The 72,089-nt window shown below is 37.1% G+C and overlaps 1 protein-coding gene across 1 annotated transcript; it reads right to left on the reverse strand.

Annotated features, from left to right (window-relative positions):
* Nucleotides 1–25,808: 25,808 nt before the first annotated feature.
* Nucleotides 25,809–31,513, reverse strand: LOC122601216. The gene is made up of 3 exons (XM_043773979.1): nt 30,904–31,513; nt 30,207–30,681; nt 25,809–25,992 (listed from the first exon to the last, which is right to left on the reverse strand). The coding sequence occupies exons 1-3, from the start codon at nt 31,511–31,513 to the stop codon at nt 25,809–25,811; spliced, it is 1,269 nt and encodes a 422-aa protein (XP_043629914.1).
* Nucleotides 31,514–72,089: the final 40,576 nt, after the last annotated feature.

The following is a 72,089-nucleotide window of genomic DNA, read 5'->3' on the forward strand; positions in this document are numbered from 1 at the left end:
CTCTCTGTATGGTGCTTTTAGATAACTGAGGAAAACAAAGCAGAGAGAGCTGTGGCTGAGCAAGATGCAAAGAATCATTCATCTACCAAGTCAGCTCTGGTTCATTATTCTGAACCACAAGATACTGCCCTACTATCTTCTGAGAGTGATCAGTCTGACTCTATGAAGAAGATAGTAGCTGAACTAATGAAAGTTGGTATTTCTGATTATGCATCACATGAATGTGATGAGGATGATGATGATGATCTGGTTGCTATGATTGCCAAAACCTTTAATCGTTTTAAATTTAAAACCAAAAGAAATGGCAAACAATTTTCTTCAAACAACACTATTGATAAGTCTAATCTTGAATGTTTCAAATGTGGAAAGAAAGGACATTTTATGAAGGAATGCAGATCATCACAACCTTCCTCATCACACACTGCCCCTAACCACTCTATCTTTCAGAAGCCAGATGATGGGTACAAAGCCAAGTATAAGAAGCTGAAAGCCCACATGGCAATGATTGCACAAGAAGAATCCAACAAGAATAGCTGTATGGTAGCAAACACAGAAAAATAGGAGGATTCTGACGTGTCATCTGATGATGAAGAAGAAGTAAGGGATATGTGTTTCATGGCTCGTGAAGATCATAGTCATGTTGTTAAGTCTGATGTGGAATCTGGTCGTTGGGTGGATATTATCATGAAAAAGGTTAGTGAGTTTGGTTTTGAGAATGATGAAGGATTAAAACTGGATCTTTTAGTTCGAATTGAGGCTGACATATCATATGTTGAGACTGTGCGTTCAGAAAGTATTAAAAATTTTGAAATAAACTCTTCTGAACTGAACGCCAATCAGGCCAGATTGAAAGAACTAAAAGATGTTCAGTTGACCTTGAAAAGTTATCAGTCAATGGTTTCAAAATTAGAATTGGAAAAGGAAGAACTGAAAATCATCTTAGAAAAGGAACAAAAAATAATAAAATATTGGATGAAATCACCTTTTCCAGAAGCTGCCATATAGAAAACTTTTGAGAACCAAAGAATAGCCTATGGCACTGGTGATCTTCATCTTGCTTCTGTAATAACTGATCTTGACGCTCTTCCAAAAGAAATGAGACCAGAAATTGTTTTTAAAGATCTTGGAAAATTAAAACTGATAACTGATCAAGCCCAGGAACAACCTGAGGGCAAATCTGAAGCATGTCAGACCAGTGCTGCAGACAAGAAGGCTAAATCCAAGAAGCCTTCCCCTCAATCTTCAAATCAGGTTTCCAAGAACCAGAAAAAGAAGAAGAATGTCATCCCTGCTGAGCCTTCTACCTCAGATTCTGGTAGAGCTCAGGTGTCTAATCAAGAATCTATTTTGTTAAGAATTGAAAATCAATTTCAAAATTTGGTTAGGCAAGTGCAAAGCTGTAATGCACGATTAAAAAATGTTTAAAGTACTCCCCAAAATCCCAAACAAAACCCAAAACCTTTTTCAAAGAAAATTAAACAAGAAAAGCAAAAATTTGAGAAGAAAAAGGTCTCTGAAGTCGTTAAACCAACTGTTTTTGTTTCATCTGAAATTATGACTGAAATTCCCTTTGATCCATCTATTCCTCATATACCAAAGAAATCTGAGGCTGTTCAGGGAAAGTCCAGTGAACCCATCAAAAGATGGGTTCCCAAAAAGAACTAATCTTTGTGTATGTGCAGGGTGACCGCAAAAAGAACACTTGGTTTCTTGACAGCGCTGCTGGCAGAACCATGACTGGTCACAAATCCCTGCTAGAGGAATATAGGGTGCAAGAGGGGCCCTCAATAACTTTTGGTAATGACGATCATGGACAGACTGAAGGATATGGTATTGTGAATAACGGTCAGGTCAAATTCACAAAAGTTGCATATGTGAATGGTTTGAAATATAACCTGATCAGTGTCAGCCAACTTTGTGATGATGGCTTTAAGGTTTTATTTGATATTTCACAAGGTACCATATTCAACAGAGATTGGAAGGTAGTAATGATTGCTCCTAGAAAAGGAAACATTTATGTAGTAGATATGAACAGTGCTACTTCTGAACAATGTTTCTATACAAAGGCTGATGAGGACACCAATTGGTTGTGGCACAAAAGGTTATCCCATCTCAATTTCAAAAATATAAATAAGTTGTCAAGAAAACAACTTGCTAATGGGATACCAGCCATGTCTTTCAATAAAGACAAGCCATATCCAAGGTGTGAAATGGGAAAGAAGAAAAGAGCATCTTTCAAGACCAAGCAAAATTTCAGCATCACTGAACCACTTCATATGCTACACATGGATCTCTTTGGTCCTGTGAATGTTCAGACAAGAGTAGGGAAGAAGTACACTCTGGTTGTAGTTGATGAATATTTAAGATATTGTTGGGTAATTTTCCTCAGGAATAAAAGTGAAGCTGCTGCTGAGATTATTACCCTCATCAAACAAATTGAACTCAAGCACAAGCGAAAAGTACGTCAGCTCAGAAGTGACAATGGCACTGAATTTAGAAATTCCACTCTGGAAACCTTCTGCACTGACACTGGCATATCTTAGAACTTCTCCTCAGCACATACTCCAGAGCAAAATGGTGTTGTAGAGAGAAAGAATCGAACACTGATAGAAGCCGCCAGAAGTATGTTGAATGAATCAGGTCTTCCAAAATGTGTTTGGGCTGAAGCTGTTGCAACTGCTTGCTACACTCAGAATCGTTCCATTTATGTCAAAAGACATAAGAAGACTGCCTATGAAGTACTCAGAAATAGAAAGCCTAATATTGGATATTTTCATGTTTTTGGATGTCCAGTATACATTCTGAATTATTCCAGCAAATTGGGCAAATTTGATGCCAAAGCTGATGAAGGCTACTTCCTAGGTTATTCAACAATTCGCAAGGCCTTTAGAGTCTATAACAAAAGACTTAAAAAGGTTGATGAATCAGTTCATGTCACCTTTGATGAATCAAATTCTGCAATCTTTGATAAGCCAGTCTCTGAACCACCTTCAAAAAATCCTTTCAGTTTCGGTGATTCTGATCAAAATGACAAATCTGATCAGTCACCTGAACATGTTTCTGTTCAATCCAGTTCAGAACCAACTACTAATCAGCAAAGTAACATTCCATTTTATCCTTCAGTCACTTTCAAACTACCTACTGAATTGACTATTGGATCAGATGTGCGTGCTACTCCTCAGATATCAGTATCCCTTGAAATATCTCAGAACGAAGAATTTCATGATGCAAATCGTGATTTACAAGATGATGAAGAAGATGAAACTGAAATAGTTTATTCTGATCCATCTTCTGAAGTAAGACAGAGGAGTTCTTGCACTGATATCATTGTTCATCCTGGTCATTACTCTAAATGGACTCGCTCACATCCAATTGATCAAGTGATTGGCGATCCAAGTAGAGGGGTTCAGACCAGAAGAGCCACAAGCGATCAATGCTTATATGTCAGCTTCTTGTCACTAATAGAACCGAAGAAGATTGACGAGGCTTTGAAAGATCCAAGTTGGGTTGAAGCCATGCAAGAAGAGCTCAACCAATTTGAAAGGAACAATGTTTGGGAGCTTGTTCCATGTCCCTCCAATCTGAAGAAAGAACCAATTGGGACAAGATGGGTCTTTCGAAACAAGGTAGATGAAGATGGTCATGTAATCAGAAACAAGGCCAGACTTGTAGCAAAGGGTTATGTACAAGAAGAAGGAATTGATTTTCATGAGACTTTTGCACCAGTGGCAAGACTAGAAGCTATCAAAATACTCTTAGCATTTGCAGCTCATCATGAGTTCAAGGTCTACCAAATGGATGTCAAAAGTGCATTTCTAAATGGAGAGCTAGAAGAAGTTGTGTATGTGTATCAACCTCCAGGGTTTGAAAGCAAAGAAAAACCTCACTGGGTGTATCGACTGAACAAAGCATTGTATGGTCTGAGACAAGCACCTAGAGCCTGGTATGATACTCTAACTCGACATCTTTTAGATAATGGTTTTCGTAGAGGTGCTATAGATAACACTTTATTCATCTTGCATGAGAAAAGTGATATCTTAGTTGTACAAGTATATGCTGATGATATTGTGTTTAGGTCTACAAATGAAAAATTGTGTGACAAATTTTCAAAAATTATGTCTTCTGAGTATGAAATGAGTATGATGGGTGAATTGACATATTTTCTAGGTCTTCAAGTAAAACAAACCAGTGATGGTATTTTTATTAATCAAGAAAAATATGTCAAAGATTTATTAAAGAAATATCAATTTGATTCAGTCTCATCTAAAGATACTCCAATTTCTGCACCATTAACTTTGGACTCAGATCCTAATGGAAAACCTGTTGATCCCACAAAGTATCGTGGTATGGTGGGATCATTGATGTACTTAACTGCAAGTAGACCAGACATAATGTTTGCAACATGTCTTTGTGCACGATTTCAATCTGATCCTAGAGAAGCACACCAGAACGCAGTAAAAAGAATTTTTCGATACCTGAAAGGTGTCCCCAGACTAGGTCTTTGGTATCCCAAAGGCTCAAGTCTAGATCTCATGGGATATTCAGATTCTGATCATGCAGGTTGTAAGATAGATAGGAAAAGTACCACAGGTGGGTGTCATTTTCTTGGTGGAAAATTAGTTAGTTGGACAAGCAAGAAGCAGACTGCAGTATCATTATCAACTGCTGAGGCTGAGTACATTTCTGCAGCAAGTTGTTGTGCTCAGATCTTATGGATGAAAAATCAACTAACTGATTATGGTGTTAAGTATACAAGAACGCCAATATTTTGTGATAACACAAGTGCCATTGCAATATCTCATAATCCTGTCATGCACTCTAAAACCAAGCATATTGATCTCAGGTACCATTTCATTCGTGATCATATTTTAAAAGGTGATATTGAAATTCATTTCATTCCCACTGATAAACAACTGGCTGATGTGTTTACAAAACCTTTAGATGTCAAAACTTTTAAACATCTTATCAATGAGTTAGGAATGCTAAATCCTGTGTAGCAATTCAAGGGGAATAGACAAAAATGTTTTTACAAGAAAAAGAAATTTTTCATTCTGAGGGGGAATTTTTGCCTCAGAAAATACTTTGTCTGAAATGGCTCAGAAACTGAAGGACTTCAGAATTTCTAGAATATGAGAAGGTTCAGATTGCACTTTCTTAACCTTTCTCAGAACTTTAAATTATTCAATCTGAAGTCCATCAAAACCTTTTATTATACAATGGATACCTAGCTGGCAAGTGGACACGTGATTTTTACTGTTCCAGGATACCTTTTTGCTGACGTGTCATACTACTTGCGCCGTAAAGGAAAATGATAATTGCTTTTGCATTAAAAATGGTTGAATTTTTCTCGAAAAAGTGAGGTCATGGCCGTTGTTGCATTTAATGCGGACGTGTCGCCAAAAATTATTTCGGACTTCAAACCCGATCAAAATTTCCATCAATAAAATATCATTATATTTCATTGGGTTTGAATTCCAAGTTTTTTTTTTTATTTATTTTCAACGGAAAATCCTTTTGAATTCCTTGAAAAAATATATATCTTTTTCAAGATTATTCCTTCATTTACTTCATTTATTCCATTCTTCATTTACTCCTAATCATTTTCTCTCTCATTCTCTCAAATATTCATTTCATTCTCCTTCATAACTTCAAACCCTAAATTTTCTTAACACATTTTCATCTCCTTGCTTTCTTTCATTCTATCTCTTTTTAAATGGCTTCTTCATCGACCATTAAAGAACCTAAAACACTCATTGCTTTCGAATACTCTCCACCCAAATCTGCTGTTAAACCCAGCTCTCAATGGCCAAAAGAATTTGAATCTAATACCATTCGGTTTAATATGAACAATTTTAAGGCAGCCCTAAATGCCAAATCTAAAGGGGTTCTGGGCAGATTAAACGCGTTTCTTCAACGATGTCCCATTTCCTACGCTCTAACTGCTGATCCAGAGCGTTTATACCATCGTTACTTGCTGGAGTTTTGGTATACAGCCGAAGTTGCCAAGGATGAGAAGTCGATAGCATTCACGCTGAAGGAAGGTACGGTGAAGTGCGTATTGACGCTTGACGGTTTCAGGGAGGTGCTCAAGTTGAATTATTTGCCTCCCAACACCCCGTATACGAAAAGACAAAAAGGGGTTAACTTCAGGGAAGTTTTGCTGGTTACTGGCCACAATTAAATTCTTGATGATGATGGTAACTTGAAGACGTCTGGCCACATCTTCATTGCTGGTTTCAAGGGGTGCTGAAGATATTTTTGGACACAAATTGTAGAGTGTCTTGGAGGGAACAGTGGAGGACTGGATCAAATTTCGTTGATTTAAGTCGAGATGGGCTATTATCTATGGCACGGGATGAAGGTGGATTTTGCTGAGATGCTGTTTGCTCAGCTGTTGACTAAGTTGAAGGGGAAGAGGAGCATTCACATTGTGTTCCCTAGATTTTTGAGTATTTGTTTTTTGGCAATTCTGGGAGAAGGATACTCTAATATCCTTCAGGAGAGCTCTCAGACAGAATTTTGCAAAGACCTCTCCAAGCTGACCGAGTCTGAGGACGAACCTGAACTGTCCCCTGCAATGCTTCAGGTACTTAGTCACAATATTAAAACTGACGCAGCACGACCGGCTGACTCAGAAAGATCACTGGGCGGGTCACAAAAGAATGTGAGACCCACCAGTCGACCTAGTGGCAATTTGTTACACTTGTTTAAACCCAAAACAAGTTCTTCCCTGCCACCTTCATCTTCCACTGACTAACCTGAGGATCTCCCAAAAGATTCCTCAGGATCTCCAAAGGGTTTATTAAAATTGCGTCCTTTTAGGCAATCCTTACAACCCAAGGATACTAGTACCCAAGCTCAGCCTTCTGAAACCTCAAAACAGGTTTCAGAAGAAGGTCAAATGGGAAACCTAAAAGCAGCCATCTCCAAAACTTCTTTAGGAGGAGATGGTGAAGATATTGGTGTGTCAGCCCAACACACATTAGAAGTTGAGTCTGCATATGCACTCCCTGTAAATTCACAAATCTTACACTCTTTGCATGCACAAACTTTTGATGTTTCTCAGGTGATACCCAAAGAAATGGAGGTTTCAAAGTCTACGGCCAATGAAGAGACTCTTGGATCCAGCACAAGAGTTACTGAGGCACAATTGGTATCGTCTGAAGTTATCCCAATTCTGACCAGTGACGATGCACCTGCTGAAGCAGCTGCTGAACTGGGTGCTGGCTTGGATTCTGGGAATCAAGACCAGAGCATATCTGACCAGAATGTAAACATCTGGGATGACGATGAGCTTCCTGAGGGAAACCTTGAGGACTTTATTTTTGATGAAGACTTGTTGAGGGAGAATCTTTCAGATTCTGAGCCAACCCTCACTCCTTTTGAAGAACATGCATCACCACCTATTTTGCAACAACAACAACAACAACAACAACAAAATATCATCGATCTTGATCCACCTTATCAACCACCACCAATTTCTCATCAACATCCTCTATTTCCACAAGGCACAACTCCAGCATATGTTACATCTGCTGTCTTTCAACCACCTCTTCAATTTCTTCACCCTCAAATCCATGTTGTTCCACTAAGGAGGACATATGATCTGCCAAGAGAGCAAGAGAAAGAACTAGATTCTGAGACCGAGTCTGATGGTCCCTCAGAAAGAATCTTGGAGAGATCTCTGGCAAGCATCAGAACAACTCCATTTGTTGCTTCAGCTTCCACTTCAACTGCTGCACCTCTGAGCATGGAAGCTCAGCTAGAGAAATCACAAACTGCAATCCAAAACCTTCTCATTCAGGTTGAGGGCTTATCAAAATCTCTAGCTGCCAACACTAAGTCTCTGGCCGATTTGAAGGATGCCCAGGATGTTATGGGTACTGAATTTACAAGAATAGCAGTTAATGAGAGCTTGGTGGTTGGGAAGTTACACGAATTGGTGTCATCATGTAATGGATTGAGTAGGGCTATTGGTGAAGCCTTCAAGTTGACCAAGAGGGATGTGCAGAGTTCAGTCGTTGCGAATATGCAATCTTGGCTACTTATGATACAAAATTTTTTCTTGGCACTTGAAAAAGAAGTAGGTGAGTTGGTTAAGAAGCCGAGTGTTGATGAAGAGTCTCTTGGTGCCTCTGTTGGTGAAAAGGTTTCTACGACACTGAAATCCATATTTTCTGAAGATCTCATTTCTCAGATTTCAGTGTCGGTGGCTGAAAAGGTTGAAGAGAGGGTCAGGCTGCTGGTTTCTAAGGTCTCCAAAGCAACAAATGACAAGGTTGACAAAGCTGTAACTGAAATGAAGAATTCTATGTCAACTCTTGATCAAGAAGTTCAGAACCAGTCAAAGCAACTGGATGAAATCTTGGCCCTGCTCAAGAAAACTCCTGAAGTTGTTACTCCTCCTCCCTCTGGTGCTTTATCTGATGAAGAAAAGGGGTTACTGAACGAAGTCCTGGAGCATGAGAAGCTGAATCTGAACTCTACATTCAGACTAAGAGCTCAGTTTGCCACTATGTCAAAGGGTATTTCTGACAGTATTTCTCAGCAGAATTGGGAACCTCTGCAGGGCATGCAGAAGGCCATTGAATTATATGCAAGGATGCCTGCGGAGATTCCCAAAGGGGGAAATGATGTGCCGATTGGTTTGCTAGCCAGCTTTAGAAGCTGATCAGAAAAAGTTGGAAGCCCTTCAGAGACAAGTCTCCAATCAGTTCATCATGTGGAGAGAAACTTAAGAAAGAGAAAGGGCCCAACACTTGGCAATGGGTACCATTGATCAGGTAGATGCTGCAGCTCTTGGCCTCACAAATGAAAGATATCAGAATATCAAGCATGACGCAAGAGTGCAGAAGGCCTTGGTGGATATGGCCGAATATGAGTATGGGATGAAGTATTCTCCCTTAGAACAAAAACTGGACCATCTCACTTTCAAGATATCTATTGAAGATCTGATAAAGAATAGGAAGAAAGAGATGGAGATTAAAAAGAAGGAAATAATGTCTAGTGTTCTGAAGGCTGAGAAAGAAATCTGCAGGCCTCCTCAGAAGCCCAAACTTACTGGCCCAAGGTCAACAAGAAAGAATGCTCGAGATGCTGACCTTTCTACATTCATACCCATTTCCAAAGAAGTTGCTCAGGTGAAGGATAAACATGAAAAGGATCAGTATGATTATTATATGAAACACAGGTGTCATCCTGCAAAGATCCTGGATGTGCAAATTCTGAAGGAGGATGGTCTGAAGCTGTTCAATCTGACTGTAAAAAGAGAAGGTAGAGCTGAAGAAGAATATGAGCAGGTTTCGATGCATAAGTTTGGGTATTCTGAGCATAAGGAGATGATCAATGCGCTGAAAGGAAAACCAAAGTCTCATCTGAATGGCGCCTGGATGCTGAAGATCCAACATAAAATGAAGGCCAAGGTTGAGATGGAGGAAAGACTATTTGGAAAGATCAGCTCTCCAAAGAGAAAAGCTGCTGAAGCACCTTCTGGCTCAAGGCCTGCGAAGAAGTAGTTGTATCTCTTTGTACATATTTGTACTTGTAAATATTTTTCATTTCATTTCTGTACTTGTAACTGAACAATCATCTCAGTATCTTCTATATAGTTACAAGTTACATCATATTATTAGGAAATGGTTTAAGTTAGAAATCAAACTAGAAAATTTTTCTTAAGGCATCATGATCTATGAGATGTCCTTAGAAATATGTTTTACAATTTAAACAAAAACTTGTATTTTTAGACTTACAAACTTGTATAGATAGAAGTCTAAAATACATGAACTATTTTAGAACAAATAGGGGGAATTTGTTAGGTCAAAAATCGACTAAGTATAATTTGTTCAAAATAGTTGAGGCTCAGTGAAGAAAGCTTGCTCAGGATTCTGAAGTAATTCAGAATATAGCTCACTAAAGCTTCACTTCAGATTCAGAATCAACCAACTCTGAAGACGTTCAAACGAAAGTCAAAGACTGAAGACTGAAGAAGAAGATCATCTCAAAAGCAGAGCTCAGAGAAGATCTTACCTGAAGTTGAATCTGAAGAGGCTCAGTGAAAAAGTACTTACAACACTTTTTCACTAATTACGAGGAAAGTCTTTTTGCAGCTTTAACTACCTTTACCCAGTTAATTACTATCAACCTGGGATTAGGAAAGTTTTAGCAAAAGGTTGGGAATAAAGTATGTCAAGTCACATCAAAGAAACTTACATACTTTACCTTAAACAAGCATGTTATGGATTTGTCCCACAAATCCATCCAACCATATTTTGTACGGCATATTGCCATGTCATCAGGACATGTTTGCCTATAAATATAAGACTTTTCACACTTGCAAAATGGCTTGGAACTTTGGCAATTGCAACATGTGTTATTACTCTAAGTATCTTACGAGTAATTCCTCGTCGCATAGATCATTTGTATTTCTGGGGTTGTTTAGATACTTTCACAAGTGTGATTATCTTTGTTCCGCAACAACTCTTGTATTTTGTTTATAGCAATAAATAAAATACATTGAAAAGTACATCTCGACTCATTGCCATAATACTTGGTGTTTAAAAAGAAATAATTGGTGTTTAAAAAGAAATAACACAACAATTATCAAAGTTTTACATATAGTCTAGTCCAACACAACCCATATCACTAGTTGCCATCTATCCAAAGCCCAAAAGACATTCTCCCGACACTACTCCCCAATAGAACGATTAAAACCGACACCATTGTGGTGTAAACGACTTCTAACCACCAAATCTTACCCATATTAGCTTTAATGAACTTTGCTAACTCCAATTGAAGAATATAACAACTTTAAGAACATTTTAGTTGGTTTAAACTTATGTACCAACTCTACATTGATTTTCCAAAGATGAGGGAAATACCAAATGACAGTCCAAGTTCTTTTTTTCTCTTTTTTTTTTTCCCTGTTTTTCATTCTTTTCATTCTCTTTTTTTTTTTATTGAACTACTTTTACCCTGTCTAATTGGTACCCCCTTTTTATAACTTTGAAATTCGTTGACAAATCATAACAATTATACTAATTAGAATAATCTAGACTTAATCCATAATCATGACAAAATCAATCTACCCCTAACAAAGAGAATACACCAACCCGACACAACCAAAACAATCCAAACCATCCAACTAGTATAGGCAACTAATGATCAACCAAGGATTTCGACTATCGGTATGGTGAGGATAGGTTACATATTTAAGTGGATTTAAACACAACGAAAAGGCTAGACTCAACATGTTTTCTAAATGTATGTTGCACTAAAAGTGAGTGCAAACAAGGGTTTAACAAAGGATATTCACTAACCAATGCGATTAGCTACTTAAACACATGCACAAAACATGGTTAAACAATGATAACATAAACAAAGGGTGATAAACAAAGAACAAGGGTTTAATCCTAAATTTACCTCTTTATCATCTAGCAAACTACGGGACGATCAACTAAGACAAGTTCTAGAATCAACGCTATCACCGGCACACTCATATTAAAGAAAGAAATGCGGAAATGGAATAAATTAACCTCAAACTTGCATATCATAGTTCAAAGCTCTAAAAGAGACCCTTACTTCTGGATAAATCCAAAAGCCTATGAGAGGGACAAATTTACAAGGAAACTAAACTAAAACCGTACACCTATTGAATCTATAAATGAATCAAGATCTCACATATTTGGGTGTTTTGTGGTAGAGTGTGCTAGTCATGTAATCAATCCCAAATGGATTTGCCTTAACGATCATTCAAAATACATTTCACAATTTAAAACAGTTTTACCAAGGGAATATAGCTCAATTACTTACTAGTATGATTAAATCTTAAATGACAAAGTAATTAAACTATAGGACAAGCAATCAAAAGTTAAAAATTTTACTCAAAAATCATCAAAAGGTCTCAACTTTACACGGCTTTTTCCTATTTACCTACCCCCCATACTTGAGTTGTACAATGTCCTCATTGTACAATGAACTAAAACTAATCTAACGGGAAATAGGTAAAAGCAAAAATAAAATAAAAGAAAAAGATCATGAAAACTTGCCGGATGTAGGTAAATGTTTGTATGCTCGATAGAACCGTCAAAAATGAATGGGCGCTGAACTTACTGCCAGCATATGCACATGAATTTCTCCTCTCCAAAAGCATAAAACACAACCAAAACAAACTTAAACATAATGAGCATTAAAATATTAGTCGAATTAAACTACCAACCACCCCCCATACTTATTGTTCATCCTACATAAACCAAATAAACTACCTTAACTACGGAAAAAATAAAATGTTAAGGTGCCAACAAAGGCATTACAAACCAAACTTAAAACAAATGTGCAATGTCCCAACAATCCAACTACCAAATTGAACCACATATAACCATGATGACTTAATGCCCACGGAAACTGGCACCGCCATCTCATCACCAACAAATCATCAAAATCATGGAGAAGGGAAAACAGATGGAACACTATCAGCACCATCAGGATTACGCCCAGCAGAAAACCAATCATCACCCGGAGCAACATGAGGAGTACCCATACCCGTATGCCCTCTAGCCTCATCTCCAACTGGTGTAGATTAACTAAAGAAATCTCCCCCATATCGAGGAGCACCGGTGTACATCCCATAGCCCGTAGTTTGAGTAGCAGAATCAAACTCGGGAGGCCTATAAGAGTATGCCTCCTGCTGATAGCCCTGAGAAGGAAAAAGATAATCAAAAGTACCTTGACTCGGAGGCATTATCTCGTGAGGAGTATAGGTAGGAATCTCTGGGCGCTCATCCTCATCCACTTGACTATATTGCTGCTGATGATATTGCTCATACTGCCTCTCCCACATTGGACGGAAGTGCTCTTGCTGACCTAGCACTATATGAAGCATGTTGTTCACCGTCCGGGCATTATCAAGCAACATATCTGTAGATCCCTGCAAACCAAAAATAGCCCCCTGCAAAGCAGACAAGTCCAAAGAAGATGAAGAAGAACCGGCTACAAACTGGGGAGCACTAGAGCCATCTTCCCTACGCCTCTTTCCTACCGGATTCTGCTTCTCGGGCAAATCTCCTACAAACACATCTCTACCATCCACCTCAAAAATCAATCCAAAACTAATCAAATCATTTATTCCAAACCGACTACATGGAACCTTAACCAAACTCCTTGTAATCCTATTTGTATCAAACCCCAACATCACAAAAATCTTACAAATGAAATTCCCGCAAACAAGAACACGATCCTTATGTGTAGCAAGATACTTAGCTAACACATACGGTGCACAAGCAAAAGTAGTCGGGGACCCTTCATAAAACAACCTTATTAACCAAGCATCAGTGGGAGAAACCTTCTCATTATGATCATTCCTAACCAAAAAGCAATAGGTGATCATACGGTGGATAACCTTCAAAATAGGTACCTGAATTTCCGATACCTTGCTCACCGTCATAGCCAACTTACCACTACCACCAATCTCAAACCAAAAATCCTTTGTAGTTTTGTCATTATCAAAACCAGTCACATCCTTGTCATACACTCCTTTACGTAAAAACTCATAAGTATCCCAACGATTCAACTCAGCCCCCGTAACCATCCCAGTCAAGTATGCAAACTCAGGCACCGTACAATGCCTTTGAACCCTCCCTGCCCGAAAATGGATAACCTTCCGTGTATAAAATTCTTCCCTTTTTAAATTTGTATCAACACGAATGGTGCTCAAAAACTCAAGACACCACTCACGATCCGGTGTCATATTACAACTAAAAACATTTTCCCACATCTTATATGTTTTGATTTCACCATTTGCACTCCTACTCTTGGGTCTCTTATATTAAGTTTCTCAAAATCCGTCCAACTATTTTGGGTTCCATAACATGTTTGTACCTTAGGTCTTGAAGCCGGTTCATGTAATGAATACGCTCATTCCCTGTCACTCCTGGAAAACGCAACCACTCATGTGGTTCAGCGGGATGATTCTTAGCACTTAAAGTGAGCGCACCGTCTCTATAACGGTAGTTGTCATTTGGGTCTGGTTCACTAAAGTCATACCCACGCCTAATCCCGGGAATGAATTCATCACTGCTACTTGAACCCTCAACCTGATTTCCTTTCTGCAAAAACAAACAAAAACAACAAAGCAAGCAAACATAAGTCACGAGAAACAAAAACGAACAAAATCAAAAATTTCAGACACCCAAGTGCGGCGCACCCCCATACTGGTGCGTCGCACCTCCTTGAATTTCAGAATCCTGCATCCCCTATATGCGTCGCACCCTCATACTGGTGCGGCGCACCTGCTTTAGAAACAATTTTTGTTTCTTTTTAAATTGATTCCAGAGTTTTCCATAAGCACATAAACATTCTTCCCTCTTTATTTCAAATACATGTCACTTTCAAGAACCCCAATCACAATCTATACAATGAACACGAAATTAATCAAAATTAAAACGATTACACATTAATTCAAGCATCAACATACCATCCCATCCTATCTACAATCAAAACCCCAAAATTATTTCCAAATTTCTCAAGAACCTTAATCCGAATTTTCTTTAAATTAAACGAAATTACTAGTACAATGATAGTGTAAGTAATGAAAAACACAAAACCCATTCAAAAGATTCAAGTAATTTCGTTTTAAACTCATTAATTCAGAAAATCCTTCTTTAATTTCGGATTAGATATGATTAATGGAGGACAATGGAAGAACACTTACCTTTGAGAACAATCCCCTAACCATCTTGATGAATAAATAAGTAGTAAAGAGAAATTGGAATTGATTTTAAGACTTGGATGTTTTTAGGAACAAAGAAAACAAAAGCTAATGGATGTGTATGTGTTTGTGTCGTGGCCAAGAGAAGAAAAGAGGTCAAATGGGTAGCCTTATTTTTCAGATTTTCGGCCCTACAAGAATCTTAACCCAATCCAGAAAGTCAACGTAAGTCAAACTGGTCAAAAACATAGGTGGTGCGGCACACCCCCTTACTTGGTGCGTCGCATTTTCTTCTCAGAAAAGGCCCTTCTTTGAATCACCCTCAGGTGCGGCGCACCTTCCTTCTAGTGCGGCGCACCACTAGCCAAACTTACCTTTCGCACTTACCTTGGCTCGTTATGACTTACCGTAACACTTCTGGATACTTCGGTACCTGCACATCTCAACTAAAAACTATAAAAACGAAAAATAAACATAACTAAACTAACAAAACAAAAATCTTTTTGGTTTTTTCGATTTTTCAAATGTTTTTGGAAATTTCAATATAAGAAACGAAAAACGAAATAAACTAAAATGTAAACACACGGGTTGCCTCCCGAGAAGCGCTTAATTTATTAAGGAGTCGTTAGCTAGACTCACATCCCCAATTACTTATCAATTTCGTAAAATGGAAGTTGATCAACCACAACCCCCTCATCACAAGATTCTTCATTGAAAACCTTCAACCTATGACCATTGACAATAAATGTTTCCCCATTCCCCTTATACAATTCTACATACCCCGAAGGATAAATATGTTTAATGACATAGGGTCCCATCCATCTTGAAGTCAATTTAGGTTGTTTCAATTTAAACTTTGAAACAATAAAACTTTATCACCTACTTTGAAATCTTTCTTTCTCAACCTACGATCATGCCAAACCTTTGTCCTTGCTTTATAGAGCTTTGAATTTTCATAAGCATGCGATCTTAACTCATCTAACTCATTCAATTGTAACATTCTTAACTCTCCACTTTCAATTAAATCCATATTACAATTCCTAAGAGCCCAATAAGCTTTATGCTCTATTTCTAAAGGTAAATGACATGTTTTACCATACAACAACCGATAAGGTGTAGTCCCAAGTGGAGTCTTAAATGCGAACCTAAAAGCTCATAATGCATCATCTAATTTCTTTGACCAATTTTTAGGATTATCACCTATGGTTTTCTCTAAAATTCGTTTTAATGCCCTATTTGTATTTTCTACTTGGCCACTCGTTTGCAGGTGATAAGAAGTAGAGAAACGATGATGAACACCATACCTCTCCAACACCTTAGCAAGTTGGTGATTCGCAAAATGAGTTCCACGATCACTTATTAAGGCCTTAGGACAACCAAAATGACAAAACAATTGTTTCAAGAAATCTATTACAACCCTTGCATCATTTGTTGGCAAGGCCTTAGCCTCGGCCCATTTAGACACATAATCAACCGCCACTAAAATGTAAAGACACTTATTTGAAGGCGGAAAGGGTCCCATAAAATTAATACCCCAAACATCAAAAACTTCGCAAACCTGGATGAAGTTTTAAGGCATCTCAACTCTCTTTGTGATGTTCCCTTGACGTTGACACGCATCACAAGTATCCACCAAAGTTTGAGCTTCCTTGAAAATCGTTGGCCAATAAAAACCTGCATCAAACACTTTCTTACTAGTAACGGAAGGTCCATAATGACCACCAGTTGGCCCTCGGTGACATCCATCCAAGATCAAACGAGTCTCTCCACCCGCAACATCTTTTAATCATTCCATCTGCACAAACACGAAACAAATAGGGTTCTTCCCAATAATAATGCTTAACATCTGAAAAGAACATTTTCCTTTGTTGATTTGTCCATCCTTTCGGAAGTACCCCTGCAACAAGATAATTAGCAAAATCTGCATACCATGGAACATTAGATACAATACTCATCAAAGACTCATCCGGGAAGGTATCATCAATATCATCTCCCGTTGGTTCCTCACGGTGAGGATCCTCTAACCTACTTAAGTGATCGGCCGCCAAATTTTCAGCCCCTTTCTTATCCTTTATCTCAATATCGAACTCTTGTAAAGCAAGACCCAACGTATGAGACGAGGTTTAGCATCTTGCTTAGCAAACAAGTACTTAAGGGCTGAATGATCGGTAAAAACAATGGTTTTACTAAGCACCAAATACGACCTAAACTTATCAAACGCATACACAACAGCAAGCAACTCTTTTTCAGTAGTAGTGTAATTTTGTTGAGCACTATTAAGAGTCTTGCTAGCAAAGTAAATAGGACGAAAAAGATTACTTTCTCGTTGCCTTAAAACAGCTCCAACTGCAAAATCACTCGCATCATACATTAGTTCAAAAGGTTGAGACCAATCAGGAGAAACCATAATGTGTGAATGAGTCAAACAATCTTTTAACAATTCAAATGCCTTCAAACAATCCGAATTAAACTCAAAAGGCACATCTTTTTCAAGCAAACGAGTCATAGGTCGGGTTATCTTAGAAAAGTCTTTAATAAACCTACGGTAGAACCTGACATGACCTAAGAAACTTCTAACGCCTTTTACTTTAGTTGGTGGAGGTAACTTAGCAATAACATCAATTTTAGCCTTATCTACCTCAATCCCCACACTAGACACCTTATGACCTAACACAATGCCTTTTCTAACCATGAAATGACATTTTTTCCAATTAAGAACAAGGTGTACCCGCTGACATCGCTCAAGCATCTTATCCAAGTTGGAAAGACACTTGTCAAAAGAATCACCAAAGACTGAGAAGTCATCCATGAAAACCTCCATAGATGTCTCCAACATGTCTTGAAATATCGCGATCATGCACCTTTGGAAAGTGGCGGGAGCATTACACAATCCAAATGGCATCCTACGATAAGCATACGTGCCAAAGGGACATATAAAGGTCGTCTTTTCTTGATCATTGGTGTCAATGGGTATTTGAAAGTACCCGGAGAAACCATCAAGAAAACAAAAATACTCGTTTCCGGCTAACTGTTCGAGCATTTGGTCAATGAAGGGTAGGGGAAAATGGTCTTTACGGGTTGCATAATTCAATTTCCTATAATCAATACACACCCGACACCCGGTAACCGTTCTAGTAGGTACAAGTTCATTACGTTCATTAGTGACAACGGTCATTCCCCCCTTCTTTGGTACACAATGAACCGGACTTACCCATGGACTGTCAGAGATAGGATAAATAATTCCAGCATCTAAAAGTTTTATTATCTCTTTCTTAACGACATCTTTCATATTAGGATTTAGCCTCCTTTGTCTTTGAACACTCGGTTTGAAATTTTCATGCAAATTAATCTTATATTTACAAAATTCGGGGCTAATTCCGGGTATGTCAGTTGTACGCCAAGCAAAGGCTCTTTTATGAGCCTTCAACACAGTCATTAACTTACCTTTTTCATCATCCGAGAGTGATGATGATATGACAACGGGAAGAAGTGACTTACCTTCAAGGAATGCATATTCCAAGTGCTCGGGAAGTGGCTTGATCTCCAAATCGGTTGGTGGATTGTCCACCGAAGTTTCAATCTTCAAACCATCCCTCTCAATCTCCTCAAAAGTCTCATCCTCTGGTGGTGACTCATTTGTGTTTAACTCCATAATTTCTTTCACCATATCCACAACCATCACTTTCTCCTCTTCACTACAAGCTAGCAAAGCTTCTCCTTCATCCGTGTCCAAAAAATTCATCAATTCCATTTCCAAAGCTTCATCTTCTTCGATCACATCAATCCTGAAACATGAATCATCAGTAGAGTAAGGATGTTGTAAAGCTTTATGAATTGAAAACGAAATTCTATCATTTCCTATACCCAACGAAATAACTTTATCCTTAACACGAATGATGGCATCGGCCGTATACAAGAAAGGTCGGCCTAAGATAAGAGGCACCTTGGTGTCCTCTTCCATCTCAAGGATAACAAAATTGGCCAAAAAGACAATATGGCCTACTTTAACACACAAATTTTCAGCAATCCCCATGGGGTACTGAAATGAATGATCCTTGATGAAAGTAGCCTTAGCTTCCTCTTGTCCGTTACAAGATCCTTGATGAACTTGGCATAATTCGGCATTCCTGAAAGCAAATCAACCAAAGACACACTAATATAAACAGATTTAATCATGTCTACAAACTTACCGTATTGTTCCTTGAGCTTATCCTTCTTCAATCTTTGAGGGAAAGGAATCTTAGGCTTATATGGCTTGACTTGAGGCTCAACAACCGTCGGTTTAGCTACCGATGTAGCAACCGGTGTAGTAGATGTAAGTGGAACGGCCGGTGGTTTTACGGCTTGGTTCGGCTCCACTACAATCTCTTCATCAACTTGTTCATTTTCATCCTCAATATCAACCTGCGTGGAAACATTAGTAGCACTAGAAATAAGAGGAGAAATAGGAGAATTAACTACCTTACCGAACCGAATAGTAATGGCATTTACATGCTCATTCCTAACATTCGGGTGTTGATACTTATTACCTCCATCATTTGAACCGGAAGGCTTAGGATTTTGTTGGGTATTACTTGGCAAAGATCCTTGTTGTCGATTAGAATTACCCATTCTATCAAGCCTCACACCTAAATCCTTGATCGCCGCTTGTTGACTTTTGATATTTTGATTCATCTTATCATTCAAAGCGGTGATATCGGTTCGGTAGTTCTCATTCTTCTTGTCTTGATCAACCATAAACTTCTTCACAAGATCCCTAAGCTCGGCATTAGGATCAACAACTTCAACCGGTTGAACCGAAGGACCTCCTTGATTTCTTCCTTGCCGTGAAGCTCCCAATATAGACCTATAATATCCTGCACCATTAGAATTAAAATTAGAATTACCTTGGTACCGGTTTTGATTAGCTCCATTCCTTTGAAATAGCCCTCGATTTGCAAACTTTGGTTGATATTGATTTTGAACATAATCAACTTCTTCATTCCGTGGTGCTTTATCACAATCTTCCGTGTAATGCTTATCAGCACAAATATCACAACCCGCAACCACCGTTTTCAAATCCTTTTCAATCAATCCAAACCTACCATCCATACTTGCAAATTGCTTATCCATGTGACTTGCCAATGCCTTAATTTCAACCACAACATCATTACTTCCACCACTATCAACCCGAGCTACACTTCTTCTTCCCGTTTTCACAAGATCCGGTTTAGTTCTACCCACTTCTCGAATCACACTTGTATGAACCATATCTTCCATAATCTTATAGGCTTCGTTGTAAGTGACATTGTTAATGTTACCTCCACAAGCCCAATCCAATTCCCTTTGAGTGCGGCTATCTAAACCCCGGAAGAAAATAAGAATGTGCTCATTTAATCGAATACCATGCCCGGGACAACTTCTCATCAATTCCTTCAATCTTTTCCAAGCATCAACGAAATCCTCACCACTATTTTGCTTAAACGCCCGGATCTCCAACTTCATTGTTTCAACCAATTGAGCCGGAAAGAACCGCTCAATGAATCCTTCCCTCAACTCTTCCCATGTCTCAAATGTGTTTTCATCGAGATTCTTATACTAATTCGCCGCCTCTCCCGTGAGAGACAATGGAAACAGTTCAAGCTTAACATGTGGCATTTGAGTCTCCCCATACTTGAACAATCGACAAACCTTTTCAAACTTCTCCACATGATCATATGGATCCCACTTAACAACCCCGTCAAACTGATTTTCCTCAACCCGAGACAAGTGATTACCCTTGACATTGAAATTTGGAGCGGTGGTTGGTGGACGAATAGCCGAGCCCCTATTAGGTGCAATGACTCGAGTACTCTCCCTAATAGTCCTATCAAACAGATGAACCATGTCTTCGGCCATGTTTCTAGGTGTAGTAGGAGGTGTAAAGGGTGGAGTGGAGTTTGGTGTTGAATGTGGTGAATTTTTAGGTGAAGTTTTCGGTGGAGTTGGTTGTTTATTTTCCGGTGGTGTGGAATGGATGGAACTTTTAGCTTCAACGTTTAAGTTTAAGGAATCTATTTTGCTAGGTGAAAGGTTAACGGTTTTAGAAGGTTTCTTCCCACGTCTCTTCGTCTTTCCCAGATTAGATTGAGGACTTACTAGTGGTATACCGGCAGTCCTTGTGGTCATCAACTAAGAAACAAACCTGAAAACACAAACAAAGAAAACCGTAAAACGCACCAAGTTACACAAACAAAACAAAACAGAAAAATTAAAACTAATAAAAGAAAATTAACCTAAGAAAACAAGTAACTCTCTTGCACGTGAGTACAAGAAAGGATCAACTACGAAATCTCAAACTAAAGCTCTTAAATTAGTTCCCCGGCAGCGGCGCCAAAAACTTGATGTGTGAAAATCTAGTTAAATTAAAATCCTTAAAAATACTTCGTATCGAATACCACACACAATCGGGCAGTGGACCCGTCCGTATGCAATATAGATTAAAGTAAGTAAAGGTTCGTTCCACGGAGACTACAAAGAGCTAGCGAGTTTTAAGTAGTTAAAAAGTGTTTGGTTTTTTAAAGACACCACGTCATCTTGGTTTTTATATTAAAACGTTAGTTGATTAAAAGAGTTAGAAATTCCAAAGAATTTATCTAAAAGAGAATTGTCGTATATCAAATAGAATTAAAAGATCATCCACTTCGACTACATGACACACATTATTTAGGTTGCATCTATATTAAAACCAATTCAACTTGTTGATTTTATAACGAGGTAGAACAAAGAACTCACTAGTTGCGCACCTAGCTTATTACCCTATCCGACCCATTAACCAATCTTTCGACCCCTAAGTTCCGGTTACCACCTTCCCTATTAAGACCTACTGAATTGACTAATTTGTATTGTTATTGTAAACAATCTTGTCTATTGATTTTACCAAATCGTTAACACTTTGAATTCTATTATCTATTGTCGTTTATTATCTTGTTACCACAAGTTAACACCTATCAATTGTACCCAATCAACTAGAATAATATAATCCTAAACCTAGATACCTCTAAATCATTCATACATTATCAACAAACAGTAGATAAGAGCATAAGAACTCAAAACATTAAGATTACGACAAAACGTTTAACAATCAACTTGAATTCAAAAGATTATCAACCATTATTCAATGTGTCACTTCATCTCAGTGGATGACGAAGTTATTTAGCTACTCATAATCATAAACATAGCACAAAGAGTAAAAGTATAAGAGAACATATTGTACCAATGTGTAGCAAACAAGTAGAAGCTAAAGAATCGATAACGGAATGCCTTGAAGCTCACGAACAACCCCTAGACCTTAATGGACGAAAAAGCTGCTGAATATTGCCCCAAAGAACCCTAAAATTGACTGGAGGTGATTGTATATCGAATGGGAGGGTTTTGGTCTTGTATTTATAGAGTTTACAAAAAGTCTTCACAAACCGACCTATAGGTGCGACGCACCAAGCATCAGGTGCGACGCATCTGGCCTTGTTTCCAAAAATTCTTCTGCCCGATATGCGACGCACCACAGGGTTGGTGCGCCGCACCTCCCTGCTTTCTCACATCTTTCAACTTTCTGAGAAGAAAATGCTCCGCACCATCCTTCCAGGTGCGACGCACCTGGTCTGTTTTCAGCCAAAACTTGTAGCTTTCATTCCGTCTTCACTCGTATGCGTCCATGAACCATTCTAATGCATCTTCCAATCATCCGAAAGCTGTTTCTAACCATTTCACCTGTTCTAAGCCTGCAACCACTAACAATAACATCAAAGCATCAAATATACATGTAATTTGCACATAATTAAGCTTAAACCAACTTAGAAACGATATGGGAATGTATATATAAATGGACATATCACCTCCATACACCAAAAACATATCTTTAGTAGCTCGTAGGTACTTCATAATGTTTTTAACAGCAGTCCAATGGCTTTCACCAGGATTCTGTTGATACCGGCTAACGATGTTTTGGGCGAATGCCACATCAGGTCTAGTGCATCTAACCACATACATAATAGATCCCACAGCCGAAGCATAAGGAATTCTACTCATACGCTCCACCTCACTAGGCGTAGTAGCACATTGTTTGACAGATAAACTAAGTCCTTCTTGCATAGGTATAGACCCACGCTTAGAATTCTCCATCTTGAATCGCTTCAAGATCTTATCAATATAAGCACTTTGACTAAGTCCAATTAATCGCCTTGATCTATCTCGGTAGATCTTGATTCCAAGAATAAATGCTGCTTCACCTAAATCTTTCATGGCAAAACACTTTCCAAGATGGGATTTAACATCTTGCAACATTGGAATGTGTTTTCCTATGATCAATATGTCATCGACATATAAGATAAGGAAGGTAACATTACTCCCACTAGCTTTGCGATATACACATGGCTCATCGGGATTTTGAACAAAACCAAACTTTTTGATTTCTTCATCAAACCGTTTATTCCAACTTCTTGATGCTTGCTTTAGTCCATAAAATGGACCTTTGAAGCTTACATACTGTGTTGGGATGTTTTGGATCAATAAAACCTTCAGGTTGATCCATATAGACTTCTTCATTTAGGAAGGCAGTCTTAACATCCATTGCCATATCTCAAAGTCATAGTACCCTGCTATAGCTAAGAGAATCCTAATAACTCTAATGTCCACGACTGGAGAAAAAGTTTCATCATAATCAACACCGAAACGTTGAGTATAACCTTTGGCCACGAGACGAGCTTTATAGGTGTGTATATTTCCATCCATGTCTGTCTTCTTCTTGAAGATTCACTTACACCTAACAGTTTGAGCATTTTGTGGAAGATCAACCAAGCTCCAGACTTGATTGTCTTTCATGGATTTCATTTCCACCTTCGTAGCTTCAAGCCATTTGTCAGATTCTGGATCTGATAATGCAGCTTTGAAATTCGGAGGCTCATTGAGATCTCCAACAACGTCTTCTTCTACCATTAGACATAGTCTTTCGGTAGGACGTCTTATCCTTTCGGACCTACGAAGTGGAATCGCTTCATTATCATCGACTTGAAGGTCATCACTTTGAACATTTCCCCCCCAAGTTAATGATTGCTGGGAGTTTCAGAAGGTGACACATCTTCCTATCGAGTCTCATCAAGTTCTACAACCCTCCCACTGTTCTCTTGAACTAATTTCTTTTCAAAGAATTCAGCATATCGAGCAACACAAACAGTGTTTTTGGCGGGATCATAGAAGTCGTAAACCATCGTTTCCTTAGGGTATCCGACAAAGATGCACTTAGTAGTTCTGGGTTCAAGTTTGTCAGGCGTATCACGCTTCACAAATGCCTCACATCCCCATACTCTTAAGTAAGACAAATTAGGGACATCTCCATGCCATAAGTCATACGGCGTCTTGTCAACCTTCTTGGTTGGAACCATATTGAGAATGCGTACAACAGTCTCTAGAGCATAATCCCAAAACGAAAATGGGAGAGTTGTACGGGTCATCATTGATCTAACCATGTCTAGCAAGGTTCGATTTCTCCTTTCAGATACTCCATTATGCTGAGGAGTGTATGGAGGAGTAAGCTGTTGGACAATTCCACATGCTTTAAGATAATCCTTAAACTCTTGGCTTAAGTATTCACCACCTCGATCCGAACGAAGAATCTTGATGGTTTTACCGAGTTGATTTTCTACTTCATGTTTAAACTCTTTGAATGTTTCAAAGACTTCATGTTTATGTTTAAGTAAGTAAACATAACCATAACGACTGAAATCATCCGTAAAGGTTATGAAGTAGCTAGCTCCTTTCCTTGACACATGTCTAAATGGGCCACAAACATCGGTATGAATGAGTCCAAGAAGATCTTTAGCCCTTTATGGCGAATGCTTAAATGGTTTTCGTGTCATCTTGCCGGAAACACATGACTCGCATTTATCAAAGGATTCATCATTTAATTTTAAGATCCCTTCACGTTGAAGTCTTTCAATGCGATTTTTGCCAATGTGTGCAAGACAATAGTGCCAAAGATAGGTAGAGTCCAAGTCCGTCTTGGCTCTTTTGCTAACATTATACATTGAATTATTTGAAACACAACCACGCATATCAATTTCATAAATACCATCATAAGCAATAGCATCAAAATAATGAACATTATTTTTAGAAACTGAAATACCAATATCATTAAAAACATTAATGAATCCATTGTCTTTCAACAAAGAAACTGAAATAACACCTCTAGTAATTGAAGGTGCATAATGACAATTTTCTAAAACAATGATTAAACCGGAAGGAAGAACTAAATGAAATTCTCCAATTGCTTCAACTGGTGCTGGTAGACCATTGCCCACGATCAACTGCAAAGCTCCGGGCTTCAGTTTCCTCCTTTTCCTAAGCCCCTGTAATTCATTACAGATATGAGTTCCACAGCCAGTGTCATAAACCCACGATTTACACTTAGTTAAGTAAAATAATTCAATAGTGAAGATACCTGAAGTACTAGCGCCGCTAGCATTCTTCTTCTTCACATTCAACTCGGCAAGATACTTAGGACAATTCCTTTTCCAGTGCCCGACTTCATTACAATGATGACATCTCTAGTCTTTAGCCGGATGCTCTTTCTTAGCCAGAGGAGTCTTCTTTGGTTTAGAAGGATTCGCAACTTGCTTACCCTTGCCTTTACCATCAAACTTCCCTTTAGCTTGGTGCAATCTTTTAGCTTTCCGGATCCGACCTCCTTTGATCATAAGAACATTTGAGTCATTGGCCTTCTTTGGAATCGTTTTCTCAAATTCATTGAGCATAGCATGGAGCTCATTTACAGTCTTTTTCATAGAGTGCATGTTATAGTTTTGCACAAAACTCTCAAACTCCATAGGAAGGGATTTGAGAATCATGCCAACTTTAACATCTTTATGATAAGCATACTCCATTGATTCCATTTTATCAAAAATGCTCTTCATCTTGAGCACATGACTACTAACCGACTTTCCAGATTCAAGTTTCATGTCATGGAGTTCCACAACAAGGTCGAAAAGTTCCACTCCAGCTTGTTTTTCATACAAGGATTTTAGCTCTCTGATCATATCATATGGAGTGTAAAGTTCGAATTGTTTTTGCAGCTCGGGAGACATGGTTGCAAGCATCAAACAACAAACTTTATTGAATCTAGTGTACTGAATTCTATAGTCAGCTTTTTATCTGCTGAAGCAGTAGCAGCCAGTTCATTAGGCCATTGTCTTTCAATGACATCCATACGTTCCTCAATTCGCAGAACAATTCGTAGTTGATGGTACCAATCAATGAAATTCGATCCATTAAGCTTTTCTCTTTCAAACATTTGCCGAAAAGCATTGGTGTTTGTGGAGGGATTCATTGCCATCTACAAAACAAATTAAGTTCAAAAATCAGTATTTTCGATAATAAGTCCTTAAGAAATTAATTAACCAATGTTTATAAAATAAACAATTAATTTCATTAAGGCTAGGATCCAATTGACATACAGCCATTTCATCAGTTGATCTGCTAGAAATGATTACACTCAAAAGGTAAGTGACGAAAAATAATTGCATTACAAGTGCAATTCCTAGAAAGTATGGGACCTACGTAAGACACTCGATTTATCAAGTGATCTTTTGTAGTCATGTTTTGTCCCATCTTCTGCCACGGGTCAAGGTCTCACCGCTTAACTCGCTTTAATTCGTCCAACTAAGAAGGTGCAAATTGACCACCACTATGTACCAGTGAATGGGTTTCGCCATGCAATGCCATTTCACCACTGTGTACCAGTGAGTAAAACAACGACCCCATATGTCCTTGACAAATTGGATGGCAAATGACTTAAGTTTATTGGGTCATTCAATTTGATATGTGATCAAAAAGTTATGTTTGAAGATTCATGCATATCTTCTAAACATTACATTTAATAAAATCATTTTTATAGTCTTAACAACACAAGAGAGCTCGGTAGCTCCATTTGAACGCACAGAGAAGCGCAAGGACAAAGGTTTGCAATGAACGCAATTAAAAACCCGCCCTTTTAGAAGGCTAGCGCACTCCGACTTATACCTCCCTTAGAGTTTGTTCAAATGGGTGAGCCGGTGTATCTCAAGGTTGTAAGACTCCAATTTTATTAAAAAATCTCTATTTTGATATTGCTTAGTCAAGTTTACATTTTCTCAAAAATAATTTTACATCACAATAAATATGCAAAATCATAAACTATTAACTATTAAGCATGCAACGAGTTATGGTAGGCCACCTAAACATGTTACTATGGTTTAATTATGTCTAAATAGGCTCCCCCTTCAAAGAAGAGGACCACATACATCAAGTTGCCTTGATTGCGTAAGCCTTAATCATATACAAAACAATCGATTATCATATAAGCACATAGTTACTCACTAGAAATTTCCAGTAGCTTCACTACTTGTTTAGACCTGTTTCTGGTCCGATTCAGACTTCGACCAGAACTACAAAGTTTTAGCCCTATGGGTTGAGCATGAACAGTTCAAAGAACGACCTCTAACTCATTACGGATTAAAAGATATGAATTTTTTAGTGAACTGTCGCAAAGCAGAAAAATCACACGAAAAATTCACATAGTCACACAATTAATTATCCAATTATCTAGCATAATTAACCCTAATGATCAAGATTTCATATCAATATATCTAAGTAAGAATCATGAATGATTTGCATGAAAAATTCATGATTTTTACTTCTTTTTAACCATTAAAAATAAAGGTACACATATAAACATGCAATTTATCATATAAACATATAATTAATCAAAACTTGGATTAGGAATCCTAAAAAATAATTTTTTTTTTTTTTAATTTTTTGAAAAATTTCGAACCATATATATATATTAAATAAAACCTTTTTCTTATTTAAATAATGTAATTAAATTACAAAATCAATTTAAATATATATATATAGCCGAAAATTTTAAAAATCAAGAACCTTAACCCCCCTTCAAGTTTTGATTTATTGGTAATCAAAAAACATACATAGTAGGCTCGTGATGCCACTGTTGGGTTATATAACTATTATCAAAACAAATCACAAAGCACGCAGCAGAATATAAAATCTATTTAGTTAATTAATTAACGAAGATAGAAAACGTGTACCTTAAATTGGAGAGAATAAAACAAGAAAACCTTTATAAGAAGGTTTGAATTAAACCACTTTACGATTGCACACACAACGTTGCAATGTATGTATGCTAGTACTTGATCACGAACCGAACAACCCTTTGTCAATACCCAACACCTTAAACCAAATAAAACCCGAAACCATTTGTTATTATTGGTTTCGGCCGTAGCCAAGAGAGAAGAGGGAAGGAGAGAATTTTAGGGTTTTAAAAAATCTTATGATTTATGTGTAGAAAACAATTAGATTTAGGTCTCTATTTATAGGATTAGGTAACTTGTTTACAAAGTTTAGGGTTTTCAAAACCCTCCCTTCTCCTTGATTTCGACCGGCCCCCCCTAGAACATTCTAGAGGGGTTTTCCTAATTGTTTCCTAATTACAACTCTCCTTCGTCAAGTCCATTAATTAAGTACCGTTAACTATTAACATTTTAACGAACGATCGTTAGTTCTTCGTGATCAAATTAATTAATAAATTACATTTAATATATTAATTAATTATAATTACATTCATGTTGAGGTGTGACCCCGTAGGCTTAAATACTTTTCGGACAAACGTTCATTTTACGTGATCATATTCTAACATTTAGAAATGCCAAAATATACTTTAAATGGTCGAACAACTGTTTGTAACAACAAATACCAGGATCAAACTGATTTTTCATGCCAATTTCGGACAACCTGGTTTCTTCGTAAGAAACGGTCGGATAGCCAAACCGATCTTAAACCACCAATTTTTCATAAATCCAACCGGTTTTGGTCAAGGGTTTTGACTAGTTTTGGGTTTCAATTTTTTTTCAGTTTCAATTTTTTTCGGAACTAGATGCATTACAAGTGTGCAAATTTGTAACAGCCATGAGTTGACCATAGAAGCTTTCGAGTCAAATAAAATTTAAACTTGAAAAAACGATCTTGTAATTGTCAGTCGACATTGTATTTGTCATTCGGCATCGTAATTTGAAATCGGCATTATAGATAGATTACAACCTCTTAATCGTCAAACGACATTGTATTTTGATTTAGCATTGTATCTCTCGTATTTCGCTCGGTATTGTAATTTAAGCCCGACATCGTAAATGTTTCATGGCATAGCATGAAACCTTTTTATTTTGCCATATACATATTATTCATCCAAGCAAACACATATACACACACCTTTTACTACCCCATATAGTAGCTCACTTTGCTACCTCACATAATGTAACATCCTAAATCTTTTTATCATGTATGTTGACCTTTGCATTAGTCAACTTTGACTTTCTCTGTTAAGAAGTTATATGTAGTTTAATATATCTAATACATATGTGGATAATTATGTATATATGGTGGATTATGTGTAGCAATTAAGTAGAATAATATGAGTTATTTCATGTGAATAAAGTTGGGTATGTGTTCTCATTTAGTATAATCAAAAAGTGTCAGATTACTTTTTACCATTAGTGCTTGTTATTATGATATGTATTTTCTATAGTGTTGGATTAATAATTTATGTCGTTAAATCAAGTTATTATGCGTTTTCAAAACTGCTTTTTGAAAAAGCAGGTAGGTGCATGCTTCTTTAAAACGACGTTTTTATAGCAAATAATCACTTTTTCACACAAACACCTTTTTAGATTATTTGCGTTTTACGAACGTAATAATCAGATTATCACTTCAAAACGCATTCCTAAACACCCTCTTACTTGTGGTTGTCATTGGTTAATAAAATTAGAAGGGTGTTAAGCGTTAATTTAATAAGACCCTAATCTAAAATAGACTAATAATGTATCCGGTTGAAATAAAGGGAAATAAGAAGAAAATTGCATTCTCTTGATTGTTATTCCTGTCGTCATCAAGTTTTGGAAAAAAGGCAAAGGGTTAAATACATATTAGAAAACTAATAACTAAAACCCATTAGGGAGGAGCAGCAGCAAAGAAAAACATTTAGATCATAAGGGTGGGGGAGGGCTTCCCCACTCCTCCCCTCCCCTCCCCGATTTTTTCTTCTCCTCCCCTCCCCTCCCCTCCCCTCCCCACCCTTTTCTATTTAATTTCATTTCTATTTATTTTTAAAACTAAAACAATTTTATTTAATAATTTAAAACTACTACAATATTAAAAATAAAACAAACAACAAAATAAAACAACAAATCCAAACATCAAACTACAATATTAAAACGAAACGACAACAAAATACATAAATAAACTAGCGATCGATGCTCGGGATGAATGTGCGATGAATATGGTCAATGAGATCCATCTTAAGATCTTCGTGAACGCTTGATTCATATATCTCAAAAAGTCGTTCATCCGATGGCTGTGGCGCAACTGGGGATCCGGAATGTAATCAGGACTTATAGCGTGGTCCTCGTCCTTTAAAATCATGTTATGAAGAATACAACACGCATACATGATCTTACGGATGGGGGTTTCTTCCATTTGTCGTGCCGGTTCTCTAAGTATTTTCCACTTTTTTTTAATAATACCAAAAGCTCGCTCCACGTCCTTCCTTGCAGCCTCCTGTGCCTTAGCATACCGAATCCTTTTCTCACCGGTTGGATGCTGTATCGTTTTCACAAACATCGCATATCTTGGGTAGATCCCATCCACTAGATAATACAGGTACCGATTTTCGGTTCCATTTACAGTGAAAGGAACCAACGGTGCTGTGCCGTCTTCAAAAGGGTTGAACAAAGGAGATTGGTTCAACACATTAATGTCGTTGTTTGAAGCGGCAACACCAAAGTATGCGTGCCAAATCCAACAATCCTGTGAAGCAACTGCTTCAAGCGATATCGTCGGCCCGTGATGGTCACCTCGCGTGTACTGACCACGCCAAGCTACTGGACAATTATCCCAAGCCCAGTGTGTACAATCAAGACTCCCTATAAACATTTATACATTATTAACTAAACTACGTAATATATATATACACATTTATACATTATTAACTAAACTACGTAATATATATATACATTTATACATTATTAACTAAACTACGTAATATATATATATACTTTTATACATTATTAACTAAACTACGTAATATATATATATACATTTATACATTATTAACTAAAATATATATATATTAAGTTAAGATATACCTAGCATGCCGGGGAAACCATGGTAAGACGCATGATGATCAAGAATGCGTTGCGTATCAGTACGCGTTGGCCTACGCAAGTATTCATGCCGATATAACTTAATGACTCCATCACAAAAAGCATTAAGGGTTTCACGTGACGATCTTTCCGACATATTTAGGTAATCATCTAAACTATCGGGATTACTACCATAGCCTAACTGGCGAACTGCAGATGTACATCTCTGTAAAGCCGAAAACCCCCATCTACCACGCGCGTCGATCTTCCTCTTAAAAAAACTAAATTTTTTTTCCAAATCTGAAGCTATCTTCACAAACAACCGTCTACTCATACGAAACCGGTTTCTAAAAAAAGTCTCATTAAATTTCGGTTCCTTGGCAAAGTAATCTCGAAAAAGACGGTTGTGAGACTCACCACGATCGTCCCGTCTTGTATACGTTCTTGAAGAGGAGGCAGTATCGCGGACATCTTGTTGAATCGCATAATGCGCCATTGTGAATAGATTAATATAACGGTCCGTCTCGTCGGATGAACCCGAATCCGATTGGAAATTTGGGGGTGTTGGGCCGTGATTATCAAGAAATAAAGGATTGTTGAAGAAAGGGTTCATGATTACGAAAATATAGATATATGTATGTGTTATTTGTGTGTGTGTTTTGTGTGTGTGTTTTGTGAGTTCAAAGAGAAAAAAAAGGAGGAACAAATCGGCAGAAAGAAAAGAAAGAAAAGAAAGAAGAAAGAAAGAAAGAAGAAAGAGAGAGAAGAAAGATACGTTGCAGGTGGATCCCTTTGTTTTTTTTGTTTTTTTTTTAAGGCTACAACGGTCAAATCGAGCGGCACTCAAACCGGCACCGTGTTGCCCAAAGTGCTCCCCTCCCTACCGGTACCGGTAGGTCGGGGTGGTGTTCACACCGGTACCGGTCTGGTACCGGTCCCATGCCTAACCACTCCGTCCTCCCTAAGATTTGGCATCGATATTACATTCCTATTTGAATTCGATCGCATTCGAAAAACTTATTTTTGGAGTCGCATGTATATAGTAGTTGATTAATTTAGGTTTCAAGTATCGTTATGGATACTGTATTCAAAATGTTAGATAAGTTAATTTGAATTCATATATATACTCGGCAAAAACATTGAAAAATATTCATGATTGTTACTGCTGGTTCATATGCAGTACCTTATTTCAAAACCACAATCTCAAGTATTGGTTTCAATACTAAAACAAATATCGTTCATAAATACAAGGAGATTTTGAAGGGCTAATATTGCTAGTGGGTCGTTGATAAGTGGCAACGATTTGATTTCGAAAAAAAAAAATATATTTATAAAACTACTTAATTTTGATTTGCTAGTCGATTATAAAGACTTACTTAACTAATTTTGATATTTTAATTTGTTAGAATATATGAACATAAACACATAACAAATCACAAGTACGTAGCGGAAAAGAAAACGTTTATGCAATCATATTAATTAACAAAGTAATGAATAGATATGTGTACCTTTGTGCAAAACTTCCAATAAAGTTGATAATAATAATTATTATTAGGGATTAGTTTCCTGAAATGTAACTATCTTTGACCGAATGTCTATAGTAGGAAAAAACTAAAGTTATGTGTATTGTATGTAAGCAACTTGAAAACATGTTTATTGTATGTAAGAAAACAGACGTGGCAACCATATACAGGTGCCACTTGTCAGATTGTAATTGGTTGAAACGAAATTCTTACATACAATAAACATTATTTCAAAGTTGTTTACATACAATACACACAACTTTAGTTATTTTCTACTATAGACATTCGTTCAAAGTTTCTTACATTCGAGGGAACTAATCCCTTATTATTATTATAGGGTCTAAATTAAAACCCCTCTACGATCGAACACTTGACACCCTTATATCGTATGCTAGTACCCGATCACGAACTCACAAACCCATTGTGTTTTTCCCCTTGATGTCAAACCCCAAAACCCAAAACCCTTTAGGTTTTTGCCCACGGCTGAACGGGAGAGAGAGAGAAGAGAGGAGAGTGTTTAGGATTTTCAAAACTAATTGTCTTGAATGAATGAATAAAACCCTTAACCCTTGATCTCTATTTAAAGGGATTAATTAGAAGGGTTTTCTAACTTGGTGAACAAGTTAGAATGGGATTAGGAAACTCCCTAAGGAATTTCGCCCCCCCCCCCCTTTGTACAATTAGAAAACTCCTCTTTAATTAATTAAACACTATTAAACCTTTAACATAGTTTAATTAATAATTCAAGTGATCGTTTAATTAATATATTACTATAATATACTAATTAAATATACAAAGTTAACGTATTATTTTGTGTAACCCCGTAGGCTCAAATAAATATCGGACATACGTTTATTATAACGTGATGATATTCCAACACAATTCACTACTATGTGAATGATGAGGGCACTTAGATATTTTTAATATCACTTGTAGTAAGATTATTTATATACTTAAATTAGTTGCATTAAATTTTAGTTTTGTCTTGTTAAAGTACGCATGACATGTAGTTTTATGGTTCGTTAATACGTGCAGCCTAAAGGGGTGTTTGGTAGGAGGGAATGAAATGCTAGGAAATGGAATTGAGGATGTATCTCTTGTTTGTTTGCAACTAAGAATGGAATGTGAGAATTAAAATTCCATTCCCATTCTGCCTAATTGATTCTTTACAAAATAGAAAAGAATGGAGGTGAATGACAATTTAAGACGAGAGCCACTTGTGCGGTGGAATCAACAGATGGACCAAAAGGTAATAGGGTATAAATAGGCAACGTCATGTGTATTGCACATGATCAAAACTTTAAAAAATTTTAGGAAACCTAACCCCTCTCTGACATTAGGCGGCTCAAATTTTTTTTCCAAAATCTCATCTAATAATCCAATCGTTGCTTCTTCAAATCTATATGATGATGCACTCACTGATATCTTCATGACACAGGTAAATCATATTTTGTTGTTTTTTCTACAATGTTCGATATATACATCTTTTTGATGGGTTTCAGTTTGTGAAATCTGTGCATGGTATTGCTATCAGTGGCAATCTTGGACTTGGTGATAATATTGTTGAGAGGAAATCTTTGCAGCAGAAAAACATGATCTTGGATAAGTTGCTACTAGAGTTTCTCAGTTTCCTTTTCAATAAGATTTAAATTATAAACAAGTCCAAAAATTTATTTTTTTTTATAAAAAAAGTCATTTCCATTATCTATAATTAACCTGACCAAACAAGAGAAGTGGTTGATTTCTAATTCGTAATAATAATTCTCTAATTATACCAAACAAAAGAATCATTCCATGTTTTCCCATTCCATTCTCTTTCCATTCTCTCTTTTGATTCCATTCTATATCATTCACTCGTACCAAACACCCCCTAAGAGTGTTGAAGATATACATTCTCTTATGTGATTAAAATAATTTGTATTGACATTGGTGTCATTATTTAATCATTTAGGTATCCAGGTATTTGATGCAATAATTACTCAAATTGTGTAATTATAATAAGGTAAAATAATTTACTTTTGATACATAAGGGACACAACAAAACTTAGTTTTAATAATTAAACTCTCTTTTTATGTTCTTATAATTAACTCATGCATATGTTTGTAGAATACTATTTTCCTCAATGATTCATAATATTACATTACGGAGAATATATAATTACATTATGGGCTATGATGGACTATTACAATAGGGCCAACGGGCCAAGCTTATAATATTACTCTATACAAATATATACTATACTAACAACCCCCGCAGTTTTATCGGGAGGGAAATCCGAACATTCAAACTGGATCGAAATTCATTGAATAGGGAAGTAGGAAGTCCTTTTTTTTTGGGTAAAGGGATACCCCGATGATTTTATAAATATCAAACAAATGAGTACAAGTAATGTGGCAGAATACCACACTACTTCATATATACGACATGCCGTATATATGTAACAAGGAAAAACAAAAACATACACCTACTTCATAAACACCACTATTACGTTGAGACAACATAACTAGACCGTGAATATTTATGACTAGCTGAACTGGGACGAAAACATCACACGATGAGGCTGCTGAGATGAAAACTTGTTACAACTCATTACATTGGTAGGTTCCAAGCTGCCAAGGCTTGAGCAACAAGAGGCTTGTGTTTAAACTTTAATGAAACCAGCCTATAACGTATTGTTTGAATAATAGTCTCTGATAATTGAGCTTGACTCCGTACTTTGTTTGTAAATATTCGTTGATTCCTTTCTTGCAATATGTAGTACGCAGTAGCAGCAACACAAATCTTCCCAATAATTGTATCTGCTGATCGTGATTTAGAGTTAGATTCCAGCCAATTCATAATGTCACTCCAATTACTAGAGACATTAGCCATCCCGGAAAGGTCACGAACAAAATGCCAAACTTGAGAAGAATATATGCATCCAAAAAATAGGTGCTCATGTGAATCAGGTCCTGTTTTACACAAAGAGCAAACAAGAAGATTAAGATTAGTAGCAGCGCCACCAACATCCCAACATTTCATGTTGTCAGGGTCTTGAGTTTCTTCCTTAGCAACAGCCACATATGGAACGCATGACGCGAAATGCATTGATGAAACCACACACTATCAACCCATTTAACCTCATCAGATCTTAGTCTAATGGTATCCCAAACCTCCTGAGATGAAAAATTCTTCTCCTTACCAACACCATCTACCTGCGAAATCAGATCACGTTTATTATGATGCAACAGAGGAGGACATACACTAATTAAAACAGGAAATAAGTCGTACCAAGTTGTAGGCCACTTCCAATGCCCTTAGTCAATCAGATCTGCTACACAATTACTTAGAGAGAACCCCACTTGAGAGATTTGCCTAGGAGTAATGAACTAGTGTAGAGGGCAGCAGTCGTTCCATTTATCAAACCACATTGACGTAGATAGACCATCTCCAATATTGCCCTTTACATGTTGCCTAATTTGAGGTCTAAGCTTGAGAAGTTTGCGCCATCCCTAGCTTACATTGGTACCTAGAGGAACCTCCCAAAACCCCCGATTATTCGATTTGTAAGCATAAATCCAGTCTACCCAAATTGATGGTCTTCAATTTAAAATACTCCACACATGAGTCGTCATAAGAGACATATTAACTTCTTTAATCTTGCGGATACCTAACCCACCTTCATATTTTGGTAGACAGACATCCTTCCATGCTACCTTCGCCTTGCCTTTAATCATAGGCCCTTGACACGACAGAAAACTCCTCATCCTTTGTTCCAGATCCTTAATAATTCTGGCTGGAAGTATAAGAACCGATGCCCAATAGACATGCATGGAACTTAGGACTGAGTTTTACTAATTGAAGTCTACCCGCAAAGGATAACGACTTGTTCTTCCAATCCGAGATTCTTTTATCCATCTGCTCAACTAGAATCTTACAATCCTTATATAGAAACTTCGTAGATATTAGGGGAACCCCTAAATATCTAACCGGTAGAATACCTTCATCAGAAGGCATTATATTAAGAATACTTTCTTTCACATGAGGCGGTACATTACAGAAAAATGCCACACTCTTTGAAAGACTTGGAGCAAGGCCCGAAGCTGTTGTAAAAGCATTCAAAGTATCCATGATGACCCTTGCAGAAACTAGGTCTCCACGAGAAAACAGAAACAAGTCGTCTGCAAAACAAAGGTTAACCAGAGAAATCTTCTCACATTTGTTGTGATACTTAAAGGAAGGCTCATTAGCGATAGCTCTCAGAAGTAACAGATTAAGTACTTCCATAACTAACGTGAACAGGTAAGGGGACATAGGATCCCCTTGTCTGAGGCCACGTTTACCTTTAAAGTAACCGTGCAAATTACCATTAATACTCAAAGAGAATGAGGTACTTGTAACACAAGCCATAATCCATGACACCATTTTCCCATCAAATCCGAATCCCACTAGAACTTGTCTAAGGAATTGCCAATCTACTGTGTCATATGCTTTTTGTATATCAACCTTAAAAGCACTTCTTGGCGGCCTAACATTTCTATGGTAATTATGCATTAAATCCTGGGTCAAGAGGATATTATCCGAAATCTTCCTACCTGGGAAGAAAGCCGACTGATTATTGCTAACAATATCATCAAGTCCATCTTTAATGCGATTAGTAATAATCTTACTAATGCATTTGTAGATCACATTACAACAAGAAATAGGTCTAAAATCTGAAATACTTGATGGGGTTGTAACCTTTGGAACCAGGGATAGAATAGTATGATTCAATTCTTTTAAGAGCCTTCCCGAGGTAAAAAAATCAATAATAGCATCAGTTACCTCAACACCAATAATATCCCATGCTTTTAGAAAATACCGACGTATACCCATCCGGTCCTGGCGCTTTGTCATCACCGATTGAAAACATGGTTGATTTAACTTCTTCCTTAGACACTGGCCTTACCATATCAGTGGCTTTTGTCGAACTCAGTACTCTAGTGAAGATTCCAGCAAGCTGTTCACAGTTTGTTACTTGTGCTTCTCCAAGGAAGTGCATATAATAGTTAACTAGAGCATCAGGAACCTCTCCACCATGACAGTACTTTCCATTTGCATCCTTTATCAAGTCAATCCTACCCCGATGATTCTTACATTTAACTGCATTATCAAAGAACTTAGAATTTGAATCTCCCACCTTTAACCAATTTACCTTTGATTCCTGTTTAAGGAATGATTCTTCATCAATAACGGCCTCAGTAAACTCTTTGAAACATTTCACCTCCAATTCATGAAATAGCTGGTTTGCAGGATCACTATCGATGTCCTTTTGGGCTTTATCAAGTGTATCCAGGAGCTGAATAACATGAGAATGAATATTACCTTTACTTATTAACAGCTTACGCATAGGCGACTTCAAGAATCTCAACTTCTTTACCACTATAAAGATTTTATTCCCATCAATTTCTTGCTCCTACCCCTTCTTGACAGCCTCTAGAAACCCTGGTTTATTAGCAATCAGATTAACAAATTTGAATGGCTTAGGCCTCGATCTAGAGATAGAAGGTAACTTGACAATACATGGAGAGTGATCCGAAATTCTATATGGTTGAAACATAGCATGGGACGCCGGAAACTCTTTAATATTCCAATTCCTTTTTTAGGCTTTTGCGTCCAAGTATAGTGCAGCCCCGAACTATTGATGTCCATAACCTCAATCTCTTCAACACACTCTTTAAACTCCCGCATTGCAATACTGATAGAAGAAGACCCGTAGAAACGATCCTCCAGGTTTAAAGAAGCATTGAAATCCCCCATGATAACCCAAGGTTTCCCACGAACAAAATTCTTGTGATTACAAAGATTCGACCAAAGACTTCGTCTACCTTTATAATGATTATCAGCATAAATGAATGAGCAGAATAAAGCCTTTTTATCTAGCTTATAAATAAGTTGCACACATGAATGACCTGGTCAGATTGAGCAATAACCATCACATCCACTAAGTCTGCATTCCATCCTACAATTATACGAGTACCCCTATTGCACAATGACGCATTAGAAGTCCAACACCAATCCTTACATATTTTTTTACAAGTGTTAACCAACTTAGACTCATCAACATGAGATTCCATAATGGCACACACATGAAGATGATTTACATTGATCACCTCACGAACCTCCTTTTGTTTTAGGGGCCGGTTCAATCCCCTTATGTTCCAAGTAGCTATACTACCGATTAGAACCACCAAAACCGGGAGTGCTTGCCCCCTCAGAATTAGGTTTGGTGCCCTGAGCCATGAATGATTCAGTTTCTGTATATATTTCTTCCACCTCATCTTCATCATCCACACCAAAAGGATCTATTTGACTTACATCTTTGCTGCCCTTAGACTTGAGATTTATCCTCAACATTCACTAAGTAGGAAGTCCTTTCGTGAAGATATCTGCATATTGTGACTGAGAGGGGACATGTAGAACCCGAATATGACCCAAGGCAACCTAATCACGAACAAAATGAATATCAATTTCAATGTGTTTAGTCCGCTGATGTTGTATTGGGTTCATTGTCATGTAAACCGAGCTGATGTTATCACAATATACAGGCTCTTGTGTTCATCAACTAACAAAGCACCTGCACACGCACCACAAGAAATACCGTTAACCGCACCAGAAACTAACAAAACAAAACAAAAACAAAAAAAAAATCTATCTATTCATGTTAGAGATAAAAATGGTGTTAAAATGTAAGTATTTTAGATGTGGAAGGGACATTAGTGAAACTTAGCTTTAAGGTATAAATAACCCCCTTCCACATGAGATTTGTAAGTTTTTCCACCATTTCCTTAATTACTCATATACATTCCACTCAAATTCTCTCTCAATCATCATCCCCAACCTCCATACACACACAAACACCTTTTCACACACTAACACCATTTTTGCACAAATTGAGCTCAAATTTCTATTCTACATTTGGTATCAGAGCATAACAACTATACGTTGGCAGATCCAGAGCGTGATTTCGTGCAATAATCATCCAATTTTCAAATTTTTCTTTCCAAAAACCGTTCCTGTTACGAACAGTGGGATTTTGATACAGTTGATCATATCTCGTAATTTGTATACCGTTCGAAGCGTCTTTCGATTACGATTTCATTGGTATATCATTTGTGAAACTTCGTTGAGAAACGAAGGAGATATCATTGATTTACTTTTCGAATTTTATTCAAAACGATCATCACTGTTCTTCACCATTTCACCTATCAAATCTCATAAAATCATAGTTTTTTGTTCACCAATAGATTCGTGATACTTTAAAACACATTCCTGTCAAATTTCAAGTTCCAATTCGATCTAAATCTCTAGTTCGAATTTTAGCTTTTTGGCGTGATTTTTGGGTTTTGAATCTGTTGTGTTTTGTGTTGAATTTTGTTCGTAGATGTGTAGTTGAGGTGAAAACGAGCAGTTTGCAAGTGATTTCAATTTCTAACTCCTAGTAATTCAAAAGTTATCGAAGTTTTTCAAGTTGTTAATGTTGTTTTTGGTTAAAACTGCTTGTTGAGGAAGAAGATTATCTCAAGGCGATCTTGATAAGACGATCTTATTTTGGCTCCTAAAACGATCTTCATAAGATCGTTTCACGTTCTGTCCCTAAGATGATCTTGACAAGACCGTCTCACCTAGGACGATCTTGTTTACCTTATTTGGATCTGTGTGATCGAGTTTGTGGCTATGTGGTTTCGTGTTTTGGTTGGGAAACATACACTCTGGGTAACTAATCATCATTGAATGGTTTTGCTCAAAAATCTTTCTTCCAAATCTAAACGAAACTCTGCCCAAAATTTTTTCTAAAAGTTCTATACTTAGAAATTTTTTTCACACAAAAATTTCTAAGACGATCTTCACCAAGATCGTCTCAGCTCTTGAAACTAAGACGATCTCCTCAAGATCGTCTCATCTCTCAGATTCCAAGACGATCTCTGTAAGATCTTTAAGATCGTCTCACCTTCACTTCTAGATTTTCAAACCTTTCTGAGGACGATCTTATTCAAGATCGTTCCATTTCCAAAAGTTCCAAAACAACTTCTCCTTAGACGATCCCTTTCAGATCGTCTTACATTCCATTAATTAATTAAAAAAAATGGCATGATTCATGGAGATTTGAAGTTTGTTAGCGGTCGAAAAATTTTCGGTCCGTTTTTGTTCGTTTACGACGTGGTTTTGGCGAAATTTTTTAGAAATTATCAAATTAATCCTATGATCATGATATCCAAAGTTTACATGAAATTCAAAGTTTCATAAGAACATATTTCGGCAGCAAAATTTGGACGGAAACCTGAAATTCAAAAATTTTCAATTCTTAATTCTATATTTCAATTTAAAACACAATATCATTTCATTTCTTTCCACCTTTGCTCAACCAAATGACAAGTCTAAGTATCTCAAATTCGGTCAAAAATGATTTCGTCTTCAATTTTTGGTTAACTTCCTCACCCAAGACACCTACTTCATCTGAAATAAAACTTCATAAAGGTGGACTGTGCTCATGTTGTATGACTACTTTTCCGCAATCTGAAATAACTCCTTGTCAACTAATGAAGTTAATGATTCATTCGATTGCAACTAAAAATGTAAAGTTTCAAGAGGAAGTAGTCACGTTACAAGTTGAGAATGTCAAACTGAAAGAACAAATTACCTACTTTCAAGCTGGGAATGTGAGGCTTAGAAGTGAGATAAAAGAACTTCGAGATGAAATTGGAAACCTTAAAATTTGGAATGAAATTGACAAGCAAACTTTGAAGAAGAATGATAAGTTGATGTCACAAGTTTCATCCTTGGAAGCTCGTCTCTTGAAAGAAACAACTCTTGCTTCAAAGATAAAGGCTGAAGTGTCAACAATTCTTTTGTCTGATTTGAGTTCTTCGGTTGAAAAACAACTTGAGAAGATTGAAAGTCGAATTGAATCTTTCAAGTCGAAGTTTCTTGATACAAAAGTTGAAGCACTTCTAAAACAATCCAGTAGTTCTCCTGTTTACAAGATTGGTGATGTTCCAAAAACCCCCAACCGTAAAGTGTCTCAATTTACCAACCATGCCTTGGAAAAGGATAGAAGGTACTCTCAAAAGACAAATATTGATGGAACAAAGACTCTCATTCCATTCTTATCATTTGAAGACAATACCAAGTTCATCTCTCAAGCAAAAGCTCAGTTAACAAAGACTGTGCCAAAGTCATTTTATAAGCCCAAGTCAACTGAGTCAAGGACATTCAAATATTCATTTTCGGAGCTATTTGATCTTGCACCAAAATCATTTGCAGTGAAAAAAGTGAATGTCTTTGCATCTCCACTGCGTCCACGAAAACTCAACTTTTCAACCACTTTGAGTTTTCACCCTCCATGGACTGCAAATTCTATTCGTCGAATCGATGACACTTTCCTTTGGAGTGTCAAGACTAAAACCATTGGGCCTACACTAAAATCGGTCCCAAAGGTTGTTGTTAAGTGATTTGATGAATATGGCTTATACACATGTCAGCGTATAACCCGGCCTAAAGATGTTGTTTATTGGACTACTACTTCATAATGGTTGAATCCCCAGTTTCGACTTCAAAGAGACATGATGAACATGTAGCCACACCTTCATCATGAGGGGAAGAAAGAGAACAATGAAGTCAAACAAGTGTGTGTGCTTTCTTGAATTTTGATGGGGAGAAAGAAGAATTCATCAGTTGAGGGGAAGAAAGATAAATTGTTGACTAAAGTGATCCCCAAATTGATTCTTTGAAGATAGTTATCGCCAACGTGGTGGGTACGCCGCGGGTACACCCTATACATAAGCGTTGGTGGTATGCAAATATGATTGTTTAATCGAGGGGAAGTTTGTGATGAAAATGATGTTTGTCCAAATGCTTCAAGAGAGAGATTCATTAATTAAGGGGAAGTGTGACAAAGTCAAAATTGTCAAGAAGAGGTTTTCATGTTCAAATCTAAAGGGCCAAGATCAAGTTTCCGCAATGCGTATACTCTGAGAAGTTCAAGACTTAAAGATACATCTTTAAGAAAAGTGTGAAGATTAAAGACGTAAAGCCAAGTTTGATGGAAGATCTTGAAGACAATGAGAAAGCTTCGAAGACCTTCATCAACAAATTTGTATTTATAGATGATGTCGTGCATGAATTACATTTCAACACCAAGGGGAAGAATGTTAGAGATAAAAATGGTGTTAAAATGTAAGTATTTTAGATGTGGAAGGGGCATTAGTGAAACTTAGCTTTAAGGTATAAATAACCCCCTTCCACATGAGATTTGTAAGATTTTCCACCATTTCCTTAATTAATCATATACATTCCACTCAAATTCTCTCTCAATCATCATCCCCAACCTCCATACACACACAAACACCTTTTCACACACTAACACCATTTTTGCACAAATTGAGAAAACTACGAATGGTAAGATATAGCACACGACTATTAATCAAATTGATGATAACCAACCAACCGATAATATTTGTCTCATTTCAAAGGCTACTTCAAAGAATTCTTGGTTGTGGCATAGAAGACTTTCTCACTTAAATTTTCCTACCATCAATACTTTAGTCAATAAGCATATTGTTGAAGGCTTGCCAGACTATAAGTATGAAAGTGAGCATGTTTGTCCTTCTTGTGCCATTGGGAAGATAAAACGAGCTTCTCATAAACCGAATAAATCTCCAAATTCTTTAGCACCTCTTCATTTGCTTCACATGGATCTTTGTGGACCAATGAAAGTTCAAAGCCGAAATGGGAAGAGATACATTTTGGTTATCGTTGATGATTATTCAAGATATACTTGGGTCAAGTTTCTTGCCTCCAAAGATGAAACAACTCAAACTGTGATCGATTTCATCACTTCTACTCAAGTAAATCTTTAACTTCCGGTTCGTTACATCCGTTCGGATAATGGAACTGAGTTCAAAAATGCCGTGTTTGATGAATCCTGTAAATCCAAAGGCATTACTCACCAATTCTCTGCGGTTCGTACCCCACAACAAAATGGTGTCATTGAAAGGAGAAATCGAATGCTTGTGGAAGCTGCAAGAACCATGATAGCTTATTCTAAATTACCTTCCAACATGTGGGCTGAAGCTGTTGACACTGCTTGTCACACTCAGAATCAGTCCATTGTTAATCAGCGTTTTGAGAAGACTCCTTATGAGGTTGTTAACAAACGAAAACCCAACATCAACTATTTTCATATCTTTGGGTGTTCTTGTTATACTCTGAATAATCGGGAGAATCTTGGAAAGTTCGAGAAGAAAGGTGATGAAGGTTACTTTGTTGGTTATTCCAAGACATCAATTGCCTATCGAATCTATAATCGCCGAACAAATACGATTTAAGAAACAATGAATGTTTGGTTTGATGAGATGTCGGGCATGATTTTTGAGCAAGAAAGTTTGCTACCAACAAATAATGGTCCAAGTGATTCAAGTACTTCATCAAGGACTTCTACTTTAGCATCCAAATTCAAGAAGTTTCCAGCTCCAACGAGTGATGAGTTAGACATTCTTTTTGAAGAATTCTACAATTCAAAACCGATTCATGATGAGGAACCTCAAGTCATCATTGAACTAATTCCGAACAATGATCCAGTTCCCGACAACCTTCATGAATCATCATCAAGTTCTGCTGAGCAAGTTGCTACTTCTTCAAGTAGTAGTTCTTCATCCCCTTCTAATGATTGTTCTTCTTAATCCTCTCCTGATAATTCTTCTCCAGTGAATGTTCAAGAACAACCTACCCAATTTACCCAGACTACCAATCCGAAAAACACTCCAAATGTATATGTGCCTCTTGATTTCGATCATCCATCTTACGAGGAAGCTGTTCTACCAAGCTATGATTCCATCTCTCAGCAAAACTCTGGTTTTAATGATGATGATGTTGATGTCAATCAACAAGATCCTTTTCCTCATGATCGCAAATGGTCACGTATGCGAAAAGATCATCCTACAGATCAACTTATTGGAGATCCACAAGCCGGAGTAACTACTTGTACTTCAGTGAATGAGTGTCTGGTTGCACTTTCTCTTAGCAACATTGAACCCAAAACTGTTTCTGAAGCTCTTCGAGATCCAGAATGGGTTAAAGCTATGCAAGACGAACTCGCTCAGTTTAAAAGACTGAAAGTATGGAGATTAGTTCCGAATCCAAGGAAAAATGAACCTATTGGCACAAAGTGGATTATCAAGAACAAGAAGGATGAGAATGGAGTGGTAGTAAGGAACAAAGCAAGATTAGTCGTAAAGGGTTATTGCCAACAACCTGGTGTTGATTTCGACGAAACTTTTGCTCCAGCTGCAAGAATGGAAGCCATTCAGAAACTTCACTGTGTTTCAAATGGATGTGAAGACAGCTTTCTTGAATGGTGATCTCAAAGAAGAAGTTTACGTTGAACAACCAGAAGGTTTTGTTGATCCCAAAAGACCAAACCATGTCTACAGGTTAGACAAGGCTCTCTACAGTCTTAAGCAAGCACCCCGAGCATGGTATGATTCCTTATCTACTTTCTTGATTAGAGGTGGATTTACCAAAGGCACAATTGACCTTACCCTATTCATTCGCAAACAAGGTAAGCATGTTCTTGTTGTCCAAATATATGTTGATGACATTATCTTTGGGTCAACCAGTCAAACATTTTGTCGAAACTTTTCATCTCTAATGGTTAATCATTTTGAAATGAGCATGATTGGGGAAATGAACTACTTTTTGGGTCTTCAAATCAAATAATTACCAGATGGTATTTTCATATCACAAGGTAAGTATATTCATGACATATTGAAAAAGTTTGATATGACTACTTGTTCTTCAATTTCAACTCCAATGGCTGCTCGTACAAGTATTAATACTGATAAAAATGGGAAACCATTTGACCAAAAGAGATATAGAAGTATGATTGGTTCATTGTTGTATCTTACAGCATCTCGCCCAGATATAATGTTTGCAACATGTATGTGTGCTAGGTATCAAGCTGCTCCAACTAACTTACTTTTTCAAGCTGTGAAACGAATATTTCGTTATCTAAAGGGTACACCCAATTTAGGTCTCTAGTATCCAAGGGATACTGGATTCAATTTAACTGCCTATTCAGATGCAGATCATGCAGGTTGTAAGCTTGGTCGCAAGAGCACTTCTGGTACTTTACAATTTTTGGGTGATAAAATTGTGAGTTGGTCTTCCAAGAAACAAAATTGTGTGTCACTATCAACAGCTGAAGCTGAATATGTGGCTGCGGCTAGTTGTTGTGCTGAAGTGTTATGGATGAAGACTCAACTTACTGATTATGGTCTGAAATATGATCATATTCCCATCTATTGTGACTCTCAAAGTGCCATTGCTATTGCAGTCAACTCAGTAAACCACTCTCGATCAAAGCATATTGATGTGAGATATCATTTTCTCAAAAATCATATTGAGAAAGGTGATATCGAGCTCTACTTTGTGGGAACTGACTATCAGCTTGCAGATTTGTTCACTAAACCACTGGATGAGAAAAGGTTTAACTTTCTTATCTCTAAGCTTGGCATGTTAAATCTTGAACCTTAACTTATTTTGATCTTGATACATTCTTGAAAAACAAAATACAAAATTTGAAAAGACAAAAATCAAATACAAAAATATAAAATTTTGAAAAATAACAAAAAGATTTTCTTAATTTTTTTTCCAAGTGGCTTACATATGCGATGTATGTAACCCGGGCTTCATAGTTTTATTTATATCTTTGTGGCTTACATATGTTATGTATGCAACCCGTCTTCATTTAGCTATTTATTTCAAAATGGCTTGCATATATTCTGTATGCAACCCGTTCTTTATTGAGCTATTTATTTCAAAATGGCTTCTACATACTTTGTGCATAATCCATTCTTATTTGAAATTATTTATATTTAAAAGTTGGTATAAAATGTATTGTTCTACATATAGATTGATATAAGATAACGCGGAATTGAATGCCTTTGTGTACTTCCAAGTGGTCTTATATGAATATGTATGTGTAATGATAATTTTTCATTTGTTTAAAATTGCAAACAATTCTCTTCAAGAGTCTTGATTTTTTTCAAACAACTTCAAATTTTTCAAATGAATTTCATGTTTCAAAAAACTCTCAATTGTTGATATGAGAAGCAAAGGATTGAACGCCTTTGTGTACTCCCGAGTTATCTCATCTTGAACAATTGATTGAGTTAAAATTTGTGCTTAAATGTGTTATTTGCATCCAACTTGTTGATGTAAGATGCAAAGGATTGAACGCCTTTGTGTACTCCCTAGTAATCTTACTATGAACATTGTTGTTGACGCAAAACTTTGTGTTTCTTAAAATCTTGTTCACTTTTAGACTCTCAAATTTTTTTTTTTTGCATGTATATATCACAACAAAAGATTTTACTCTTTTTGACTTCACAAAAACCAATGTTTGCTCTACCTTTCTACGAAAACTCTTAAGATCTACCTTTGCATAGATTAAAGGGGAGTTTGTGATTTCAAAAATTCCAAACTTCAAATGTGTTTTCAAATCATTTTCTTACACACATTTGATGATTTTCAAATGATTTTCATCAATTGAAGTTCGGTGTTTAGTTTGCACTTGAGCGATTCGTTCACTCCATGAACTTCATCAGCACCGATAAGTTCTAACCCCGGAGTATTCAATTCTTTCTTTAGATTGTAAGGGTATTTTGAGTGATGATGGTTTCGTGCAAATAGGATGGAGGGAGTAAATTTGAAAAGTGAGAGGTTATGGTGATATGTTGTGAGAAAAGGGTTAAAAGAAATGATACCCTTCCATAAAACTCTCAAATCGCCGGGTAAAACACATTTATATTGGATGTCATTTGTTGATATCTTGATTAAGACTTCATAGACCCAATGAAGCGATGCACATCTTTACCTAACCACTCAAGTGTTTCTTAACAAATACTTGTTTTATTTCTCACGGAGATTTTCACATTTCTATTGACTCTTCATTTGGAAGATGTTGATATTGAATAAGGGCGACACTCTGCTCCGGTCCCCGACTTCATTTAATCACGTTGTGTCTAGAGCTATCTTGCTTGATCATTAATTTGATCCTTATTCATTTTCTTAAGACACATTGAGTCATATCTTTGTGATATTATTGCATATGTATGTGATATAGCCGGAACATTTGTAGTGATATCTTAATTGGTATTCCACAATGATCAAATGGAAATCCTACCAATGCTAACATATTTTCCAACATTGAACGTAGGTCTCAGAATTACATCTATGTGATTATTTAGTGAACGAGAAGTCTATCAATGACCTCGGATGTTTCCTAACATGTCTTTAAGGATAATAGATTGTGGTTATCGAACGCCTTATGTGACACTGACCATGATTTCTATTCTTTGAAGCAATCTTGTAGTTGAAAAGCTACAAGACCGAACTATGTTAGAAAATTGCTTTGTGCATAATTCAATGATACATAGGAAATCCGAAAATGTCATACATTTCTTTCGGTCATTTCATTAATCATTTTGATTTTTGAACATGTTAATGGATCATCCTTATCCGGTTTTTCCATTTCTCATCTCACAAACACAAAAACCTCGAATATCATACTATAACATGTGTTGCTGTTTGATACTTCTTCATGCAAATCTAGTTTTAACTTGTCATATTTCTTTTTGTATTCGATCAATAAATGTTTGCATAATGACATTGGTTCCCAACTTTGTCATTATGAGGGGGAGAAAAAGATTGTGGTGAGTGTATGGAGGTTACGAATAACAGATAAGAGAGAATAATTAGTGTATGGGATTGATGGGAAAATTTGCAAGTGATAGAATCTCAGTCAATTGAGCTCAGATTTTCAGAATTGAGTTGTTCATTTTCAGAATTGAGTTCTTGACTTGAAAAAGGGATAATTACAAAGATAAGGATATGATGTTCGCTCCAAAATGCTTACACTCATGAATTGAGGGGGAGCATGATTAATTCAAAGTTTTGTTCAAAAGTTTACTCTCCAAAGTGTTTAAATCAAAATGACAAAGATCAAAGCTACAAAAGTTGAAAAGATTGATTGGAAGATTCAAGACAAATAAGTAAAACTTCGAAAGAGTCTTCATCAACACATTTCATTCAAGATCTTCAAAGTCATATAATAATACTTGATCAAGAAGATTCAAGGCATATATCAAGGGGGAGAGTTTAAGTTTTTGATACTTCATTCCAAGGAAACAAAAATCGAAGATTGAAGAACCAAAGCCAAATTTATACCTTTCGCACTTCAAAAGACAACTCTGATTCACGGTTCAACAATTTTCAAAGATTCTAGACTCATTCATTTTATTCTCTGTTCAAACAGAACATTGAGAATTTCATCATGTTTTAACTACAAGAAGTCCAAGACCAAGATTGATTCAAGTTCTCCAGAGACAATGAAAAAGCTTTGAAGACTTGTTTCATCACACCAATTGTCTTCACCATTGGGCTCATCAACTTAATTCCTACAAGACAAAATAACACATACTTCATTCATTACAATATATCACTAAGGGGGAGAATGTTAGAAATTCAAAAATAGTGATAAATTGTAATTTAAGTTAGTGGATCTTATTGTTGTTAAGACATGGTGAAATGATTTCTAAGGATGAGGGACTAGGAGTGTCAATTAGTTTAATTGTAGATTTAGACTATAAATATTCTTTTGATCATAAGCCTTTTGATCCATTTTACACATACAACATATATAGATCGTCTCTTTCTCTCTCTCTCTAGAAAAATCACACACACTAAACACACCAAGAACACACACACTTGAACCGCCATTGTTGAGATCGAATCAATAGCAGAAATCGTGTTATTACAGGTATCTGGTTTCTCCTCCAATTGGCAAGAAAGAACCAATTGGAACCAGATGGGTCTTCAGGAATAAGGTTGATGAAGATGGAGACGTGATAAGAAATAAGGCCAGATTAGTTGCACAAGGGTATGTCCAGACATATCTTGACTTTGAAGAAACATTTGCTCCTGTAGCAAGGTTTGAAGCCATTAGAATGTTTTTAGCCTTTGATGCCCATCATAAGTTCAAGGTCTACCAGTTGGACATCAAGAGTGCATTTTTGAATGGAGAATTAGAAGAAAAAGTATACGTCAAGCTACCTCCAGGCTTCATTGATGAAAAGCATCCACATTGGGTATATCGTCTGGACAAGGCACTGTATGGCCTCAGACGAGCCCCTCAAGCCTGGTATGATACTCTGACTAAACACTTATCTATAAACGATTTCAAATGAGGTGCAATTGACAATACCTTATTTATTCTTCGTGAAAGAGGTAATCTTCTGTTAGTACAAGTTTATGTTGATGATATTATCTTTGGATCTACTGATGAATCTTTGTGCAAGAAATTTTTGAAAATTATGTCTTCAAAATCTGAAATGAGTTTGAAATGAGTGATGGTATTTTTATTAATCAAGAAAAATATGTTAAAGATATTTTAAGAAAATTCGATATGAATTCTTCACCTTCAAAATCAACTCCAATTTCTGCACCTTAAACAATAGATACTGCCCCTGGGAAGCCAGTGAACACCACTGTCTATAGAGGCATGATTGGTTCATTAATGTATTTAACTGCCAGTAGACCAGATATAATTTTTGCAACATGTCTTTGTGCCAGATATTAGTCTAACCCAAAAGAATCTCATCTGGCGGCTATAAAGCGCATTCTGAAGTACCTTAAGGGTGCTCCCAATTTGGGTCTTTGGTATCCCAAAGGCTCAAGCTTAGATCTAATGGGTTATTCAGATTCAGATCATGCAGGTTGTAAGATAGACACGAAATCCACTACTGGTGGATGTCATTTCCTTGGTGGCAAACTGGTGAGTTGGACCAGTAAGAAACAAACATCAGTCTCTTTATCCACTGCTGTCTGCAGCTAGTTGTTGTGCTCAGATACGCTGGATGAAGAACCAGTTGCTTGATTATGGTATTAAGTATTCAAAGACTCCTATTTTTTGTGATATTACAAGTGCCATTGCTATCTCAAACAATCCAGTCATGCACTCCAAGACGAAACACATTGATGTCAGGTATCATTTCATTCGTGATCATGTTATGAAAAATGATGTTGAAATCCACTTCATCCCCACTGACAAACAACTTGGTGACATGTTTACAAAACCTTTGGATGAGAAAACTTTTCAATATCTTGTCAGTGAGTTGAGAATGTTGAACCCTTAATCTGGAACCTTGTTATGAACGCCTTTATGACACTGGCAGGGTTCTTTGATTCCTGATTTATAAATCTATACCAGTAAAGCTATCGAACGCCTTTGTGATACTATCTTTACATTGATAGATTTATGGATCACCATTCTAGGGGGAAAGACTCAGACCACATTTTTTTTTATCTAAGCTTCAGGGGGAATTCATTAATTTATTTTCTCACTAGACAAATTTTTCTGGAAAATGTTTCTGTACCTTGTAAATGTGTCCCTTTCATTAATACTAGATAAGTTGATGTGCATGTTTGAAGTAACTTCAGTCGCTTTGTAAATGTGTCCCTCTCATTTGTTTATATTAGTTGATGTGCGTGGTTGAGGATTACCAGAATGGTCCAATCAGGGTACGTACTGGAATGTCCCTCCAGTGTGTTCAGTCAACCTCCAGATGCATTGAAATGAGTCTTCGTGTGTCAAGTTATAATATTTTAATACTTGATGCTAGTGCGTGCCATCCATACAAACTTTCTATCTGGACAGTTACTGTTCACCTTACGTGACATGACTTTTTCAACTTCAAATGATGGTTTTGTTACCCTGGGAAGACAAAAAGTGCGAGTTGGTAATTTTGTAGGCTGTCAACCATCATACATTTATGTGTGATGGGAAATATGAAATGCGGATGTTAAAACCGATCAAAATTGTTTTGAAATTTTTTCAAACTTACCGTTTTGAATTCCATTTTCTCTTTCCTCTATAAATACCCATACTTATCTCACTTTTAAGTTTTATTTCGAAAATCATTTACTCCCAAATCTTCAAATTCCTTGATTTATTTCCTTCTTCATTACTCTCCAATCATCATCATCTCTCTTCTTAAATTTTCCTTATAAACCCTAAATTCTTTCAATTTCAACTTTCAAATGGCACCCAGAACAACAAATTCAGACAAAAATCTTCTTACCAACAATTATACCCCTCTTGCTAGTGTCACCAAAGCTCATGACATCAGCATTGATTCTGACAAAATCAGGATCAACATGCATAATTGGATGGCGAAGCTTGCCGGAACCCATGATCCTCAATCTATCATAGGACGACTAAATTCTTTCTTTCTTAGTTGTCCATTATATGGGGCTCTTACTATGAATCCAGGGAAAATGTACCATGGTTACTTGTGCGAATTTTGCACTACAAAAAAACAGGCATTCAGAGATTGATTTTCATGTTTTCTATAAGATGGTACTTTCTACGACTAAACTGTAGTAACTGAATAATCAACGACTGATTTTCAGTCTCTGAAGGCCTCTTTTTTTTTGTAGTGTTGGTACACAACTCATTTCCAGGCTGGTGATGATCACACCATTCATTACACCTTGAAAAAGGGATCTCATCCTCATACAATAACTATTGATTCCCTACGAGATGCCCTTCATTTGCACTATTTTTCAGAGAATGAATTACCATTACAACTTCCCACTAGCATCAATATTAGGGAAGTGTGTAGGCAAATGGGTCACACTGATATTCTTGATAAGCAGGGTGTGTTAAAGAGAAAAGGTACTATTTATATGAGTAAACTCACTGATTCCTGGAGATTCTTTTTTACTCATCTGGTAGAGTGTTTGGGAAGTGGATCTAGAGGGCTTGATCAAATAAATCAGACCCAACTTATGATTGCATATTGCCTATGGCATGGGCTTAGGGTTGATTTTGCCAAAATTTTTTGGAATGATTTGGCTGAAAGGATAAAAGTACATAAAAGAAAATCTCATGTCCCCTTCATTCGATTTTTGTCTTTGATTTTTAAGCATGCACTTGGGAATGAGTATGATTATGACACCAGTCATTTTTTTATGGCTGAACACTTGAGGGATCTCAACAACTTAGTATCCAAAAATAATGAAGTTGAGATCCCAATTGAGATGATTGTAAGCTTTAGGAAGGAAAGTTTTGATGCATCACCTCCAGTTGATTTAGAAGAAACCCAGGGTGGCCCTCAATTCAATATAGGTACTCCTGGGGATTTCACTACTGAAGAGCAGTCACCAGAAAATGAGATGACTTCTGATCCACAACAAACTCTTGTTTTTCCTACAAAGATCTCCATTAGACCAAGAAATACTACCAGATGCCTAAGGAGAAGAGGAGCACTGATCATTCCTCACAGTATCGAAACCAACCATCCATATTCCTCCTTACAAGAATCTGAAGAGAATCAAGGGACTGATCAACCTCTTGTACAAACTGAAAGGGTTACTGATGTCTCACCTCTCGTAAATCCTGTTTCAAACAATACAGAAGGTGACATTGTTAGGTCCAAATTTACTGGACTCGCTCCAGACGTGATTACTGGAGCCCTCTGAAGATTTGTCCAGAAATTATGTGACGACCAGTGAACAACTTACTTGTAAAGGAATCTGGATTCCACCAGATTTGTTCACTGGACTTCACTCCAATCTAGATCTTTCCACTGAAGAACATTCTCACTGAAGTCGAAGACTGAAGTCTGAAGAAAGAAGTCTGACAAATAGCGGAGCTCACTGGAAGACTTACTAGATCTTCTGACTGGAGTCCTTGTTAGTGTTCTAGACCTTAAAAGTCTGAACAGTGATTTCGAGGAATTGACTTTATGCCTTTACATGCCTTTAACGGGACAATCCATTTGTCCTTTGTTAAAAGCCTTACACGCATGTAAAGGTGGTTGGTTAATTAGAAGACAAATCACTATCATATGACTTTATTCTTGTACTTTAATCAATGCATTTAAGGAATTAAAGTAATTCCCTAAATGCATGTAACCATATTTGTACGGCAAAAATAATATTATATTTATTCTTTTTGCCTATAAATACCAAGTCACTTCCTCGTCCAAATTACATACTTTTGCAATTTGGTGTCTTTGTTCAAATACTCTCGATCTAAACAGTTATACTTCACAACTTTAAGTATTTCGATCAAAGAGTTTATTTAGCAAAAATAGATCACTTGTAATTCATAGGTTGTTAAAATACATTTGAAAATTACATTGTGTCTCACCATTTACTTACTTGCTTATCTTTATATTGCTTAAGTACGTATTACGTTATATATATTCTTGCATTTATATTTATCGTAATACTAGTCCAATCTAGTGCTTACTTGACGTTTCATACTAGTCCTATCTAGTGATTACTTGACTTGTTATTCTACACTTGTGGGTTAAACCATCGAGTGAGGGACTTCACAGACATCATGAACGAAGATGGTACTTTGATCATGGATACAACAATGGAAGAAGCATCAAATCAAGAAACACCTGTTGTACCCTCTGAACAAGAAAATGTGGTTATGCCAGATTCTGCCGAGATTGATTTGAACAGAAATGTACTTGATCAGGCTGCATAGCATACCACCTTCTGGGATGAAGATGAATCATACCTGGACTTGTCTAACTCTGGCCAAGTTCAAGATTTATTTGGTGAAGAAGCTCAGTCAATGGAAGCAGATCTCCAGGTTCCTATCCCTAATTCCAATGATCCCCCCATCGCTGTTATTCCTTTAGAAACTCAATCTCTTTCTCAACCCCAGTATGAACAAACTGTAATGCCACCACTTCCACCGCCTTCAATTTCTTCAGACGCACCATACATAAATCCTCTTCCTTCTATTCCTTCACCTCAATCAACTCAAAATCTTCCACAGTCAACTGAGAGACTTCATGTTATCAATATTCCAGTCTCATGTGCTCTAGACTCTACTGCTGTTCAGACTGAATCCCTTATACAAGAAAGAGTCGAGACACTTATAAAAGTTGTTCAAAGAAATGCATCTGCACCCTCCACTATATCAGTGGGACTCTCCTCTTCATCTTCCACTGAAGTCCAAGGCCTTTTAAACAAGGTGGCGGACTTGGAGAAATCCCTTCAGTCATCCTTCCAGGTTCTCTCTGACTTCAAATCTGACATGACAAATTCTTTTCGGTCAGAGTTGAACACCTTTTCTGGGAATGAACGACTGGTGTTTGATAAATTGAATGAACTAGTACTGGCCACTAACAACTTCCAGGATTCTTTCCAAGTGGCAGTCCAGGAAATGAAAGAAATATCTTTTGTCTCAGTTTCTTTTGTCCAATCTGTTGTTAAAGAGGCAGTTGACACCCCTTTAGGAGAACTGAAGACTCAGGTCCAGATTTTGCGTTGTGTGGTTGAAACAACTAAATTGGAGCTTGATTTGTGCAATAATGGAGTTAGTGTGTGAAAAGGTGCTTGAGTGTGTATGGAGATTGAAGATGGAGATGAGAGAGAATAATTAGAGTAAAATGGAATGATTAGGATAAATGTGAGAAAAAGGCTTACAATTTTGGGTATGGAGAGGAGTATTTATACACTTGACTAACTTTCACTAGTACTCCTTCCATTATTAAAATAATTACACTTTAACATCATTTTAGATTTTTAACATTCTTCCCCTTGGTGTTGAATTGTAATTCATACATGACATCATCTATAAATACGAATTTGTTGATGAAGGTGTTCGAAGCATTCTCATTGTCTTCAAGATCTTCCATCAAACTTGACTTTAGTCTTTAATCTTCACACTTACCTTAAAGATGTACCTTTAAGTCTTGAACTTCTCAGAGTATAAGCATTGCGGAAACTTGATCTTGGCTCTTTAGATTTGAACATGAAAGCCTCTTCTTGACAAACTTAACTTTGTAACACTTCCCCTTAATTAATGAATCTCTCTCTTGAAGCATTTGGACAAATATCATTTTCATCACAAACTTCCCCTCGATCAAACAATCATATTTGCGTACCACCAACACTTTTGTATAGGGTGTACCCGTGGCGTACCCACCACATTGGCGATAACTATCTTCAAAGAATAATTTGGGGATCACTTTAGTCAACAATTTATCTTTCTTCCCCTCAACTGACGAATTCTTCTTTTTCCCATCAAATTTCAAGAAAACATTAAGGTATTTTCGACTTCATTGTTCTCTTTCTTCCCCTCATGATGAATGTGTTCCAACATGTTCATCATGTTTATTTGAAGTCAAAACTGGGGAATCAACCATTATGAAGTAGTAGTCCAATAAACAACATCTTTAGCCCGGGTTATACACTGACATGTGTATAAGCCATATTCATCGAATCACTTATGAACTACCTTCGGGACCCATTTGAGTGTATGCCCAATGGTTTTCGTCTTGACATTCCAAAGGAAAGTGTCATCGATTTGACTAATAGAATCTGCACTCCACGGAGGATGAAAACTTGACGTTGAGGAAAAGTGAATTTTCCGTGGAAGCAGTGGAGAAGCAAAGTCATTCACTTTTTGCACTGGGGAAGGTGCAAGGTCAAACAGCTTCGAAAGTGAATATTTGAATGACTTTGACTCAGTTGTCTTTGGTTTGTATACTTGTTGACATTTCAGCTTCTTCAACTGAGATTTTGCTTGAGAAATGAACTTGTTATTGTCTTCAAATGATAAGAATGGAATGAGAGTCTGTGTTCCATCAATAGTAGGCTTCGAAGAATACTTTCTATCCTTGAATAAGGCATAGTTAGTAAATTGAGAGCTTTACGTTCAGCAGGAGATGAAACTTTGATCTTTGAGCTCTTTGGGATGGACTCAGTGCAAACTTTCTTTGGAGCATCTAGTTCAGTTGGAAATATTGGACTTGCATCCTGATAAACTGAGCCATCATCACTTTGAGTGTCACAATATGTTGATTGTGTTTGCAATTCAATCTCGAGTTCAGAGATTCTCTTTTGTAGAGATGTTTCATTTGATTGAAATTGCAAACAATTCTCTTCAAGAGTCTTGATTTTGTTGCAAACATCTTGTCTCTCCTTCTCAACTTTGTTCATCTCATCAATGAACTTACTCTCCATGGTTAAGAATATGGATGTCTCATTTTACAACTTGAAATATTTTCTTGCAAAATAAGTTCTCTTGATTTGCTTTCCAAGATACTATCATTCAGCTTCTTGTTGGAAGTTTCCAATTCTTGTAGTTTGTTTGTCAATTTCAATCCAAACTGCAAGGTTTCCAAATTCAACTTGAAGTTCTTTCATCTCATTTTTAAGCCTCACATTCTCAGCTTGGAACGTGACTACTTCCTCTTGAAACTTGGCATTTTCAGTTGCAGTCGAATGAATCAATATCTTCATCACTTGACAAGGATTTGGATAAGGTTTCGACGAACAACATGAACACAGTCCATCTTTATGAAGTTTTACTTTAGATGAAGTAGGTATCTTGGGTGAGGAAGTTAACCACAAATTGAAGACGAAATCATTTTTGACTGAATTTGAGATACTTGGACTTGACATTTTATTAAGCAAAGGTGGAATGAAATGAAAAGTAATTGTGATTGAAATTGAAGTGAAGGAATTAAAATTAAAATTTGGAAATTTTTGAAATTTTTGGATTTTTGGAATGTCAGTCGATCTGAAAAAAAAAATGAAATTTTGATTTAACATGAACTGATCATTTCCCTGGCTTCAATTACATATAAATAGATAGGAGATTTTTGAATGGACCCTAAAATACAAGTGAGCCTAAAGTTATAAGCAAAATAAAGTCCATAAAAACCCGAAAAAGACATAAAAGTGACCAAAACTCATAGAAAAAGGCCGTTTTGGGGCTCGAAGGCCGACCAAACTAGTGTTGGCATTTCCAATTTGATTTGTCTCGTTTTTGCGGTCGTTTTGACTGGTCACACGCCCAAAACGGAGCCTTCTAGCAAAAGTTATGCCCGTTTTTGTAGAGGTCTCTTTTTGTCTTGATTTTCTATTTGGAATTTTTGGAAATGGAACGATCTTGTGAAGATCGTCCTAGGAAATGTTTGAAAATGTTGAAGTGAAGGTGAGACGATCTTATTGGTTTAAGAAGTAAGACGATCTTATTGAGATCGTCTTAGAAAATGTTTGACAATTTGGCTAAGTATAAAGTGTTCGAGAAGTGAGACGATCTTAAAGGAATCATCTTGGAAATTGGTTTAAGAAAGCTAGGACGGTCTTGTGAAAACTTGAGATGATCGTGTCAGGATCATCCTAGATTCAATGAGCTGAGACGATCTTGTGGAGATCGTCCTAGCTTTCTGTCTCCAAACTTTCAAATGAAAAATACTTTCCAAGTATTTGAATTGACCAAACCAATTCTTTCGGATTAATTAGTCACAAACAAACACTTCACAACACACAATCACTTGTCAGAACGATCTTGAGGAGATCGTCCTACAAGCCACTAAATAAAAGTATGAAAATGAGGTTCAAAGACTAAGACGATCTGAGGGAGATCGTCCTGAGTTCATCATCTTCCTCAACATCACAGCAGTTTTCAAAAACTCCATTAATAACTTCTAAAAACTCCGATATCTTTCGAATTACTAGGAGTTAGAACTTGAAATCACTTGCAAACTGCTCGTTTTCACCTTAACTACAATTTACGAACAAAATTCAACACAAAACACAACATATTCGAAACCGAAATTTTCGCGCAAAAAGCTAAAATTCAAACTCGAGATTTAGATCGAATTGGAACTTGAAACTTGACAGGATTATGTTTTAAACTATCATGAATCTATTAGTGAACAAAAACTATGATTTTATGTGATTTGATAGGTGAAAAATGAAGAAACAGGAGTAGTTATGGTTATGAACACGAATTCTCAAATTTGAACAAAATTAGCACAAATCTGTATGAAATTTGTTCTGTATCGTCAACAGATTGTTGTTTTGCTCTGATACCAATTGAAACAACTAAATTTGAGCTTGATTTGTGCAATAATGGAGTTAGTGTGTGAAAAGGTGTTTGTGTGTGTATGGAGGTTGAAAATGGAGATGAGAGAGAATAATTAGAGTAAAATGGAATGATTAGGATAAATGTGGGAAAAGGCTTACAATTTTGGGTATGGAGAGGAGTATTTATACACTTGACTAACTTTCACTAATACTCCTTCCATTATTAAAATAATTACATTTTAACACCATTTTAGATTTCTAACAGTATGAAACGTCAAGTAAGCACTAGATTGGACTAGTATTACAATAAATATAAATGCAAGAATATATATAGAGTAATACGTACTTAAGCAATATAAAGATAAGCAAGTAAAGTGAATGGTGAGACACAATGTAATTTTCAAGTGTATTTTATTTATTGATGTTAAATAAAATACAAGGTTGTTGCGGAACAAGATATTACAAAGTAAGTATCTAAACAACCTATGAATTACAAGTGATCTAACTTTGCTAAATAAATTCCTTGATCGAAATACTTAAAGTTGTGAAGTATAACTGTTTAGATCGAGAGTATTTGAGCAAAAGAACCAAATTGCAAAAGTGTAATTTGGACAAGGGAAGTGACTTGGTATTTATAGGCATAAGAATAAATATAATATTCTTTTTGCCGTACAAATATGGTTACATGCATTTAAGGAAATTACTTTAATTCCTTAAATGTATTGATTAAAGTACAAGAATAAAGTCACATGATAGTGACTTGTCTTCTAATTAACCAACCACCTTTACATGCGTGTAAGGCTTTTAACAAAGGGCAAATGGATTGTCCGGGTAAAGGCATGTAAAGGCATAAAGTCAATTCCTCGTAATAAGTGTTCAGACTTGTAAGGACTCCAGTCAGGAGATCAGGTAAGTCTTCTAGTGAGTTCCGCTATTTTTTAGACTTCTTTCTTCAGACTTCAGTCTTCGACTTCAGTGAGAATGTTCTTCAGTGGAAAGATCATGACTGGAGTGAAGTCCAGTGAACGAATCTGGTGGAATCCAGATTCCTATACAAGTAAATTGTTCACTGGTCTTCACATAATTTTTGAAAAAATTTTCAGAGGGCTCCAGTATCACGTCTGAAGCGAGTCCAGTAAATCTGGACCTAACAGATGAAAACGGAGTTGTTGTACGCAACAAATCATGTTTGGTTGCAAAGGGATATTGTCAACAAGATGGAAATGATTATGATGAGACGTTTGCACCTGTTACACGAATTGAAGCAATACGGATGTTTCTTAAAAGAACTTTACTGAATATCAGATGGATGTTAAAACAACATTGTTGAACGGAATTCTCAAGGAATAAGTCTATGTTGATCAACCAGAAGGTTTTGTGAACTCTGCACATCCGGATTATGTCTATAGGTTAGATAAGGCATTATATGGTTTGAAACAAGCTCTCATGCATGGTATGACGCTCTCACTGCTTTTCTATTGAAATCTGGATTTAATAAAGGTTCCATTGATACTACCTTGTTCATTAAAAGACAAGGTAGTGACATTATTCTAATCCAGATAAATGTTGATGATATAATTTTTGGGTCGACTAACCCTAAGTACTCCAAGAATTTTTCTGCACTAATGATCAACAAATTTGAAATGAGTATGATGGGTGAATTAAACTTTTTCCTTGGTCTCCAAGTCAAACAGTTGTCAAATGGTATATTTATTTGTCAAAATAAGTATATCCTTGACATGTTGAAAAAGTTTGATATGATAAATTACCAACCAATTGGAACACCCATGGAAACTCGAACAAAAATACATGCTAATTTAAATGGTAAATCTTTTGATCAAAAGAAATATCACAGTATGATAGGGTCACTGATGTATTTTACTTCCAGTCACCTGGATATTATGTTTTCCACATGTATGTGTGCAAGGTACCATGCCAATCCCAAAGAAAGTCATTTCCAGGCAGTCAAACAGATTTTCCGTTACCTTAAAGGCACAGTGAACCTTGGTTTGTGGTATTTAAAGGATACCGGCTTTCAATTAGTTGCATACTCGGATGCTGACCATGCAGGTTGTAAGTTAGACAGAAAGAGCACTTCGGGAAGTGTACAGTTTTTGGTGGATAGGTTGGTAAGTTGGTGTTCAAAGAAGCAGAATTAATGGGCATTCTTAGTTACCCCGGTGTTGTGAGTGGTGTTACCCAACAACAAGTCCCGGACAGTGATTTATCACAGTCTAGGACACAACTTGATTCTCGTTGTGAAGCCATTGAATATGAAACTGCTGGTGAGGGTTTACCCCAAGGATTTGCAGGAAATCCTGAAACAACTTCGGCTGGTTTAGGTCACACCACCAGTGTGCCAACAACCTCCGGGTTGGTTCCACCATCTGTACAAACACCAACACCACTTCAAACAACAACAACACCCCAACAAACTTCATCAACCTCTAAACAACAAGACAAAGACAACACATGCAAACATTTACAAAATATCTTGAGGGATGAAGGTGAAAGCATAACTATGATTGATAGGGGGTGTTGAATGCTCTGGAGTTACGGGACAAAGAATTAGAGCATGCACATCAATTTGAAGCTTTGAAAGAGCAAGTACAATCTTAGAAGGTTGAATATGATGCCAAAGTTGCTGCTTTCGAGCTAAGATTAATTGCTCTTAAGTCTTGCCGACCAGCCTCGATTTCTACCAGATGGGATGATCCTGATTCCGAAGATCACCCCGAGGGGGAGAACTAAGGAGATGGTCAAGCCAATGTAGATACGACAAGAGTTGAAGACACAAATGTTGATGTAGAGATGGGGGAAAGGAATGAAGGTGGAAATGTTGATGTAGTTGAGGATGATCAAGCTGAGTTAGATAGATTAGCCGAGTGTAGGGCTAGATGTGATGAAATGTGGAAAGGACTTGGTTTGAATGTTGAGGAAATTGAAAATGCTGAACAAAGGGAGGAAATAAGGAAAAGGTTGGAAGAGGTGTTTGGGATGGGAGAGATAGAAGGAGAGGAGGAAGAAAATGAGTTTATTGATGAAGATATAGTTGATGAGGCTCTAATTGAATTTGCTGAAGGAGAGGCTGACGCAGAAGCAATTAAAGACAACATAGTGTTGAATGTTCTGGAATTTGCTGAGACTCAAAAATCAACTGATGAACCAGTGTTTGAAGAATTCGCTGATCTTGATTATTTTACCATTGATACTTCAGGAAGAAATGAAGCCGAATAGTCAACAATTCCATCTGTGTCTACTCCGAAGCAATACTCTTTTAATGATTTTGAAGGGTTTGATGAGCTAAGAAAAACTCCAGATGCTGTCTTTCAAGATTTCAAAAAGTCTACATTTAAATAAGTGTTAAGAGGAGCTATCATTTCTGAAGAAGAACCACTTCCCGACTACTTCCCTACAGAACTAACCGAAGAACAATGGAACTTCGTGAATAGGGGGTACTTCCTCAGAGATCAAGCTAGAATGGTTGCACTTGGTACTAAGCCAAAGCAAGTTGCAATCAAGTCAAGATTCTTGGAGGAAAGAGCATTTCCAATCTTTTGCGGAGCTACTAAGGTTGTCAAAGTGGGAAGACCGGAATTTGCTGCTATGTACAAGTTTAAGGATCCAAAACAAGTTGAAGAATACAGATCTCTCCTTAAACTTGCCGATAGCTACAATTCAAGTATTCTTGAAGATCAGAGGAAGTATAGGATTGCGGTGCTAATCAGAGTGATCTTGATAAGAAAGACTCACATCTCTATACCTTGTTTTCATGTTGATGATATACCCATACGGAGCTCTAGCTCCGTATCCGAGCAGAAGCAGAAAATGAAGTCATCTTTGTACAGCTAAAGCAATAACGGAGCTTTGCCCCCGCTAAACATAGTTATCCCGGAGCTCCAAAGGTAGCAAATACCGAGCTCCGAGGAGATATACAATAAATATCGGATAAGATCTTTCTTATAATTAATCTATCGAATATATATCGAAGCTCCGATATACTCGGACATAATTAGGTAACAAGATTACCACAAATCTCCTCAAGAAAGAAACAAGATATTCATAAAGGAGGAAGAGATTTACCCTAATTCTCTTACCCTCCTCTCCAAGTTATCTACCCTCTATATAAATAAAGGAGGAGGCCTCACGACAGATCATCTAATACTTGAATAAAACCCTAACTCATTACCTATTCAATCTCAGAATAAACCATTAAACCCTAAGTCGAACTCGAACGGCTTAGGATCAACCAATCATAGGCGTAAAGCAGTCTCTCCGACCCTCTGACCATAAGGGAATCACCGATTAACACCCACAACCTAACTCACACCTCCGGTTGAGCCAAAGTGCGATTAATTGATCAAAGCAGAGCTTCCACCGAGGAGGGCCACCAGAGGAATAACTCTCCAACAAGAGCGAGAGCCTCAGACAAACATGGCCCCGCCCAGAAGAACGGAGGCACGAGTAGAGGAAAGACCGGCCTCAACGATTCAACGGGAAAGAGCAATCCAGGAGCAACCCCGCGGACGCTCACCTACAGCCAACAGGGGCCCGGAGATTCATCCGAAAGCATGGCAGAACGAAGACAGGCCGAGAGGAAACCGACTGGGGTTCCCCCGAGCCTGAAGGAACACGATTCGAAAGGATTATGACCCCTGTGAGCAGGAAGATACGGAGCCAGTTGACCTCTCTCACCTGGTCAACCTGGAGAGCCCGTTCTCCCTCGCAATACAAAGCCATCCCAAACAAGTACGAGGAATAGCAGAGAGCCAAAAGATCTCAAGGCTCATACATGGGTTGCGTGTAGTATAGCTTATTGAACACTTGAGCACTGATTTACCCGAAACTTATGACGGGTTAACAAGCAAAGCTCACATCTAGTTGGACGTCAGGGAAACAACAAGTGGTGTCTCCTCCCTGGGCAGGAATACGGAGGGAATGCAAGATTTTCTCTCTACGGACGAGAAGATAATCAGTGGGGAGGTAGAGAGAAAGATAGCGGAATCGATATCTTATCTAACCTCACCAAAACCCTGAAGCAGATCCTCCTCACGGAGCGAGTTGCTTCAAGCTTCCCGATCCCAACGAAGCTCATCACAAAGAAGAAAAACATGGAGAAGTACTGTGAATATCACAGAGATCACGGACATGATACAAACAGTTGCAGGAATTTAAGATGGGCAATTGAAGAAGCTGTAGAGTCCGGGAAGCTGGACCACCTTGTTAAGGGAATAAGGCAAGCAACCAGAACTACGAGCGAACCAGACAAAACTGAAAAAACACCACCGGCACAGGTCCTCACAATACGATCCGCAGTGTACAGAGACCCCCCGCCCGAGGAACTGTACCAGTTCCCCTCGATGAAGGATATCTCCTCGTCAAGTGAACCAACTGTGATTGAAGCCAAAATTGGGGGGGCTAATGATGAGGAACGTCCAGATAGACGGTGGTAGTGAATAAGATATCCTCTACGAAAAATACTTCTCGGAATTACCGAAAATTGTTAGGGAGAAATTGCGCAAGGTAGACAGGCCACTGGTAAGATTCGCGGCAGAGAGGACATGGCCTATCAGAGAGCTCCGGACAGAGGTCACTATCGAAAAATACCCGAACTGGAAAACAGAGGTCACAACGAACTCTGGGAATAATGCAATCCTAGGAAGGGAAGCAATGCGGCATTTTGGAATCGTGGCATCAACGATCCACTCGCAGATAAGATTCCTGAGTGAAGTATGGATAACAACATTGCTATCAAACCTGCTGAAACGAAAGGTGCAAGGGAACAGGCGGAGCCCTTCTGAGAACGAAGGAAAAGAGCCCCTCCGCTATTCACCAGAAAGAAGATCCCTAGGAGCACCATCGCTTGAGCGAAAGGGACACAAGAAGAGCAAAGGAGCCAAAAAGAACAAATTCAGAGGCTCGGGGAGAAGAACGGAGGCCCATGGAGACCTCCGTCAAAAAGTAAACTCCCTAAAAAGGCAAAAGGGATAAGCCCGGATTATCTACCCAGATAACTCCTAAAGAAGGAAGCTAGCAGCTAGGAACCTTACTATGTAATGTCCTCCTGTCAATTATTTTTTCAATAAAATAAAGCTTTCGAAAAAAATTTTAAGATCGATCAAATAATAATAAACGTGCGTAATAAAATAAAATTGAAAGACTTCGTGTAAATGTTTAATGGGACGCTCATTAAGACATTCACGAAGAATAAAGATGCAGGTACCACTCAAATACGGACTCATCACACATGACGAAGTTAAGGGTAGGTTAATATGATGCAGGTACCATAATTTACAGCAACCTCCCCCAACATAAAGGGAGGCCATAAAAAGAGATTGTTCAAATTGTCAAAAGGCGCACAGGCCATCGAAAGGGCAATTGTTCAACGGCTCATAGGCCACCAGGAAATAAAGAGGTTGTTTAAAAACATATTGTTCAAATCATTTAAAGCGAGAAGAGTCAGGGAACAACCTGTAGAAGGTCAGATGGAGATGCTTCGGGATTGGAGGAGATCTTGTGGAGGTATGCAGAATCAACATTGGCAAGATCATCAAGCGCGGAATCAAGGCGAACGGCTGTGTCTTCTGGGATATTGCGGCCCTCTAGATTTACCATACCATCCGCAGCCAGGGCACGCATCAATCCAGCTTCTGCATCAACTCTATTAAGGTTACAAACCTTAGACAGCAGCTCGCCGACTTCAGGACCATTAAGAAAGGACTTGCAGGCGCGGGGGATGACTTCGACAATCAGCCTTCCATACTTCCCCGATTTCTCTGCAAGAAGGTCCTGCACCTCCTTCAGCAAGGTGTCTTTTTCATGCACTTGGCTGCCAAGGGACTCCACCTCCTTCTCCTTCTCTGCAATAATCCTCTGTGCGTCAGACCTTGCAGTACTCAACTTGGATTGCAGAGCTCCACAGTCCAATTCCAAATCAGCTACCTTGGTTTCCAAGGCAAGCTTCTCCGTCATCAATGCCTCATACTGTTCCTTTGATGGCCCAGCTTCTTCTGCACTCTCCCGCAACCTTGAATCCATAGCACTGCCAATAACGGCACTGCAGAAGATAGAGCGGTTGAAGAAAGCAGACAGCTCCGAGATCTCCATACTCATCAGACCATTTATCCATCTTGACGGAGCGATACTCTGCAAATATAATGTCAATTTTGGAACAATCCGATAAAGAAAGGTGAACAGCAAAAGGACTTACATGATGACTGCGAAGGGTCCCTACGGGCTTTCCCCCTGACCTTCTTCGGATGATGGCTACCAGGTCCCTTGGACATAGTCTTCCTTTTCCTCTTCCTCACACGGTTGCCAACAGTATCCCTTTGAGCTTTTGCCTCCTCAGTTGCATCCTCACCATTGCCATCTGAAACATCAACAATAGTCTCTGCTGGATCATGAGACGCAGGGGTATAGGCCTCAGGCAACTCATCAGGAATGGGCTCCTTCTGAGCCATAGAAAGATGAACAGACCCAGGGACCACCGGTACAGTTGGCTCAACGGGTGGAGGAGCTAGAGCCACCGGTCTAAAAACAACACCAGACAACACAGGCTGCCTATCAATAAGTTGCTTGAACGACATCTCTGCAAATAGAAACTTGAATCAGTGTCTACTTTGGAAAAGGATGATAGTAAAGAAGAAATACAACCGAATCAACCTACCCTGACCATCGAACTCAATTGTAAAATCGAAATTCCCACATTCCCAACATCTTGCCACTTGGGACTTAAAGAAAATAGCCTCCGGATAAACACACAACTTTATCTGATAAGAACACAACACCTCTACATCCTCCTGCCTAACACCAAACAGGCTTGGGGGACCTATTGACTCATACTCCAACCTATCCTTATCTAGCAAACCACTACACGCAGGAGGAACCAAAGATTCATCAATAAAGACAAACAAATTTTTCCAATCCCTAACTTCAACACCACCAGCAATAAAAATTTCTTAGTCGCCGTTTTTTGAAACAATGACCCAGTCACCAGACTCTTTCAATCTTTAGAAGGAGTTAAACAAAGCGACAGATGGTCGAATGCGATTCGCAAAGCAAAGTACATGGAAAGCAATAATTTTTGCAACACCAATCGGATGAATAGAAGATAAGTGACACTGATAGTAATCTATAACAGCAAGAAAATATTCTAAAAAGGGGATCCTAAGGTTATCTTGAGAAAAAGCCTTAACATATACACCAAGGAACCCCACTGGAGGATCACATATGGATTGCCTCCTTTCTGGGTATCGAACCAAATTAGGGTTCTGAGAGAAGTATTGGTTCACAAAACTATGATAGGCAGAATGGCTCAAAGCGTTGGTAATATCTCTTATCCCTCGTTTCAACATGACGATTAACAAATAAAAGAGAGAAGAGGGAAAAAGATGATATACCTGTTTAAACGTCCGGAGAATCGTAAGAAAAAAGGAGGAAAGACGAAGAGTAAAGAGACTGAAGAAAGAAAAAACCCTTATTTTGTGGCCAAAAAAGTTGGTATTTATATGGGTCATAATCACGAAATAACTACCCAGTGATTAATTACCCCGAGAGATGTGCCAATAAGTTGCCACTAAGGGACAGAAAGTCATTATGGCCTAAACTAAATATGAATGAAAGATCAACGAAAAAATGAAGTAACGGAGCAACGAAGCACGTTCCTTTTGTCTTCGAAGGTACAATTCTTATTTTGTTATTTGAGTTGTTAAGTCTAATGCGATATTTTACAGATAAAACCTCCCATCAAACTGGGGGGCTTGATGATATACCCATACGGAGCTCTAGCTCCGTATCCGAAGTAGAAGAAGAAAACAAAGTCATCTTCATAAAAGTAAAACCATAACGGAGCTCTGCCCCCGCTAAACATAGTTATCCTGGAGCTCGAAAGGTAGCAAATACCGAGCTCTGAGGAGATATACAATAAATATCGGATAAGATCTTTCCTATAATTAATCTATCAAATATATATCGAAGCTTCGATATACTCAGACATAATTAGGTAACAAGATTACCACAAATCTCCTTAAGAAGGAAACAAGATATTCACAAAGGAGGATGTAAATAACACGATTTCTACACTGAATTCACAGATTCAATGACAGATTGGATGTGCGTGTGTTCTTGGTGTGGGAGTGTGTGTTTTGAGAAAGAAAAAGGATGATTAGAATTAAGTATGTGTAAAGGTTACAGGAAATGAAAGGAATGTTTTTCGATCTTGTTAATGATTTCTAAGGTGTGAGGGTATTTATAGTCTATTCCTATACATATGCTAATTATCACAACTAGTCTCTCAACCTTAGTAATCATTAAACTATGACTTAACAATAAGTAAGTTCACTAATCTATATTACAATTTATCACTATTTTTGGATTTCTAACATTCTCTCCCTTATTGATATATTTTAATGAATGAAGTACGTGTTATCTTGTCTTGTAGGAATGAATTTGATGAGCCCGGTGGTGAAGACAATTGGTATGTTGAAACAATTCTTGGTCTTGGACTTCTTGAAGTTAAATCTTAAGGCAATTCTCAATGTTCTTTTTGAACAGTGAATAAAGAGTATGTGTATGTGTCTTGAATCTTTGAAGATTGTTGAATTATGAATCATAGTTGTCTTTTCAAATGCGGAAGGTATGAACATGGTATTGATTCTCCAATCTTTGATTCTTGAGCGAAATTCAACTTTCTTGAAATGAAGTATCATGAACTTGTACTCTCTCCCTTGATGTATGCATTGGAGCTTCTTCGAAGAGGAAAACAAAGTCGAACAAGTCTTTATGCTTTCTTGGAAAAAATATTATTGGATGACTTGAAGATCTTGAATGAAGTATGTTGATTAAGACTCTTTTGAAGCTTTACTTCTTTGACTTGAATCTTCTAACCAATCTTTCAACTTTTTGTAGTTTTGATCTTTGTCACATCGACTTGAACACTTTGGAGAGTAAACATTTGAATGAAATTTGGATAAGTCTCTTATGAAGTAATCATGCTCCCCCTCAATTCATGAGTATAAACATTTTGGAGCATCTTTGAACATTTGTTCCATCTTGAGAGAATATCCTTTCATCTTCGGTCTCATTCTTATCTTTGTAATCAAATCAGTTCTTCTTTTTCAAGTCAAGATCTCAATCAACTAAGATTTAGTAAAATTTTGAGTTCAATTGATTGTCATGAGTAACTTTTGCTAGAAGGCTCCGTTTTGGACATGTGACCAGTCAAAACAACCAAACACAAACTTTTCTCCTTGCTATCCTTATCAATTATTCTTATTTCTTCCCCAATCAATCATAATATTTTCTCCCCCTCATAATGACAAAGTTGAAAATCAATGTCATTATGCAAACATTGATTGATAAAATGTTAAAAGAAATAACAAAATCCAAAACTAGATGTAGTGCACATGGAGAAATGTCGACCATCAAAACATCAACCCAAACCATTAGCCCCACCCAAAGAATCCTAAAGGTGACTAAAATGTAAGGTTGAAGTTGTTGGTACAAACGTTATAGTATAGTGTTGGTGTTTTTTGTGTTTGTGAGATGAGAAATGAAACTGGATAAGAATGATCCGTTATCATGTTCAAAAATCAAAAGGATTAATGAAATGACCGATAGAAATGTATAACATTTGTCGGATTTCCTATGTATCATTGAGACATGCACAAAGCAATACTCTAACATAGTTAGGTATGCGGCTTTTCAACCACGAGATTGCTTCAAAGAATATAAATCATGGTTTGTACAGCCTAAGCGTTCGATAACCGCAATCTATTATCCTTAAAGACTTTTAGGAAATATCCGAGGTCACTGTTAGACTTCTTGTTAACTCAATAACCACATAAATGTAATTATGAGACCTACGTTCAATGTTGGAAAAAATGTTAGCATTGGTAGGATTTCCATTTGATCATCGTAAAATATCAATTAAGATATCACTACAAATGTTCCGGCTATATCACAAAGATAAGCAATAATATCACAAAGATATGACTCGAATGTATCCTAAAGAAATGAATAATGAACAAATTAATGATCAATCAAGATAGCTCTAGACACAACATGATCAAATGAAGTCGGGGACTGGAGCAGAGTGTCGCCCTTGTTCAATATCAACATCTTCCAAATGAAGAGTCAATTGAAATGTGAAAATCTCCGTGAGAAATGAAACAAGTATTTGTTAAGAAACACTTAAGTGGTTAGGTAAAGATGTGCATCGCTTCACTGGGTCCATGAAGACTTATTCAATATCAAGATATCAACAAATGACATCCGATAGAAATATGTTTTACCCGGCGATTTGAGAATTTAGGGAAGGGTATCATTTCTTTTAACCCTTTTCTCACAACATATCACCTTAACCTCTCACTTTTCGACTTTACTCCCTCCATCCTATTTGCACGAAACCTTCATCACTCAAAATACCCTTAAAATCTAATGAAAGAAGTGAATACTCCAGGGTTAGAACTCATCGGCGATGATAAAGTTCATGGAGTGAACGAATTGCTCATGTGCAAACTAATCACCGAACTTCAATCATTTGAAAATCATCAAACGTGTGTATGAAAAAAGGTTTAAAACACATTTGAAGTTTTGAAGGTTTTGAAATCACAAACTCCCCCTTAATCTATGCAAGAATAGATCAAAATGTTTTCCATAGAAAGGTAGAGCAAAAATTGGTTTTTGTGAAATCAAAAAGAGTAAATTTTTTGTTGTGATATTTGACAGAAAAATTTGAGAGTCTAAAGTGAACAAGATTTTTCAAATTAAGAATTACATAGTTTTGCTTCAACAACAATGTTAATAATAAGAATGCTAGGGAGTACAAAAAGGCGTTTGATCCGTCGCATCTTACATCAACATGTTGGAGGCAATAAAACATTTAAGCAAACTTTATTTGAAAACAATGAACTGCCATTACATATACATATTGATATAAGACCACTTGGAAGTACACAAAGGCGTTCGATTCCTTGTTTTCTTATATCAATCTATATGTATAACAACAGAATCTTAAAATGTATCAATATTTTAAAAAAAAATAAAGCATTTAAGAACGGGTTATACATAGAGTATGTATAAGTCATAAAGAAATAAATAAAACAATTAAGAACGGGTTACATACAGAGTATATGTAAGCCCCTGTGAAATAAATAAATCAATGAAGCCCGGATTACATACATAGTATATGTAAGCCACTGTGAAATAAATAAATAAAATCTTTTCGTTATTTTCAAATTTTATATTTTTGTATTTCATTTTGTCTTTTCAAATTTTGTATTTTGTTTTTCTAGAATGTATCAAGAACAACAAAAAAAATTTAAGGTTCAAGATTTAACATGCCAAGCTTGGAGATAGTATTACGTCAAGCTTGGACTAGTATGAAACGTCAAGTAAGCACTAGATTGGACTAGTATTACGATAAATATAAATGCAAGAATATATATAACGTAATACGTACTTAAGTAATATAAAGATAAGCAAGTAAGTAAATGGAGAGACACAATGTAATTTTCAAGTGTATTTTATTTATTGATGTTAAATAAAATACAAGGTTGTTGCGGAACAAGATATTACAAAGTAAGTATCTAAACAACCTATGAATTACAAGTGATCTATTTTTGCTAAATAAACTCTTTGATCGAAATACTTAAAGTTGTGAAGTATAAGTGTTTAGATCAAGAGTATTTGAGCAAAGGCACCAAATTGCAAAAGTATGTAATTTGGACGAGAAAGTGACTTGGTATTTATAGGCAAAAAAAATAATATAATATTCTTTTTGCCGTACAAATATGGTTACATGCATTTAAGGAATACACTTTAATTCCTTAAATGCATTGATTAAAGTACAAGAATAAAGTCATATGATAGTGACTTGGCTTCTAATTAACCAACCACCTTTACATGCGTGTAAGGCTTTTAACAAAGGACAAATGGATTGTCCAGTTAAAGGCATGTAAAGGCATAAAGTTAATTCCTTGTAATCAGTGTTCAGACTTGTGAGGTCTATAACACTGACAAGAACTCCAGTCAGGAGATCTGGTAAGTCTTCCACTGAGCTCCGCTATTTGTCAGACTTTTTCTTCAGACTTCAGTGAGAATGTTCTTTAGTGGAGAGATCTTGACTGGAGTGAAGTCCAGTGAACGAATCTGGGGGAATCCAGATTCCTGTACAAGTAAGTTGTTCACTGGTCTTCACATAATTTCTGGACAAATCTTCAGAGGGCTCCAGTAGTTAAGTCTGGAGCGAGTCCAGTAAATCTGGACCTAACAAATTCCCCCTATTTGTTTAGAAATTATGCAAGGATTTTCAAGCTTTTATCTATACAAGTTTGTGCTTGAAAAGTCCTTGAAAAATTTGACTAAGTCTAATTTGAATTTCTAGAGAGCCACTTTATAGATCATTAGTGTTCCCAGTTTGTATATTTTAATTTCTAGACTTAATCTGGATAAGTACTTGTGAAAAATAGGAATTGCAACTTATATTTACAGACATCAACTGGAGGGAAGTTACAATTTTATCAACTTAAAAAAAAAATATAAGTACAATATCAGAGTCAACCCTTTTTCTTTTCAACATGCCCAGATGGCTCTTCAGTGGCCTTCCTCTTTACACCTGGAGATGAAGAAGTAGTAAGAGACGTCCTTAAGCCCATCTCTATCTCCATCAATTCCTTCCTCATCCATTCCTTGCCATTCCTCTTCATAAAGTACTTAACATCCTGGGAGACATCTTT

This window comes from Erigeron canadensis, chromosome 5 (assembly GCF_010389155.1).
Source record: "Erigeron canadensis isolate Cc75 chromosome 5, C_canadensis_v1, whole genome shotgun sequence".
Classification (NCBI taxonomy): Eukaryota; Viridiplantae; Streptophyta; class Magnoliopsida; order Asterales; family Asteraceae; genus Erigeron; species Erigeron canadensis.

Excerpts from the sequence above, each read along its gene's own strand:
- LOC122601216 (XM_043773979.1), bottom strand. The coding sequence starts at position 31,513 with ATGAACCCTTTCTTCAACAATCCTTTATTTCTTGATAATCACGGCCCA. Across the intron at positions 30,682-30,903 it reads TGGTTTCCCCGGCATGCTAG|GGAGTCTTGATTGTACACAC; the intron begins GTATATCTTAAC and ends AAATGTTTATAG. Across the intron at positions 25,993-30,206 it reads ACCCCCATCCGTAAGATCAT|AGAAAAGCTTAATGGATCGA; the intron begins GTATGCGTGTTG and ends AATGTTTGAAAG.